This window comes from Eublepharis macularius, chromosome 5 (genome assembly GCF_028583425.1).
Source record: "Eublepharis macularius isolate TG4126 chromosome 5, MPM_Emac_v1.0, whole genome shotgun sequence".
Lineage (NCBI taxonomy): Eukaryota > Metazoa > Chordata > Lepidosauria > Squamata > Eublepharidae > Eublepharis > Eublepharis macularius.
The window spans coordinates 21,224,067-21,296,155 of NC_072794.1; the positions used below are offsets into that span (position 1 = coordinate 21,224,067).

Below are 72,089 nucleotides of genomic sequence, written 5' to 3' on the forward strand. Positions count from 1 at the left end.
CACCTACTGAACTCATGTCAGTAGTGGGATTCAAACCAGTAGACTGCTGATTATGGTTTAGAACACATACTTAGTGAAACATATGCATTCTAAATAACACTGTATGAACATCACTGTATTTCTTTTTCTAGTATGGTGTATAACTGGTGCTTCTTTATCTTTGACAGCCAATTAAAAATAGTGAACAGTATCAGATACATGTTCTGTAATTGTTAGCAGAGACCAAGGATGATCTGGTCATGTAACTTTTCTTGTCACTTTTACTATCCATATCTCTTATCTTACAGCTGGGCATAGTGGTACTTTTGGCTAGGTAAAATGTCACATGATTGAAAATAGTAACAAAGAATTAAATTACGATTGGTTTGATATTTATCTTTGTTATCATATGAAAAGATCTTAGATTTCTGCATAAGATAATATATAAAAATGGTAATCCAAATAGCATATCAGGGTTTTGGCCAAAAGAAATCTCATGAAGATCTAGGCAGGAAACTTACCCTTGTAATATGTGCTACGGTAACTTGAATGCATTTCATCGTTAATCTGACTGAGTTAGATTTCATTAAGAAATGTTAGGAAACTTAATTCTTGTTGCGTTCATCTGTTCTATTTTTCTATGTTTTATTTAAATAAACATTTATATTTTGATACCTCACGTAATGAAAACGACTAGCGTTTGTTAATGAAAGAAGCCATTAAACTCTTAGGAGGAGTCTGTCTCCTGGTTGGGAGAGTGCAACAAAAACATACATCCCGTTTATTTTGTACTGAAAAGCAGTTTCTCTAAAACAGAGAAACATGTTTTCAGTTCTCACTTGAAGGTTTCAAGCTGCTCAGGATTTAAGATAAAACCTTCAACCCATCTCTACCGAGTGTTTAATACTTTTTACTTAATGTTTAAAACTTATGTTTAATATTTATGCCTAATATGATTATAAAAGCAATACTGTTTGAATTGTCTATAAACTTATTTGAGTTGGATTGTTAGTAAAATTACAATTTTATGAAATTTTTACCATTTTATAACATTACAACTTTGTACCAAAAAAGTTTTGCATGTAGAAGAGGTTGCCAAAAATAAAATTCCCCATGCCCATGCCCATGCCCATGACGAAGACGAGGACGAAGACGAGGACGAGGATGAGGACGAGGACAGCCGGGCCCCTGGGGGGAGCGGCTGCGCCGCTCCCCCCAACGCCCCCCGCCCCGCCTCCGCCATCAGTTATCAAACTCAGTTCAAAGTCTTGACTGTGAGATGGCCTTGGCCTGGCATATCGGTAGGACAACCTCTTCCTCTATGTTCCACCACAGCAGCTTTGCTCACCTGATCAGGGCTGTCTTCAGATACCGTCGAGGAGGGAGGGAGAAAGCTGCCATTTGTCTACTGAATGTAAAGCCTTTGTCCTTCACATATGTGAGAAGCTGTTCTCTTCCACATATGTGACAGGGGGAGGTAACCCCCCCCACCAATCCTTGCCTTTTGAGTGCTGTCATCTACAATGGATGCCCTGGCTCCATTTTTTGGGGTTCACCAACCCACACTTTACAAACCAGTGGGTGAAGAAGACATCATTTGTGCATGTTATCTACCTACCTCTTTGTGGCTGCATGGCAGACAGATGTTTGGGATATAAACTTCCCTGTGTCCCAAATACCTGGTTCCAGGTCACAGCGTTAGCAAATATGAATGCTGTGCTGTCACAGGATGGCATTGTCAATGATATCAAAAGGCACTAAGAAGTACAGGAAAACAAACAAGGATGCAGTTTCCAAATAAGAGGATCAGTGTAGGGCATTCATCAGGGCAACAAATGATCTTAGTCTGCCATGATGAGGGCAACAATCAGACTGAAATGGATCATCTTTATCACGTGGCAACGGGGGTGGACAGGGTTGCCAAAGAAGCCATGGAAAATGGTTCTTCACCATTGGTCCCATCCCTCTTCCATCAACACTGCCTCATCTGGAGGAGATCCAACAGATAATGGGCTAATATGCAAATACAAGCCAGCAGCAGGAGGCAGCACCACAGTGAAGCCAAGGACTATTGCTGCCTGTCTCCCTCGGCTCGTCTTTGCCTCACTTGCCTCATCATTGGTCATCTGTGGCTGGTGTCTCTGATCAAGAGGGATCACTGATGGGGCAACTGAGGCAAAGGCAAGCCAAGTGAGGAGGATAGGCAGCATCTGCAGCACCAGGCTTTTCTGCACCACTAGACCACTGGCTGATTCTTGCCTAGCCAGCCTTATTGGCCCTCCTGGCTGCCTGGGCACTGACGTGTGTGTGTGTTGTGTGCAGACAAGTGGTACCCCAGACCACCATCCCATAGGAAATTTTCTCCTAGAGGCCATAATGGCAAACCTGATCTTGCTTAGAAGCCCTTTATCTGTTACATTCTAGAGTATGATATTTGCTGCTTCACCATCCTCAGCCTCCCCAGTCTTACAGTTGCTGACTCCTGCTTGTGCCAGCAGATTTAGGGGTAATATCAGAGGATGGTGTGGTTTAGGAAGGAAAGGAACCTCGGTGGCATATAATGTCATAGAGTCCTCCCTCCAAAGCAGCTATTCCAGGGGAGTTGATCTCTCTTATCTGGAGATCAGCTGTAATTCCAGGAGAACTTCAGGCTCTATCTGGAGGTTGCAACCTTACCCAGTCTCCTTCTCTTCAAATCAGCTCTGCTGTTCCCTCCTGTATGCTTGAACCGTCTCTCCAAGCACCTGCTGACACTTTAGTCAAAACCTTCTTCAGATACCAATACTTCATGCAGCTTTCCAACCAAGCTGTCACGAATTTTTGCATCACTGATTTTGTTCACATTAATCCACTGTTCACTGTACAAACACACACACCCTTCGCATCATTTTTGCACTCACCTTCATTTTGACCCTCTAACTGAATTGCTCTATGGGAAGCAATCCTTAAAGTGGATTCCTTTTTTTGGTTTATTATATATATTAATCGGACATCTCTTAAATTTTTTTTCAAATAAATAAACAAATAAATAACTGAAAAAATAGGACATATTTTTTTATTGTTACTTGGAGCATCCAGCCAGGTAACTCCTCTTCACCTGAGGCTAAGTCCCAGGCTACCAACAGATAATTGTTGGGGTGGAGGGAAGCGAAAAACATGGTCTGGGTGTGCTTTCAGTCCCGAGTCTGCAGAAAACTGCAGTCTGTTTTGTGCTGTTCCGTGAGCATATTGGCATAGAAAGGGTTAATTGAAGGGTGCCAGTCCAGAGTTTTCATTTCTAAAATATTGTTCTGGAGTGTCTCTAACACATCCCACTGTTTTTTGTGACGCTGGCGTTTCTTTAGTGCCCGTTCCGGGCTGTTTTGTGCTGTTCCGGGAGCTTTTTGGCATGGAACGGGTTAATAAAAGCGGGGCAGTCCAGAGTTTTCATTTCTAAAATATTGTTCTGGAGTGTCTCTAACACATCCCACTGTTTTTTGTGGCACTGGCATTTCTTTAGTGCCCGTTCCGGGCTGTTTTGTGCTGTTCCAGGACCTTTTTGGCATGGAACGGGTTAATAAAAGCGGGGCAGTCCGGAGTTTTCATTTCTAAAATATTGTTCTGGAGTGTCTCTAACACATCCCACTGTTTTTTGTGGCACTGGCATTTCTTTAGTGCCCGTTCCGGGCTGTTTTGTGCTGTTCCGGGAGCTTTTTGGCATGGAACGGGTTAATAAAAGCGGGGCAGTCCAGAGTTTTCATTTCTAAAATATTGTTCTGGAGTGTCTCTAACACATCCCACTGTTTTTTTGTGGCACTGGCGTTTCTTTAGTGCCCGTTCCGGGCTGTTTTGTGCTGTTCCGGGAGCTTTTTGGCATGGAACAGGTTAATAAAAGCGGGGCAGTCCAGAGTTTTCATTTCTCATAGAATCATAGAATCATAGAATCATAGAGTTGGAAGGGGCCATACAGACCATCTAGTCCAACCCCCTGCCCAGTGCAGGATCAGCCTAAAGCATCTCTGACAAGTATTCATCCAGCCTCTTCTTGAAAACTGCCAGTGAGGGGGAGCTCACCACCTCCCTAGGCAGCTGATTCCACTTTTGAACTACTCTGACAGTGAAAAAGTTTTTCCTAATATCCAGTCGGTACCTTTGTAGTTTTAGCCCATTGCTTCGCGTCCTACCCTCTGCTGCCAACTGGAAAAGCTCCCTGCCCTCCTCCAAATGACAGCCTTTCAAATATTTTTAGAGAGAGCAATCATGTCCCCCCTCAACCTCATTTTCTCCAAACTAAACATTCCCAAGGCCCTCAGCCTTTCCTCGTAGGGCTCAGTCTCCAGACCCCTGATCATCCTCGTCGCTCTCCTCTGCACCCCCTCGATTTTGTCCACATCCTTTTTGAAGTGAGGCCTCCAGAACTGCACACAGTACTCCAGGTGCGGCCTGACCAAGGCAGTATAGAGAGGGGCTATGACCTCCTGCGATTTCGATGCTATGGCCCCTTTGATACAACCCAGGATTGAATTAGCCTTTTTTGCCACCGCATCACACTGACTGCTCATATTCAGTTTACAGTCCACTCTTACCCCAAGATCCCTTTCACATATACTACTGCCCAGAAGTGTATCCCCCATCCAGTATTTGTGCTTCTCATTTTTGTGACCCAGATGTAATACTGTGCACTTGTCTTTGTTGAATTGCATCCTATTCACAGCTGCCCACTTCTCCAGAGTATTCAGGTCTTGTTGAATTTTAATTCTATCTTCTTGGGTGTTTGCTACCCCTCCCACTTTGGTGTCATCAGCAAATTTAATGAGCAGCCCTTCCACTCCTTCATCCAGATCATTGATAAAAATATTGAAAAGTATCGGGCCCAAAACCGAGCCCTGCGGCACCCCACTGGACACCTCCCTCCAATCTGAGGAAACGCCGTTGACCACCACTCTTTGAGTGCGGTCCTCCAACCAGTTCCCTATCCACAGAACTGTCCTATAGTCTACTCCACAGTCTTCCAGTTTGCCCATCAGAATGTCATGGGGGACCTTATCAAAAGCTTTACTGAAATCCAGATAAATCACGTCAACAGAGTTCCCCCGATCCAGCAAGCTGGTCACTCGATCAAAGAAGGAAACCAGGTTGGTCTGGCAGGATCTGTTAGGAACAAAACCATGCTGACTTCCCCGGATCACTGAGCGGTCCTTCAGATGCTTACAGATTGATCCCTTTAAAATCTGTTCTAATATCTTCCCAGCAACAGAAGTCAGACTGACTAGCCTGTAGTTTCCCGGGTCATCCTTCCTCCCTTTCTTAAAGATTGGGATAACATTCGCTCTTCTCCAATCTTGTGGCACATCCCTAGTCCTCCAGGAGGCCTTGAAGATGATGGACAGGCCTTGAAGATGATGTTCTGGAGTGTCTCTAACACACGCCACTGTTTTTTGTGGCACTGGCGTTTCTTTAGTGCCCGTTCCGGGCTGTTTTGTGCTGTTCCGGGAGCTTTTTGGCATGGAACGGGTTAATTAAAGGGTGCCAGTCCAGAGTTTTCATTTCTAAAATATTGCTCTGGAGTGTCTCTAACACATCCCCCTCTTTTTTGTGGCACTGGCCTTTCTTTAGTGCCCGTTCCGGGCTGTTTAGTGCCGTTCCGGGCTTTTTGGCATGGAACGGGTTAATTGAAGGGTGCCAGTCCAGAGTTTTCATTTCTAAAATATTGTTCTGGAATGGCTCTAACACATCCCACTGTTTTTTGTAGCACTGGCGTTTTTTTAGTGCCCGTTCCGGGCTGTTTTGTGCTGTTCCGGGAGCTTTTTGGCATGGAACAGGTTAATTAAAGGGTGCCAGTCCAGAGTTTTCATTTCTAAAATATTGCTCTGGAGTGTCTCTAACACATCCCCCTCTTTTTTGTGGCACTGGCCTATCTTTAGTGCCCGTTCCGGGCTGTTTAGTGCCGTTCCAGGCTTTTTGGCATGGAACGGGTTAATTGAAGGGTGCCAGTCCAGAGTTTTCATTTCTAAAATATTTTTCTGGAGTACCTCTAACACATCCCACTGTTTTTTGTAGCACTGGAGTTTCTTTAGTGCCCGTTCCAGGCTGTTTTGTGCTGTTCCGGGAGCTTTTTGGCATGGAAAGGGTTAATTGAAGGGTGCCAGTCCAGAGTTTTCATTTCTAAAATATTGCTCTGGAGTGTCTCTAACACATCCCACTGTTTTTTGTGGCACTGGCCTTTCTTTAGTGCCCGTTCCGGGCTGTTTTGTGCTGTTCCAGGACCTTTTTGGCATGGAAAGGGTTAATAAAAGCGGGGCAGTCCAGAGTTCTCATTTCTAAAATATTATTCTGGAGTGTCTTTAACACATCCCACTGTTTTTTGTGGCACTGGCATTTCTTTAGTGCCCGTTCCGGGCTGTTTTGTGATGTTCCGGGAGCTTTTTGGCATGGAATGGGTTAATTAAAGGGTGCCAATCCAGAGTTTTCATTTCTAAAATATTGTTCTGGAGTGTCTCTAACACATCCCCCTCTATTTTGTGGCACTGGCATTTCTTTAGTGCCCGTTCCGGGCTGTTCCGTCTCGTCCCGGCTTTTACCCTGTCCCGCCCACTTCGAAGCTCTTGCTGCCTGCGGAGCCCCAGGGCGAGAACGCGCGTCGCTCCAAATCCACGCGCATATTCTCCCCGTGTTGAACTCCGAGCGGGCACCCCGTGACTGCGAAGGGGGCGCAGCACAGGGCGGGGATGTACTAAAACGAATGACAGGATTGCCCATTGGAAATAAAGGGAGAGGCTTGAATGCCCATTGGAAATAATGGGAAACTGGAATGCCCATTGACCTGCATGGGCTCCATTGAAACACATTAGAGCAAAAAAAGAGGTGCAAAGAAAACGTGGAATGGATTTTGAAGGAAAGTGTCTGGGCTCAGATAGCCTGTTCTGGGACTGGATTGAAAAGCCCCATGCTGGAATGACGGCCCCTGGGTGTGCCAGAAGGGCTCTGGGAATGGAATGACAGGCCCCTGACTGGAATGACGGGCCCAGGGTGTGACAGAAGGGCTCGGGGACTGGAATGACAGGCCCCTGATTGGAATGACGGCCCCTGGGTGTGCCAGAAGGGCTCTGGGACTGGAATGACAGGCCCCTGACTGGAATGATGGTCCCTAGGTGTGCCAGAAGGGCTCGGGGACTCGATTGACAGGCCCCTGACTGGAATGATGGTCCCTAGGTGTGCCAGAAGGGCTCGGGGACTCGATTGACAGGCCCCTGACTGGAATAACGGCCCCTGGGTGTGCCAGAAGGGCTCTGGGACTGGAATGACAGGCCCCTGACTGGAATGACGGGCCCTGGGTGTGCCAGAAGTGCTCTGGGACTGGAATGACAGGCCCCATGCTGGAATGACGACCCCTGGGTGTGCCAGAAGGGCTCTGGGACTGGAATGACAGGCTCTATGCTGGAATGACGGCCCCTGGGAGTGACAGAAGGGCTCAGGGACTGGAATGACAGGCCCCTGACAGGAATGACGGGCCCTGGGTGTGACAGAAGGGCTCAGGGACTGGAATGACAGGCCCCTGACAGGAATGATGGTCCCTAGGTGTGCCAGAAGGGCTCGGGGACTCGATTGACAGGCCCCTGACTGGAATAACGGCCCCTGGGTGTGCCAGAAGGGCTCTGGGACTGGAATGACAGGCCCCTGACTGGAATGACGGGCCCTGGGTGTGCCAGAAGTGCTCTGGGACTGGAATGACAGGCCCCATGCTGGAATGACGACCCCTGGGTGTGCCAGAAGGGCTCTGGGACTGGAATGACAGGCTCTATGCTGGAATGACGGGCCCTGGGTGTGCCAGAAGGGCTCGGGGACTGGAATGACAGGCCCCTGACTGGAATAACGGCCCCTGGGTGTGCCAGAAGGGCTCGGGGACTGGAATGACAGGCCCCATGCTGGAAAGTGTCTGGGCTCAGATAGCCTGTTCTGGGACTGGATTGAAAAGCCCCATGCTGGAATGACGGCCCCTGGGTGTGCCAGAAGGGCTCTGGGACTGGAATGACAGGCCCCTGACAGGAATGACGGGCCCTGGGTGTGACAGAAGGGCTCATGGACTGGAATGACAGGCCCCTGACAGGAATGACGGGCCCTGGGTGTGCCAGAAGGGCTCGGGGACTGGAATGACAGGCCCCTGACTGGAATAACGGCCCCTGGGTGTGCCAGAAGGGCTCGGGGACTGGAATGACAGGCCCCATGCTGGAATGATGGTCCCTGGGTGTGCCAGAAGGGCTCGGGGACTGGAATGACAGGCCCCTGACTGGAATGACGGGCCCTGGGTGTGCCAGAAGGGCTCGGGGACTCGATTAACAGGCCCCTGACTGGAATGACGGGCCCTGGGTGTACCAGAAGTGCTCTGGGACTGGAATGACAGGCCCCATGCTGGAATGACGACCCCTGGGTGTGCCAGAAGGGCTCTGGGACTGGAATGACAGGCTCTATGCTGGAATGACGGCCCCTGGGAGTGACAGAAGGGCTCAGGGACTGGAATGACAAGCCCCTGACAGGAATGACGGGCCCTGGGTGTGACAGAACGGCTCAGGGACTGGAATGACAGGCCCCTGACAGGAATGACGGGCCCTGGGTGTGCTAGAAGGGCTCTGGGACTGGAATGACAGGCCCCTGACTGGAATAACGGCCCCTGGGTGTGCCAGAAGGGCTCGGGGACTGGAATGACAGGCCCCATGCTGGAATGATGGTCCCTGGGTGTGCCAGAAGGGCTCGGGGACTGGAATGACAGGCCCCTGACTGGAATGATGGGCCCTGGGTGTGCCAGATGGGCTCTGGGACTGGAATGACAGGCTCTATGCTGGAATGACGGGCCCTGGGTGTGACAGAAGGGCTCTGGGACTGGAATGACGGCCCCTGGGTGTGAGAGAAGGGCTCAGGGACTGGAATGACAGGCCCCTGACTGGAGTGACAGGCCCTTGGTGGGCCAGAAGGGTTCTGGGACTGTAATGACAGGCCCCTGACTGGAATGACGACCCCTGGGTGTGCCAGATGGGCTCTGGGACTGGAATGACAGGCTCTATGCTGGAATGACAGGCCCTGGGTGTGCCAGATGGGCTCTGGGACTGGAATGACAGGCTCTATGCTGGAGTGACGGCCCCTGGGTGTGACAGAAGTGTTACCAGAACTGCTTTTTATTATAAGGGGGAGATTAGCTATAGCAGTCTGTAACTTAAAATTAGCGCGGATCTTAACCTATGTCTACGGAGGTCCCGATCCCAGACACTCTAGTGAAAAAGAGGCAGACTACAAATAGGTTCCAAACACGTGTATTTAGTGTGGCGTAAGCCTAAACTTGCACAAGCATACAAAGAACACACAAGATCTAAGAAATACAGAGTAGGAAATACAGAGACTTTCGCATTAGCTGGTTCCCAACGATGATAAGGGAAATACTCACAATCCTGGAGCGAAGCAGAGACACAGCAGCGAGGGTGGCCCAATGCCAGCACTGGGACCACAGACGGACAGCAAGGGGTTCTGGATAGGAAATGGCCTAAGCACCGAGTGGTCTGGGAGACCAGCTTAAATACCCCAAAACGTACCCTGGGGCTGGTGCTGTACTTGGTGGTTCTCACAGATTAAAACAAAGGTTCTAATGGGCTACTGAATGGCTTGGATGGGCCACTTTGGTAATCAGATCGTGATAAGTGACACCTCAGGAAGAGGGGACAAAAGAGGGAGGGGGAAATCCAAGTGGGCTGAAAGGATGTTCCAGCGGACAGGGCTTGTCCTGATGTCATCAGCTTCTGGAATGCGGAGGTTTCTTTGAGATGCATTCTCTAAGTGCTTGGGATGGTCAGCACTTAGTTCTTCTCCGGGGCGGCTCCTAAGATATGCTGAGCGGGGCGAGGTGCTCTCGCTGCGGACGTGGTGTGCCCGCTTCGCCGAAATGGCTTCCCAAAGCAGTCTTCTTCCCAGGGTCTTCTGGCTGCCTGAGAACATGGACGCCGGCTGGGCATAGCTGAGGCTGGTTTGCAGGCTGCCCGGTAGCGAGGGCAAGCTCGGGGACTGGCCCGCGGGAGGCTCCAGGCGGGAACTGACCAGGGAGCGCCTAGCCAGGCTCGCTGGAGGTTTTCCCGGCAGGCGCCCGGCTGCTAGCAGCGGCTTGGGCCCATATGAGGCAGGCTTCCATGGAGGCAGGGGGAACAGCACTTTAAAACACAGTCCAAGGCAGGGAACAGGCACGGGGCACACTTGTAACACAGTCCAAACACACACTGGGAAGTCCAGATACAGGTCAGGGCAGGGCTGCCCAGAAAGAGAGTCCTTTTGTGCAGTTAACCAAACATGGAGTCAGTAAACTACACAGTCTATAGCAGCAGCAAGGCAATTGACACGCAGGCAGGAAACTGACACGTGTATCAGAACACACACGTGCAAGGCAATCTTTGTGTAGCAATAAAACAGCAATGCAGGAAACTTTAACACAGTTCATGGCAGGCCTTAAAGCAGGGGAGGGGGCCTACTTGGCAACAATTCCCCCCCTCGGAGACCACGTGACGTCAGGCTCGTGGGTCTCCGAACTTGACTTCAAAGGCGAGGTGGTCGGCAATGTCCGGTGGTCGAGCTTCGAGCGAAGAAGGAGTGGGAAGGGAAGGAGGGGGAGGCGTCACTCAAAAATTTAGTTTTGGAGAACCACATAACCGAATAAGTGCAATTTAGATCAGCCAATGGGCTGCAGGTCTCTGGGTTCACACCAGGAGGTGTGCTAAGTGCAACCGTCAGAATAAATAGCAATGATTCATAAGTAATCGCAATTCATAGTGATATAAGCAGTAATGAGCAATTCATGCATATAAATAGCAATAATTCATATTTGTGTACATTGATCAACTCATGGATGAAGGTAATTCATACGTAATTCATGGTGGATTAAAAGCACTAAAACCCAGGCGCAATTCATATACATGGATTAATTCATAGGCATAGGATTAAAAGCAAAGGCAATTCATCATGAATGTAAGAATAAAAGCAGGCTACTTCATAGGAAGTTAAAACAAAGCTCATAGGTGAGGGAATAATTCATATAAGAAAGTGCAAGTCAGGCATAGATCAATTCATAGAGGGTAGAGCAATTCATAAATGGTTAAAATCATAAATATATATATATATATATGATTAAAAGCAATAAACCGGGAAGTTAAAACCAACTCATAGATAAAAGCAGCAATGATAAAAGCAAGTGCGAGGAAATAATTCATGAGGGTAAGCGGCGGAAGGGCTCATGGGGCAGAAAAATAAACTTCGCAATTAAAAGGCTAACTCATGCAGCCAGATTAAAACCAAATTCATAAAGTTTAAGATCAATACTTAAATACCCTTTAAAAGAGACCGTTCAGGAGGGGTCTCAGTTAAAACCAAATTCATACGACTGATAAATAGGCTAAAATCACTTCGGCGGAGGGAGTCAGGTTAAAAGGCAATTCATAAGGATAAAAGCAAATTCATAGGAGTAAAATTGATAGGGGGTGATAAAAGGGCCCCAGTTCATGGGAAGATCATGGGCGCACTTGCAGTAAATGGAGGGAGGGGCTAGTTCGGGGCTAAATTCATGGGAGTGAAATTCATAAAAAGCAATGGCAAGAAATTCATAAAACAATAGAGCAACAAAGATCACAGACGGCTCAGTCCGCAGTACAGCTGCTGGACTGGGTTGCATATATACAGGAACAAGCAAACTTAGTCCATGTGTCCCAAAACACACTTCCACCCCCCCTTGCTGTCTGCGTCAATCCGCAGAGCAGGGTCGGCAGGCGGCAAGAAGGGTTTCAGGCACACAGTTCTAGTCCTCATGGAGGTGGCTGGCGGTTCGAAGGCTGGCCGTGGGCTGGGAGGCGGAGAAATATGTCCCCCCCTAGTCCACAAGAGGGCCTCGGAGCAGTGTTCGGCAGCAAAGCGTCCATGGGGCCGGTGCAGAGTTCATACACATAATAAAACATAATCATAGTTCATAACAACATAAGCAAATAAACAAGGGTTAAAGGAGGGCGCCAAGAACAACCCTTACGGCAAGAGGAGGTCTGGATTGTAGTGATCCAAGCGGTAAGACAGCTGGAGTTGCTGGAGCTGTCGGCGGCTCCAACAGCCCAAATAAAGCAGTGAGGCACATAACAAAACTTGGAAGGCCAAAATAACAATGATCGGGTGCAAAGCCAAATTGTAAATTCCAGTGGCAGTGGGGCTCCAGCCAAAGAGGGTTTCCCACCACGAGTGCTCACCGGTGGTCTTAATTCGCTGGGCAAGATCCAAAATTTCCTTGCCGTTGTGGGACACAACCAAAGCAGTGGTGTCCCCGTCCCTCTGGATGCTCTGGAGGGTGCGGTGGAGCTGCGGGTGGGTCAGGAGCTCGTGGATTAGCTCCAGACCGATGCCAAGGGAGACGGGCTTCACATAACGATAGATGGAGGGTGCCACTAGGATCTCTTCTTGGGTCCAGACCGGTACCGTGTAGGTGAAGTCGCAGGCTGCTACCGAAGACAGGTTGCAGAAGCAGCGGTTGACTCCCGGGATCACGGGCTTGAGCTGGAACGAGTTCAGGATCACAAAATCGCAGGCCATTCGCACGCAGGCACATCCTTTCCCGAGGTAGACCACAGCGGAGCTGTTCTCCCGGATGACCTCGAAGGAGCACTCGTTGAGGGCGTCGACTTGCGGGGCTACACAGGGGTGATGTGGTGCAAAGGCTTGGTCTTGGCAAATGAAGCTGGTCTGGTCTCGATGCTGGCACCCTTGGAGGCTGACGAGCTGCCATCCGGTCGGGGTGAAGCGGGCCCAATGGTCGGGGTGTCGGGCGTAGAGAACTTCGGTGTCGCTGACTTGGAGTCCCAGAGGCACGACTGGATACACATGGAATGACTCGTGCGCACTGGCCGTTACTAAAAATAATTTAAGCTCCTGGGTGGTCGGTGAGAATGAGGAATTTACAAGAGACCACCAGGATTCAAGCTCCAGTTCTATGGGTGACAATTTGGGCATAATCAATCTTTTAATTTCCAGGGGCAAGTGCCCGTCCGTGGCTTGCCGAATCAGCCCCATGGCCACAGCCTGGTTTAATTGTTGGGCTTGCATACATGCCATGGCTATTGACACGTTGCGTTCAAAAGACTGTGTTCCTTTGAGCAGCAGAGAAAAATCTCTTTCAATTTGACTCTCCCAGTTAACTAAAATGGAGCTGATCTCGTGTTGCCCATTTGAAATGGAATTTAGGGACTGCACCACCGGTTTACCTAAGTCGGAGATGCTAGTCGTGACATGGGCAAACTTATTAGCGAGAGTCTCAATATTGACCGAATCCATGATTGCTAAGCCTCCGGCTGCAGGAGCAGTCCAGTCGGCAATGCTTCGTCTGGCACGCGAGAGAGAGGGGGAGGGATCGATCCACAGTTGTAGCCATGCATTCCAACCTTTGCTACCGGCCTCCAGATAGGGAGCGCACTGCGGCTGCCTCTGGGTTACATTTAGCTCAGCTAAGTCTATGCGGATCTCTTTTAAAGACATTTGCGGGCGGACTAGAACTCTCTCTCGAATGTCAGTTTTCAAAACATGGGAGCCCACTATACGCGTGCCGCCTTGGCTTAATTGTTCATTGCTAGCAATCAAAGGGTCAATTTGGATGGTGTGGGTCTCCTGGGTCCGGATCAGCAGGGAATAATTGCCTGGATCGTGAGTCAAATTTACAAAGAGCAGCCCAAGCCGGTGAAATTTCTCTACTAGGGGCTTGGTTTGGCATTCGGGCGTCTGTTGAACCAGTATCCAATCAGGTGGGCCGTGTTTGGCTAGGTCTTCCTCTTTTACAATCCAGGTCAGGTTCTCCCAGCGTTCTATAGCGAAGGAGAGAGCCATGCCTGAAGGGGGCGTGATAGTGACAGATGCAGACTCAGTGGCAGTAGTGCCTAGTAGGATGGTCATTCTAAAGGGGTCTCCTGCCTTCCATACTGCGGCCGACACTAGAATAACTTCACAGTACGGTCCGAAAGCCTCAGGGACAAATGGCGAGGTTTCTAAGTTGGCAGGGGTGGTATATTTGTCTACCACCGGGACTGCGGTGGGGGCTGGCCTGATACGGGGAAGGAACATACATGGGATTGGAGCAAGTGGTGACACTGTGTCAGTAGGCGAGTAGCATACTAGTTCCTGGGACATAGTTTTTACTTCCACACATAAAATAACAAGCTCAGGGGGTCGGATCCACTGCTCTTCACAACTGCGGAAGTTTGTGCGATCCGTAGGGGTGGTAATATTGCTCTGCTGCACAACCTTGCAGACCATCATTTCATTTTCTGCCAGGGTATTGATACATCTCCAGTGGGGGTAGGGCATTAATTTGGACGGGCGTCCCTCTATTAGGGTGCCTGCCAGCATGAGCAAACACAAAGTAGCCAGGTGCCTCATCTCCTGGCCTTCCTTTCCTTTCTGTGGCGGAAATATCCTGGGGAGACCTGTGGATATAAGTACAGGTTCCCTGAGTTTGTTGCAGCAAAATAAAATAAAGTAAAGCGGGGGAAAAAGAGGGCGTATTTCTGCCAGCACTGTATGTTAAGCGGGGTTCGAACGAGAAGTCCCAGGGGCACTAAGCGAGCCTTCCAGCTTGTTGCTCTGGGGAACTCCTGTGCGGGGGCTTCTTCCTATAGCATGCATATTTCAGGGGGGACGTCTTTACGTCGAGCAACGGTCGGCTGTGCGTTAGGCGGGGTTATGCAAACTCGCCCCAGGGGTCCCTGGGTGCCTAGACTATGTGGCCTTCAGGTGCCCCTTGCTTGGCGGCGGGCTGCTCTTATCTTGCGGGCTGAGAGCTATCAGTCTGGCTCGGCCTGGCCTTGCCGTTTTAAAAGGAAAAGAAACTAGAGAGCGGTTTCCATTAACTATAAGGGTTGCTGCAGACGGGGGCCCTCGCTTTAATTTTCAGAAATAGGCCTTCGTCATATATTTGCAGGACAACCAATTTTTGGAGGGACTCCCTCGGGGGCCCCGTTTTCTGGTTAAAAAAAAAAAGAAAGGTACACTGGGCGGGCGAAAAAGAAAAATACACTGAGCGCAAAAAGAAAAATACACGGGGCACGAAGCATGGGTGTGGGGTACTTTTAGGTTGCCCTTACTTGGGAGGCCTGGCATGGCTTCATTAAAACTTCAATATGTCTCCCCCCCTTCTTTTCCCTTATACGGTACGGGCAAGGGAAAAGACTACATTGGGCGGGGTTGGCGGCTACTGGCGGAAAGGGCCGAAGTGGAGCCGAAGGTGCTCGGCAGCGTTTATCGAAAAGCGGCGGAGGCGGCGAAAATCTTTCGGCGCCGCTGGGTCTGGGTTATTCGGGGGTCATCTTGGCGCAGGGGATCCTGGTTATGTAAATGAGGCACGCTGCCCCTTGTGCGTAGCGAACGCACCTCAATAACATATTCCAGAGGGCACATATTTACAAAATACTGGCGGGTCTTTTACCTTTGCACTAAAGCGTACTAAGTGGTGGCGCCGTATAGCAACTCACCATGACGAATATGAGCATTAGTAAAAGAGGGGGTTGACGGGCTGGACGGGGGTTTCCTTCAGGGGAGGCACGGCCCTCAAAGCCAAAGCCGACCATCATGTGAAAGCGTGGGTCTGGCAGGTGAGACCCCGAATCTACGTAGATGCGGGATCTTCACCAGCACGGCGGGTGATATATTTTCGAATACAGGGATCACCTTTTTTGGTGGTTCCACTATGTTCGAAAGAATGTATTCACCTTTTGGCTAAAGCCTCTCCAAACACTTTCACACACAGCAAATCTCTTTTGCCTGTGCAATTTTTTCCGAACATGCGGCTCAAAATCCAATTAAGAATCACTCTCGGTGGTGGTCCTATTTGGCTTTGGTTGCCGTGTTTCCCCCTAGGGTCCCAACTGTGGGGCCCGCCTGGTGAAGTTAAAGAATAGAACTGGAAAAAACTCTTAACTTATATATATATATATTCTGCCATTTCTTTTTATACAAGAGCTACAAAGGTCTGGTCTAAGGGGACACAGGGTATCTCAGGCCCAGGGTGAAGGGATATCTGGCGAATCACTGGGCAGAGGGGGGCTGGGCTGGCGGCTGTTCCCCCAGGATCATACACAGGCGGGGCGGTTTGGAGCGGCTTCCCTTTCCATTCCTTTAATTGAGAGGCATGGAAGTATTTTAGCCAAGGGCCTCCTGTCTTCCTCTGGATAGCTACCTGATAGACGGCTGGAGAGACTCTTTTCGTGATTGGGACGGGGCCTTGCCATTTGGCGGCTAGTGAATGCGCCTTTTGCGAGAACTTCCTATATAAAACGAGCTGTCCTTCCTCCCACTGCCTGGGGTTCCTGACCCATCCTAGTTTGCGGTCCATATCCTTCTGGGCTGTGCCTAACTTCTGGGCCACTTGCATGTGGACGGCGTGTATGGATGAGATGAGGTCCTGAACCCAGGCGTCATTAATTACTACGGGCTGCATATCAGAAGGGAGCTGCGTGTCTAGCCAGAAGGCTTCTGGGAGCTGCATTTTCCGTCCTGTCATGACCATATGGGGCGTGAGTCCGTGAACTGCGGTGGTGCCTCTGATGGCCATTAGAATTATGGGGAGTTTTTCATCCCAGTCTCTCCCGGAGGAGCGAACCATCTTGCGGAGAGCCTCCTTGAGGGTCCGGTTGGTTCTTTCTATGGCGCCGGAAGCCTGGGGATGGCCGGCTATGTGAAAGCGTTGTTGGATGCCTAATGCCTTGCAAAGTTCCTGGGTTACTTCTCCAATGAAGTGTGAGCCCAAATCGGAATCCATGACTCGCACAGTGCCCCATCTTGAAAATACGTTATTAAACAGTAGCTTGGCTGTGGTGGCTGCATTGTTGCGCTTACAGGGAAATGCTTCGACCCATTTGCTAAAGGGGTCTATGACAGTGAGACAGTAGCGGTTGCCGTGAGGAGTGGGGGGAAGGGGGCCGATAAAATCAATCTGGATGCGAGCCCAGGGTCCGTCAATTCTCTGATGCTGGAGGGGAGCTCTAGGTCCGGTGGGGTCTGCATTGACCATAGCGCAGGACAGACAGTTGTCTACCCATTGCGCTACTTCGGTACGCATGCTAGGCCACCAACCAACCTCTTTGACCCTCTCCAGAGTCAGATCCTTGCCTCGGTGTCCCTGCTCGTGGACAAACTGAATCAGGTCGGCCCTGACTTCCAGTGGCACTACCCAGTGGCGTTCACCGGCTGCATCTACTGCCCAAACTATGCCTTCCTCTTCTCGGATCATTAGTCTTCCTGTCTGATCTCTTCCTGCGGCTAGGAGATCAGCTACTTCTGGGTCAGATATCTGCAGTTGTGCTAGGTCTAGTGTTCCTGCGGTTCCCTGAGCCTGGCTGCGGGCTTGTGCCCGGGTGGTGACAGGGTGGAGGGGACAATCGGTGGCTGGTTCCGGTAAGGGAGCATTCTCCGTGGCGGCCGCCTTGGCTGCGAGGTCTGCCTGGTCATTCCAATAAGCGGTCTCTGAGTTTGTCTTTTGGTGTCCTTTAACATGGGTAACCTGCGTTGGGCCTGTGCGGGACTGAAGGAGCGCGGCTACTTGCTGCCATAGCTGTAGGTGGGCTACGGGTTTCCCATCACTAGCTCTCCACCCCTGATTTTGCCATACCGGGAGCCAGACCGTGGCGGCTTTGGCCGTCCAATCCGAGTCTGTGTAAATGGCAAGTGGGCTTTCTGGGGGCTCAAACTCAAGCACTGCCAGAAGCGCTTGCACCTCAGCCGCTTGGCTGGAATGGGGGCGGGCTGGACCCTTTAGAGTGCATGCGTCGCTCACTCGCACGGCGCCGTAGCCTGTCCGAGGGGAGCCTCCAACGTGAAAGGAGGAGCCGTCGCAGAACCAGCATGTGAAGCCGTTCAGTCGGGCTTCCTCTAGCGGGACTCCCCAAGTGACTGGCCAAACAACCTGCGGTGGCGGGTCCAGGGGGCACTCGTGCTCGGTCCCAGTTACTAACAGGCCATAGGGGGCTGGTGGCTCAGTGGCTTCCTTTTTAAACTCTACTCCGCGGTTAACCAGGGCCAGGGTCCACTGTGCTATGCGAGCGTTTGACACTTGTCCATCTTGTATTTTGCCAGACAGAATATATTTGAGGGGCGTGTGAGTGGTTTGAACTATTGTGCGTGAGCCTCCTATGATAAATTCCCAGTGGGTCAGACTCCAAACTAGAGCAAGGCAAGTCTTTTCGCATGGGCTGAACTTGGTCTCCACTGGAGTTAGATTGCGAGAGGCATAGGCTACTACTCTAGCGGCTCCCGCTTGCTGCTGGGTGAGCGTAGCTCCAATGCTCTTGTCTGACACGGCTAACTGAATAAAGAATGGCTGGGTAACATCTGGATGGGCTAGGGCTGGGGCTGCGGCTAGGCTGCGCTTCAGTTCGGCTAAGGCTGTCTGTTGATCCGGTCCCCACTCCCAGGGAGTGTTCTTCTTAAGGAGAGCATAAAGGGGGCGAGCCTTGTCTGCAAAGGACTCGATGAAGTCTCGGGAAAAGTTAAAGGTTCCTAGAAGGGCTCTAAGGGAGGGGACGTCGGTGGGTGCAGGCAGCTTGGAAATGACCTCCATTCGCTGGGCGTCCGGGGTGCGACCCTCGGGTCCCAGGGTCAGACCCAGGTACTTAACACTGGTCTGAACCAATTGAGCCTTTTCCCTGCTTGCCTTGAACCCAGTTTCGCGGAGGAGTTCCAGGACTTCCCTGGTGATTTGGCGGGCTAGTTCTTCCGTAGGGGCGTGGACTAAAATGTCATCCACGTAGCTCAGAACATGGGGCCTCGAGGAGGGTTGGAGGCGTTCCCACATCTGAACTACATGGGCATGACAAATACTGGGGCTGGAGTGGAAACCCTGGGGTGTCCGCTTGAATGCGTATTGCTGGCCGCGGAAAGTGAACGCGAATTTGTACCAGCAAGACTCATGCAACCGGGTGGAGTGGAAAGCGTTGGCCAGGTCTATGACCGAGTAGAACCGGGACCCAGCGGCAATGGCCGTCAGGATCTCGTTGTACTTGGCCACAACCGGGGCAACTGGAGGGGTGGTGGCATTCAGGGCACGGAAGTCGACCGTCATTCTCCAGGTCACTCCATCTGCTTTCAGAACTGGCCACAATGGGGCGTTGCAGATGGACTGCATCGGGAGTATGACGTCCCACTCAAGGAGTCCTTCAATGGTCTTGGCTATCCCTGCCTCGGCTTCGGCTGGGTACTTGTACTGTCTCTGGGGAGGGGGGTCCTTTCCTTCAATCAGGACGCAGGCGCCCTTCACTATCCCGCACTCGGCTTTGTCTGTCACCCAAACTTCGGGAAAGTCCTGAACCCAGGGGTCTCCTGTGATGGGGGCGAGAGGCAGAGGGGCTTTAAGGGCTGCACATCGATGGACTGCATTGACAAAGTCTGGGCCTCCCGGGATGCGCCACAGGAGCCCGTTCGCTAAGTCAATGGTCAGTCCCTCGGCTCGGAAGAACGGCATCCCCAAAAGTCCATCATCTTCTCCCCGGTTTGCGCATGCTGAAATCCGGGTGGCCAGGCTCCCAACGGAGAGGGGGATATCTTGCCAGACCGTGGATTCCTGCATGCCGCCTCCAAAGCCGGCGAGCTGCATGGTAGTAGAGGTCTGAGTTCCCTTTGTGACTAGGGTGGGCCGGAGTATATTAAGTGAAGCTCCGGTATCTATGAGGAGGGTGGCAGGCTTCTTCTTTTCCCCGGGAGTCCCGATCCCTGCCTTTACTGTCGGTCTCCCCCATGTGTCCGGCTTTAGTTTGGCAACTATGCCCATGGAAGGAGACTGGGACTCAGGGCGACCCTATTCTGATCCTGCGCTCTGGTCGGTGGAAGCGGCGCTTCCTCTAAAGGGGTTGTTGGGGCTCGGGCGTTCCCGGACCGCAGCTATCGGGGGACCTGGAAAGGGAAGGTTGGGCGGTAAGGGGGGCGCTGTCGGGGGCACTGGGGGCTGTTGCTGATCTTCCCACTCCATAATCGCCTTCATCAGAACGGACGTGGGCTTTCCATCGAATAGCTCCATGTTCGCTCCGATGTTTTTGAGGCGCATCCAAAGTTCCCAACGGAGGGGGTCCCTGGACTGGGGCGTGCTGCCGCAGTCCTTGTAGCCCTCGTGGTCACCCTGCGGTGCTCCCCAAGCATTAGACTGATCTGGGGGTGGGTAGACTTGATGGTTGTACGGGTGCGATGCTCGAGAATGGGAAGGGGCTAGGGGCGCATCTTGCGGTCGGGGCTCGTGGGGTCCCTGTTGGGAGGAGGAACCGTAACTCGGGGTGGGTGCGAAGGAAACTCCCGGACGGTAGTCCCTTGGCCCTCTTCCCCGGTTAAAACTGCTGCTCCTTCCCCTCAGGATTCCTCCCCTTGCCTCCGAGTATGAGTTGCGTCCCTGCGGTCGGTACTGAGAGTGGGGGCCATGATTGGCGTAAGTGACTGCACTAATCGGTTCGCTCTCCTTCCTACGAGAGGCCGGGGACTTCACATGGCGGATCGCTCCGGTCTCTCGCAACAGGCCAGCAATGCTCCTGATGCGGGATTCCAGCTCTCCCCATGTAATGCTCCCGGGTTCGACTCCTGCCAGGGCCAGGCGAGTGGTGCTGTTGAGCCCATCTATGACTGCTCTCCTAAACTCTAAGTCATCGAAGTCAGGCATGTCGCTCAAGTCTAAATCTACTTCGTCTGCTAGTTCGGCTAGGAGCTGCTTTCTGGCCAAATATGCCTCTGGGTCCTCTCCGGGTTTTTGAGACTCTGCTATGTATAAGGCTTTCAAGCTCTTGGTAGGCCAGAGGAAGGCGCACAATTCCTTCATGGCACCATACTGACTGCGAGTGGCTAGTCTCCGGTTAGAAATATATGCGTTAAGAGAGGTGACTATTTCGGGGCTGGCACAATGGCGAGCCAGCTGAGCTACATCGGAGCCACTGGCAGAGGGCTGGGACATGGTCACGTGTGCGAACCATTGTATAGCTGAGTCCCGGTTCAGGGGTCCCATGCGGTCCGCTATGGCTTGGAGTTCGTCGGGCCTCCAGTTGCGGGTTTCTTTAACTATCCAGTCCGTCTTTCTGCCATCCTCGTCTGTGGAAACGATCTCCTTGGTAGCTATCGGGAGGAGGGGCTGTGGGGCTTCCTCGGGCTGGGACGAAGGGGATGACCAGCTGTCAGTACTATCTTCGGGGAGGGCCAAGAGGGCTGCGGGATGCACGGCGGAGATTACGGCCTGCTGCATCCCTAGGTGCTGCTTTAGGGCCTCTAGCTCCCTCTTACAAGCGGAGTGGTCTGCTGCGGCTATCTTTGCAACTTTCTGCTCTGCCATGAACTGGGCAGCATGGGTTAATTTGGCAATCTTCTCCTGTCCTTCAATTACTGCGTGCTCAGCCATGTTGGCACGAGCGGTGGCTACTTCAGCCTTGTGCTGGGCGTCTTGGAGGGCAGTGGTTAGTCCCTGCTTCTCCAGCATGAAATTAACACGTTCCGAACGCCACTCGGCTGCCTTTTCCTCGTACTCTTTCTTCTCCTTCCTTAATTGTTCTATCTCCTGTTCCTGTTCTTCTTGGGCTGCCTGTAGCTTATTAATTAGGGACACGCTGTCCTGTAGGGCGGTGAAAAGTGCCCAAGCTCCATATCTGTCTTTTTTGCTTGACCTAGGTTTCTCCTTCTCACAGAAATCCTGGAAGGCACTTCTAACTATCTGGAGTGGGTCGGGTCCCTTGAAGGAACCGGCTTCCCAAGGGCAATCTCCCTTCTTAACTAGCCACTTCTCCAGGCGGGGCACGGTGGGGGCTGCCCGGTACATTTTACTTTCGTTTAAGGCTGATCTCGGGGCGGTTAAAGAGTGGATCAGCGACACCACGGATGGGGCGATTAAAGTTCCCTATAAGTTTTTCCCGTCTAGGGGCCGTTCGGAGGTTATTTTCCTTCGGGTCCTCGAGGATTCTTACACTGGATTCTTAGGGGTGTTTAACAACTTTTCCTCTCTATGTTCCTTTGGGAGGTTTATCCTTCCCTCCGGTTCTCAAGGATTTTTAACTGGGTTCTACACAGGTTTTTACCAGGGGTGGTTTTAAGGTCCTACTTTTAGGTACACCAGGGTATTTTTAAGGGTTCTACACTCAATCCTTCTCCTCCGGGGGAGAGGGGAAAATTCCTATTCCCGTTTCAAGCTTGCCTACAAGCCACGGGACCAGGAAAGCTTACTGGCTCAGAAGGTGCTCTCAAGCTCTCTAAGCCCAAGAACCAAAAAGAATGCTCAGTGCTCCCAAGCCTCTGCTCGGAAGCCAAAGCTCAGGGGGTCTCCCAAGCCTATACTCGGAAAACCAAAAAGTGTCTCCAAGCCTCTGCCCGGAAACTGCAACTAAGGGGTCTCCTAAGCCTCTGCTCAGGCAACCAGAAATGCTCCCAAGCCTCTGCTTAGAAGCTACAATGCTCTCAAGCTCTCTGCCCAAGAAGTAAACTCAAAAGGTCCCCAGGCCTCGTGCTCAGAGACAAACGGTTAAACTGTCTCCAAGCCAAGACCAAAAGACTAAAGCGCTCAAGGACTGCCTCTGCAAGTCCCCAAGCGAAAGTGCCCAGGAGTAAAACTACGGTACTCCCAAGCGAGGTGCGCTCAAGAGTTCTAACAACTCCCAAGCAAAAATGCGCCCAAGAGTCCTACTAACTCTCAAGCGGGGTGCGCCCAGGAGTCTTCCTTAAAACTCTCAAGCGAAAAGCGCTCAAGAGTCTACCTTAAAACTCTTAAGCACGGTGCAGCAGGCTGCCGCGGGGCTTCAGAAACCTGGCTTTAGATTCCCAAAGCTAAACTAAACAAACGGACTGACTATCGATCCCTTCACGTTTCCTCCGGAGCGGGGATTGAAGCCTAAGTGCTGGCAGGAACGGGGGTTTGGACGGACTTAGGAGAGACGGGGGAGGGCGGAAGAGAATTTTATATGTGCTGCTTCAGGATGTATATATGCATATATATCTAGAGCCTACTTCTGGGATCCCACCCACATAGACGCGTTTAGGCGGCCCGGAAGGTGGCCAGGAACTTCACCAGTTCAGAGGTCCTCACCCACAGTACACCGGTTATAACGGCTGGAGGGCCTCGCGGTGCACCACAAAAGGCAAGTAGTCCAAAGCTGGCTGAAGGAGGAAAGGGGGAAAAGCCAACCCACAAGATAGAAATGCTCACTAGAGCCACACACACTCACACTTTTAATTCCCTGAGCCAAATTGCGCTCCTTGCACTGAGGTCTGGAAAATTTTCCTCTACGTCAGTTCGCTGAAAACACGCGTGTCGACTCACGTGTATTCACACGAACTGGGTTATGCCCGCATTCTCCACCAGTAAACTGTTACCAGAACTGCTTTTTATTATAAGGGGGAGATTAGCTATAGCAGTCTGTAACTTAAAATTAGCGCGGATCTTAACCTATGTCTACGGAGGTCCCGATCCCAGACACTCTAGTGAAAAAGAGGCAGACTACAAATAGGTTCCAGACACGTGTATTTAGTGTGGCGTAAGCCTAAACTTGCACAAGCATACAAAGAACACACAAGATCTAAGAAATACAGAGTAGGAAATACAGAGACTTTCGCATTAGCTGGTTCCCAACGATGATAAGGGAAATACTCACAATCCTGGAGCGAAGTAGAGACACAGCAGCGAGGGTGGCCCAATGCCAGCACTGGGACCACAGACGGACAGCAAGGGGTTCTGGATAGGAAATGGCCTAAGCACCGAGTGGTCTGGGAGACCAGCTTAAATACCCCAAAACGTACCCTGGGGCTGGTGCTGTACTTGGTGGTTCTCACAGATTAAAACAAAGGTTCTAATGGGCTACTGAATGGCTTGGATGGGCCACTTTGGTAATCAGATCGTGATAAGTGACACCTCAGGAAGAGGGGACAAAAGAGGGAGGGGGAAATCCAAGTGGGCTGAAAGGATGTTCCAGCGGACAGGGCTTGTCCTGATGTCATCAGCTTCTGGAATGCGGAGGTTTCTTTGAGATGCATTCTCTAAGTGCTTGGGATGGTCAGCACTTAGTTCTTCTCCGGGGCGGCTCCTAAAATATGCTGAGCGGGGCGAGGTGCTCTCGCTGCGGACGTGGTGTGCCCGCTTCGCCGAAATGGCTTCCCAAAGCAGTCTTCTTCCCAGGGTCTTCTGGCTGCTGGAGAACATGGACGCCGGCTGGGCATAGCTGAGGCTGGTTTGCAGGCTGCCCGGTAGCGAGGGCAAGCTCGGGGACTGGCCCGCGGGAGGCTCCAGGCGGGAACTGACCAGGGAGCGCCTAGCCAGGCTCGCTGGAGGTTTTCCCGGCAGGTGCCCGGCTGCTAGCAGCGGCTTGGGCCCATATGAGGCAGGCTTCCATGGAGGCAGGGGGAACAGCACTTTAAAACACAGTCCAAGGCAGGGAACAGGCACGGGGCACACTTGTAACACAGTCCAAACACACACTGGGAAGTCCAGATACAGGTCAGGGCAGGGCTGCCCAGAAAGAGAGTCCTTTTGTGCAGTTAACCAAACATGGAGTCAGTAAACTACACAGTCTATAGCAGCAGCAAGGCAATTGACACGCAGGCAGGAAACTGACACGTGTATCAGAACACACACGTGCAAGGCAATCTTTGTGTAGCAATAAAACAGCAATGCAGGAAACTTTAACACAGTTCATGGCAGGCCTTAAAGCAGGGGAGGGGGCCTACTTGGCAACAGAAGGGCTCGGGGACTGGAATGACAGGCCCCATGCTAGAATGACGGCCCCTGGGTGTGGCAGAAAAGCTCTGAGACCAGAATGACAGGCCCCTGAATGGACTGATGGCCGCTAGGTGTGCCAGAAGGGCTCTGGGACTGGAATGACTGACCCTCGACTGGAATAGTGGTCTATGGGTGTGAGAGATGTGGTTTTGCAGTTGAATTTCAGTCCCATCATTGCCCTGAAAGCCCCTGGTGTGGTGGAAGCTTTGTGGGAGCTAATTGAATCATCCCTGTATGGACTAATGATCTCTAAAAATTGTAGAATTGTTCTGTGGCTGAAATGGCATGCCCATGACTAGAATAATGGTTTCTTATGGAGATAGTTGTCTCCAACTGAAGTCACCAAGACTGGAATCTAACACTTAACATTTCAATTTATATTCCAGGGATTTGTTTAGCTATCATCGTTTCAGATTCTCCTATATCTTTATCCTTCCTCTCGCCTGGTCAGTTTCATCACAATTTCATGAAGTCTATATCAGCCACCTCTTCTATTTTCAGGCATAAATCCTTCTGTTCTCTCCCTTCCTGCTCCCACAGCGTTTTCCACAGCCATCCAGACTTCCATGTCTCCCTCAAGTGTCACACCCCACTCAAATTCCTTGCTCAATTTTGCTAATTCTGTCGACCACTGGCCCAGAGCACGTCTCTCTGTGAAAAAACCCATTTCATACCTTAGCTTAACAGTTGACAAACTCATGGTCTTATTTTGTTGCATGCTTTTGCTGTTTTATCTATTTACTGAGTTTGTTCTAATCCACTTTTGGTCAGGTTGCAGTGATAACAGACTATAAATCCAAGAGTAAAAAAAAATGGGTCCCCAAACTTGCGACCCTTTGGAGCCTGCTGGCATGTTTGTGATTCTGACACACCATGGTGGGTGCAGACACTAAATGACTGCTGCAGCAGGTGAGTGAGCAAGCAAAGACTGGGTGCAGTGTCCCTTTGGTCACACGGTGAAGATCCCTGTAATGAGTTGTCAGCTGATGCCCAAGGAATATTTTTCAAAATCTGCTCAGCGCATTTATGGGCCGGCAGTTATGGGGCAAGCCTTGCTTCCCTGTGATCCTCCTCCCAAGGTTCCTCCCAGCAGTGGAGGAGAAGGCAGGAGGAGAAGGCAGCAGGTAATGTGGATTGAATGATGGACCTGCAGAGCCCAGGTCTACTTCCCTTGGCCTTGCACAGGGAGTAGACCTGGCCTCCGAAGTGGCAGAGGCCAGACCTACCTGTTATTGTTTTGCAGAGCAGATAGACCTGGCCTTTGTACACCTCTGAAGGTCAGCTCTACTCATCAAGACTTTGGTAAGTAGACCTGACCTCCACTCTTCTGATGGTCAGGTCTACTTTCCATGGCATTGCAAGGGGAGAACACCTGGCCCCTGCATGTCCGAAGGCCAGGTCTACTCTCCATGGCATTGCAGAGCTGTCGGCTCCACCCTCAGCAGACACGATTGGGTCAAGGAGGCCTGGGGCATGCCTGGCTTAACTGCGCTCCGCCTCCCAAGGATCCTGCCCAAGCCTCGGTCTGCTGTGGGGAAGAGGGCACAGGTGTGGAGAGTGTTGCTTGCCCTCTATCTCTATAGCTCCACCTCCGTTTCCCACCTCCAAGCCTCGATCTGCTGCATGGAGAGGTTGTGTGTACAGTTGGTAACGCAGCTTGCATGCCAGATGTGCAGAACCAAGGTCTACTTGCCATGATATTGCACAGTAAGTGGACCTGGCCTCTGGATCAACCTGCTACAGGTTTGCCAGGCAGATAGACCTGGCCAACACACATATCCGAAGGTTGGGTCTACTCAACATGGCTTTGTTTGGTGGGTAGACCTGACCTCTACTCATCTGAAGGCCAGGTCTAATTGCTATGGCATTGAACGGCCCGGTGGGGGCGGGGGGGCAGACCTGGCTTCTACATGTCTGAAGGACAGGTCTATTCGCCATGGCATTGCAAAGCAGGTAGATCTGATTGCACTTCCGAAGGCCGGATCTATTTGCCATGGCTACTTGGCCCCTGCATGTCTCAAGGCCATGTCTACTTGCCATAGCTTTGCACAGTGAGTTGACCTGCCCTCCAGACCCATACAGCTCAGGTCTATCTGCCATACACTTGCAGGGCCAGGCCAATTGGGGGAAGCACGGGGAATGCCGCTCCCTGGGCACACTCTCTGATGGTTCAGCATGCTCCTGTGCACCACAGTAGGGCGATTTCAGACCAAAGCAGTCCCAAATCGACGCACTGTGGAGCACCGGAGTACTCCAGGGCCATTTCTGCCCCCCACACAGATAGAACTCCAAGTGTCCACAGCTGCCCGGTTCAGCTCGAATCAGGGCTAAATAAGCCTGCTGCAGGGCTTAGGAGTGCTCCTGGGCCCTTTCTGCCTCCCCAGAAGCTCTCCTGGTCTCCACAGTGGCCCAATTCTGGGCAGAATCGGGTGGCTGCAGTGCACAGGAGCACTCCAGGGCCCTTCTCTCCCGCCCCCCAGGGATGCTCCTGGCTCTGCGGTGTCCAAATCAGGCCTGGGATTGGCTGGTGGAGGGAAGGGTCCACCTACCAAACCCTCTGCAGCCCAGTTGGGGTGAGGAGGTGGCAGGATGGACGGTCCCGCCTCCCAGCCCTTTCCCAACATGATTGGTCAGCACTGGGGAGGGAGCAATGCCAGGCCCAGCCACCCTGTCTTCCCCCTGCCCATATTGGGGTGCTGCAGAGGGGGCAATGCCAGGCCCGGCTGCCCGGCCCTCCCCTTGACCAGATCATGTTGCGGTGGAAGAGGAAATGCCTGCCCCGCCTGCCCTGCCCTTTCTAGAGCCTGTTGGTTTTTTCCCCTCACAACAGGCTTTGTTGCTAGTCCTACTTTATAATTCCCTTAGCGGGTTTCCGATGCACCAGTAAGTGCACCAGGCAGGCTGCTTCTGGAGGGTGCCGCTCGATGCCGCAGGTTTCACAGCCCGTTCGGAGGGCGGTGGCAGCGGCACGGGAAGGGCGGCGCGTCGGCAAGCCCTGGGGGAGCAACGGCGGGAGAGAAGCCCGCCACCCTCTGATCCATGCTGGAGCCAAGCCGCACCGCTTTCGGAAGGGACGGGGTGACAGGGCGAGGGCGAAGTGCTCGCTGCCGCGTCAGCCCTGCCGGAGCCAGGTGTGCCACTCTGCAAAGATCCGGGGCTTTGCACGGCAGCAGCACTCCGCTCAGCCCTTGCACCACAGCGGTGCCCCTCTCAGCCCTTCCCGCGGTGGCGCAGGAAGGGCAGCAAGGGTGGCGTGTCAGAAAGCCTCAGGGGAGCCGTGGCAGGAGAGAAGCCTGCTGCCCTCTGACCCCTGCCAGAACCGCACCGCGCTGCTTTCGGCAGGGACAGGACGAGGGCAAAGCACCCGCTGCCATGTCAGCCCTGCCGGAGCCGGGCACGCCACTCTGCAAAGACCCGGGGCCTTGCATGGCAGCGGTGCTCCTCTTGCGGTGTCTCGACCCGGGTTCGAGGAGAGCAGTGCACACGGTTCCTGGGGCCTCGCAGGGCAGCAGTTCTCCACTCTCCTTGGGCCCGGGGAAAGGCGGCGTGAGCGGAGTGCCACCGCCCTGCAAGGCCTCTGGAGCCACGGCGCTCCGCTCTCCGATCCAAACCCCCATTGCCTCCCTCCCTGCCTTTCCTTTCCACACCCCACCTGCCTCTGACCCCTCCCGAAAACCCCATTGCCTCCCTACCTGCCTTTCCCCTCCACACCCCACCTGGCTCTCAGCCCTCCCCAAAACCTCGTTGCCTCCCTAACTGCCATTACTCTTCCCACCCCCACCTGCCTCTGACCCCTTCCCAAACACCCATTGCCTCCCTCCACGCATTTCCTTTCCACACCCCACCTGCCTCTGACCCCTTCCCAAACACCCATTGCCTCCCTACCTGCCTTTCCTCTCCACACCCCAACTGACTCTCAGACCTCCCCAAAACCTTGTTGCCTCCCTACCTGTCATTCCTCTCCACACCCCTCCTGCCTCTCAGCCCTCCCCAAACCTCCATTGCCTCCGTACCTGCCATCCCTCCCCAGACCCCTCCTGCTTCTCACCTCTCCCCAGACCCACCTTGCCCCCCACCTGCCAGCCCTTTCTAACCACAACTTCCCACCAGCCCTCCGCAGCCCCAGCTTTCTAGAGCCCATTGTATTTATTTGCACAACGGGCTCTGTTTCTAGCATAAAATAACAAAACTTCACCCCCTACCCACCACCCATTGAAAAGGCAATATAATGTTGATAACAAAAACTATTGAACTCAAATTAATAAGAAAGCAATTTTCATACCAAATGCTAAATCAAAAAACATGATATATGTACAGCCTCTGAGAGACCCTGTGGAAAGTGAACTCATTTGGGCCTGTTGAACAAAAGTGCAAAATCAAGGGCCTGTCTTTATTGGGAGCAAGAGAAAATGTCCCCCCCCCCGAACCTCAATACTGCTGGGTAGCACAAACTGCTAGTGACATATTAAACTGGTTTTTTTTTAAGTTTGGACTGTTTCCCCCTTCCCCACTTATACAGCTTGCAAGGAAATGGGAAAAAAAACAATTTCTTGACTCTGGAATGCTTTCCATATTGTTGCTCAGTTGTTTCTGCCCTTCTGGCACACCCAGGGGTCGTCATTCCAGCATGGGGCCTGTCATTCCAGTCCCAGAGCCCTTCTGGCACACCCAGGGCCCGTCATTCCAGTCAGGGGCCTGTCATTCCAGTCCCTGAGCCCTTCTGTCACACCCAGTGCCCGTCATTCCTGTCAGGGGCCTGTCGTTCCAGTCCCTGAGCCCTTCTGTCACACCCAGGGGCCGTCATTCCAGTCAGGGGCCTGTCATTCCAGTCCCAGAGCCCTTCCGGCACCCCCAGAGGCCGTCATTCCAGCATGGGGCCTGTCATTCCAGTCCCCAAGCCCTTCTGTCACACCCAGGGCCCGTCATTCCAGTCAGGGGCCTGTCATTCGAGTCCCCGAGCCTTTCTGGCACACCCAGGGACCATCATTCCAGTCACGGGCCTGTCATTCCAGTCCCAGAGCCCTTCTGGCACACCCAGGGGCCGTTATTCCAGTCAGGGGCCTGTCATTCCAGTCCCTGAGCCCTTCTGGCACACCCAGGGCCCATCATTCCTGTCAGGGGCCTGTCATTCCAGTCCCGGAGCCCTTCTGTCACACCCAGGGCCCGTCGTTCCTGTCAGGGGCCTGTCATTCCAGTCCCTGAGCCCTTCTGTCACACCCAGGGGCCGTCATTCCAGTCCCAGAGCCCTTCTGGCACACCCAGGGCCCATCATTCCTGTCAGGGGCCTGTCATTCCAGTCCCAGAGCCCTTCCGGCACCCCCAGAGGCCGTCATTCCAGCATGGGGCCTATCATTCGAGTCCCAGAGCCCTTCTGTCACACCCAGGGTCCGTCATTCCAGCATAGAGCCTGTCATTCGAGTCCCAGAGCCCTTCTGGCACACCCAGGGCCCGTCATTCCAGCATAGAGCCTGTCATTCCAGTCCCAGAGCCCATATGTCACACCCAGGGGCCGTCATTCCAGTCAGGGGCCTGTCATTCCAGTCCCGGAGCCCTTCTGTCACACCCAGGGGCCGTCATTCCAGTCAGGGGCCTGTCATTCCAGTTCCAGAGCCCTTCTGGCACCCCCAGAGGCCGTCATTCCAGCATGGGGCCTGTTATTCCAGTCCCCGAGCCCTTCTGTCACACCCAGGGCCCGTCATTCCAGTCAGGGGCCTGTCATTCCAGTTCCAGAGCCCTTCTGTCACACCCAGGGTCCGTCATTCCAGCATAGAGCCTGTCATTCCAATCCCAGAGCCCATCTGTCACACCCAGGGGGTCGTCATTCCAGTCAGGGGCCTGTCATTCCAGTCCCAGAGCCCTTCTGGCCCACCCAGGGGCCGTCATTCCAGTCAGGGGCCTGTCATTCCAGTCCCCGAGTCCTTCTGTCACACCCAGGGCCCGTCATTCCTGTCAGGGGCCTGTCATTCCAGTCCCTGAGCCCCTCTGTCACACCCAGGGGTCGTCATTCCAGCATGGGGCCTGTCATTCCAGTCCCCGAGCCCTTCTGGCACACCCAGGGGCCGTCATTCCAGTCTGGGGCCTGTCATTCCAGTCCCAGGGCCCTTCTGGCACACCCAGGGGCCGTTATTCCAGTCAGGGGCCTGTCATTCCAGTCCCAGAGCCCTTCTGGCACACCCAGGGGCCGTCATTCCAGCATGGGGCCTGTCAATCCAGTCCCAGAACAGGTTATCTGAGCCCAGACACTTTCCTTCAAAATCCATTCCACGTTTTCTTTGCACCTCTTTTTTTGCTCTAATGTGTTTCAATGGAGCCTATGCAAGTCAATGGGCATTCCAGTTTCCCATTATTTCCTACGGGCATTCAAGCCTCTCCCATTATTTCCAATGGGCAATCCTGTCATTCGTTTTAGTACATCCCCCTATAAAACAGACTTCTACGATCCAAAGGTTTTTTTTAAATGGGCGCTGCTGATCCTTAACAACAGCAACGTGAAGGCTTCCAAGGACAGGAAAAAAACGTTTTTAAGGTCTAAAGACCACCCTCCATTTAATGTCAATCACACTCCGACATATATCACCCTTCAAAGTCCTTCCTCACAGCCTCGCTCTTATTGACCGAACAATGTCACGTGATAGGCGGGTTTAAGAAAGCCACGTGATGCGGAAGAGGAAGCTTGGCTGAATGGGGAGGAAAAAAAACCCACGACGAGGTTGCTAGGTAACAGCAGGGCAGGAGAGAGAGGAAAGGGTGGGCAACATGGAAGGGGAGTAAGTGTGCGCATGCGCATGGCGGCTGCTCACCCTTTGGCAGGTATGTGCATCTCTAAGCGTCTGCAGATGAAGGGGAGGCAGGAAGAAAGGGGAGGGGGGTGCAGCTAGAGCTTACCTTATTCGTAAGAATTTCTATTGGGAGGCGGAGAAGGGACGGCCCCCCCTTTGTCTTTTTGTAAATGAACCCCTCCCCCTATTTCTGCTTCCTTTATATATTTATCCCCTGCTTTTCTTCCCAGCTGGGACCTAAAGTGGCTTACAACATCCTGCTACCCTCCTCAGTTCTTATCCTCACAACAACCCTGTGAGGTAGGTTAGGCTAAGAGAGAGAATGATGGCTCCAAGGTCACCCGGAGAGCTGCCCTGCAAGCCACTGATAGGAGGAGCAAGAGATACATTTCCGATATGGAAAAAGAAGCCTGGGGAGGGAGGGTTGCCAGCTCCAGGTTGCGAAATTCCTGGGGATTTGGGAAGTGGAGCCAGGAAAAGGGGGTTGGGGGTTGGGGAGGGGCCTCATTGGGGTATAATGCCATAGAGTCCCCCCCCTCAAAAGCTGCCATCTTCTCCAGGGAACTGATCCCTGTAGTCTGGAGATCAGTTGTAATTCCAGGAGATCTACAGCCACCACCTGGAGATTGGCAAGCCTACCCAGGGGGCAGCGGCTGAAGCTTCTCTTCCACCGGTGAAACCTCTTTTTCCTCCCCCAGGTCCTACAGGTGCAGGGGTTGGTTGGGGGTAGTTACCACAGATGGAAGCCCTGGCTGCGCTTCCAGTATGCTGTTCCAGGATGGTACATGAGAACAACCGGGCAGAGCAGGCGTACATTTCCTTCTGCGCAGTGTTTCCTTGAAAGCAAGGGATTTTTTAAAAAAGCCTAAACAAGGGTGGGGAGAACTTGCCAGTTCCATGTGCTATATAGCTTTGGGGGTCCCTAATACTTCTTTTTATTTACATATTGAAAATTTTTCTCTGCACAGTACACATGTAGCAGGAACTTGAGTCCAAACTTGTAGGTTATCTCAAGGAGACTTGTCTCGGATAGTTAAATTACCACTGTCTCCATCATACCTTGCCATTACAGTTCCTAGAGATACCTAGATGGCAAGGGAGATTGCTGAGCTGGAATGCAGAACTAAGATTGTCCTTCTGTCTGAGCCACCAAGGCAATACTGAGCAAGGCTGTTAATGATAGGCAGTTTTGGAGGTCTTTCATACATAGGATTTCCGCACGTCAGAAGTGATTTAATGGCACATAACAGACACACACAGAGTTACATACATGTTAGTGTTTTTTTTTTTAAACTGACAGTGCAGTCTTATGCATTTCGGCTCAGAATTAAGTCCCATTGTATTCAAATGTGCTTACTCCCAAGACTGTGTGCATCAGATTGACTAAGCTCTCTTCTTTGGCAGTGTTAATCTCACCAAAAGAAAAAGCTGCCAGAATCACAGCAATATTTATCATGTCACATTTACTCCAACCTGTCGTTTTGATTTTACCTTTGATTTCATTTTGATAAAAGGTATTAGGGATGGAATATGCTTCATATATATGTTAAAGTGAAGGTTTATCAAGCATGTATGAGTTTTTCACATCACCACAAAGGCCCTTCTTGAAGGATCCTGAGTGAATATGTTGGGAGGGAAGGTGGCATGGTGTACTTCAATCTTGTCAGAGCTTGGCTGCTAAGGAAGACTGCAGAGGAAGGCAATGGCAAAACCACCTCTGCTTCTTATTTGTCTTGAAAGCCGCTTACTGGGGGTGCCATAAGTTGGCTGTGACTAGATGGCACATATGTACATAAATAAATATGTTAGTTTTTATTTTTTTAAAAAAGGATGTATTTTACTGTATTTTATGACTGTTATGATGATGTGGTTTTATTATGATTTTAAATGTATTTATACCCTGTTGTAACCTGCCCTCGTGGGGAGGGTGGGTGAGAAGTCAAATAAATGAAATGAATGAATTTGTAAATTACTTAGAAGGACAGCTGTCTTTTATTATAGTCATCAGGTCTGCAAAGCAAATAATGCTCTGACTCTTCTAGATTGCGTGCTCACAGGGCGATTCAAACATGCAGAAATTAATGTAGTAGAATGTACTTGTGAGATTGTATCATCTTACATGGGGACTGCACCTGACATAAAACTATGCTTGGTATTAAAGCTTCCGCTCTGGAGAGAATTCTCAGAAATAGTGTAAGAGAATAGTGAACTTGGAGCTATGCATGTGTGTATTAAGATGGTCTGCCCCTGTAGCCTGATTTATCCGATTGGTTTTCAGATGGCATTAGGCAATTTTCCTGCTGATATGGTCACATTCTTGTTGATGCCCTGGTTGACCTCCAGAACGAGGCAATTACCTGAGCAATTGACCTGTTCACTCTTAGGTGCCCTCTGTCAGGTCTAAGAGCCCAGACAATTTACTGAGGGACTGAGCTAGAGTGATAGTGGAAGAAGACTTGGCACAACTCTGAGAAGGCACAGGCTAGAGCTCATTTTAAAGCCTACAATATTCTGTGCCACCATTGCATCCATTGAGTTCTGGCTTATAGGAGGAGGTGGACTGGCCTGCTGCCTGTTGCAGTCATTTTGCTAAGTACTTTGCAGATAAAATCTCTTACATCTATCATGAGTTAGACTCTTCATTAGTAGTGACAGGATCTGATAGTCCCAGAGTGCCAGTTTGTCCAGTGAAATAACATTTCAGCTTGTTCACTCAGGGGATGTGGATAGAATTTTTGGAAGATAGAGAGCTGTCAACTACTTGTATGAACTTTGTCCCTCCTGGCTGCTTAGATCTGACTGGGGTGAGGAGACAGCTGGTGGACTGGGTCTGAGAGATATTAAATGCCTCCGTGAGAGAAGGAATGGTTGCCCCTGCCTTGAAGCAGGCAGTGGTGTATCCACTCCTAAAGAAACCTACTCTGGATCTAGCAGAGTTGAGTAATTACTGTTTAATCTCAAATGTACCACTCTTGGGGAAGGTGATTGAGTGAGTGGTGGCTGGGCAACTTCAGGAATTCCTGAATAAAGTGGATTGTTTAGATCAGGGCTTTTTTTCTGGGAAAAGAGGTGGTGGACCTCAGTGGGTTGCCCTCGGAGAAAATGGTCACATGGCTGGTGGCCCTGCCCCCCGATCTCCAGACAGAGGGGAGTTTAGATCGCCCTCCGCACCGCATGGCGTGGAGGGCAATCTAAGCTCCTCTGTGTCTGGAGATCAGGGGGTGGGGCCACCAGCCATGTGACCATTTTCAAGAGGTGCCGGAACTCTGTTCCACCACATTCCAGCTGAAAAAAACCTCTGGCTTAGATCCATTCCAGTCTGGTTTCAGGCCTGATTATGGGACTGAAGCGGCTTTAGTCACCCTGGTGGATGAGATGCTCTGGGAGATGAACAGGGGAGTGCAACCCAGTGAAATCTCCTGGGCCTCTTTGTGGCTTTTGATATCGATCATGGGGTTGGGGTTGAGAGGCACTGTCCGGTGGTGGTTTCAGTTCTACTTTGAAGGTAAGTTTCAGAGTGTAGTGCTGGAGGACTGCTGCTTTGCCTCTTGGACTTCAGGCTATAGGGTTCTGCAAGGTTCCATCTTGTCCTCTCTTTATTTCAACATGAACTTAAAGCCACTGGGAGAAGTTATTCACCGGGCTGAGTTGCCACCAATATGCAGCTCTTATCACCTCTATCTAGCTCTTCCAGCAGATTCCAGGAAGGTTGTAGAAATTGTGCCCGGAAGGCACTTTTGGAATGGATGAGGGCTACCAGACTGAAACTTAATCCCAACAAAAGGGAAATGCTACTAGTGGGGAGAAGGTTTGACTCAGGAAATAGGATCTCGTTCTGGATGGAGTTGCACTTCCCCTAAAGATGCAGGTTTGTAGCTTGCATGGGCTCCTGAACCCAAGCCTCCTCTTGGATAAACTGACACTTTGGGGTCCTTATTTGGGTGGAAAGGCCATTTCAGTTCCTGTATGTCTGAAACAGCCCTAGTGGGTGATTTGTGGGAAAAATGAAACTGACAGTCCAGTTTTTGGAACTTGAAACTGTCCTACCAAGATCATGACTTAAGTAATTAACAGATGTACTTTTCAGATCTGTGACGAAAGCTTTGATGCATTGTACCAGTCGATCGGTTCAACTGCTTCTTCCCTTGACAACCTTACCTACTTTTCCCCATAGATCAGTGCCTCCATTGCCACCATGCCCAGTCCAAAGAACAGCCCGAAGAGTAGCCGCGAGAGACGGGCTCCTGGCAACAGGCTGGAGTTGTTGTCGCTCCTGAATCAGAAGAGCCAGGGGTGCCCAGACAGCCCGTCTCGGCGCAAGGACTCAGCAGCCACCAGCACCACCCAACAGGCTCTCCCCGAAGAGGACTGCATGAAACTGAACCCGTCGTTTATGGGTATTGCCCTGCGCTCCTTGTTGGCCATTGACCTTTGGGCTTCCAAACGGCTTGGGGTGTGTGCAGGAGAGGATCTTCTTGGGGCAGCGCCCGCCCCCTCATGAAGGTCATAGAGGTCTCAGGACATGGTATCCCCTGGCTAGCGGGCACCATGTATGGGCTCTGCAGAAGTGGGAGCTCAGCGGGCCGTGAGGTGCTGGTCAACCTGCTTTTTGGTAAGCGCTTCCATTCCCCTCTCTGCTCTCTGACCCAGTAAAGCCTGCTTATTAACATGCCTTCTGGTTCGCTTGCTTCCTCCTGCCGGTTGATTCTGTAGCGACTGACCCCCGTCGTCATTGGGTCTGGTGGATACTCTGCCTCCTTGACCTCCTGGGCCTGCTGTGCAGACTGTAGGAAGGATCTCTCGTAGCAGTGTTTTCCTTCTCACATTAAAAGCTACCCTATTTTATGTGGTAATGTGACTGTAACTGAAAAGCTGTTGGAACTGCAGCCGTATTAATTGGTAGAGGCATTAGGGAGCTGGAAAGGTCTTTATGTATAAATCTGGGTAAAGCTTTATCTGTTAAGTAGAACTAGTCATGAAGGATGTTCCTAGGGAGAAAGGCTTGATAAAGTATCAGTGCGTGTTACACAAAGGAGCAAACGAGTGCTGATGGACTGGAAATGTGGTTAGAAAATGGGGCTGTTTGAGAGTAAGACTGACTTTTTTGTGATGCTGCTTGTCCTGAAGTTGCTCTGTCTACCTTTTAAATAATGTAATATCCTGGGCATTGGGCTTGGTTTGACAGATAGTATCTGGCTCGTCCTTCTCTTTAAGCCCTTAATGGTTCAAGGTACTTGAAGGACCATCTCTTCCTACCCAGTCCAGCCTGCCAGTTAAAATCTTCCCAAGCCCTGATTTCCCTCCCTCCGCCTGCAAAGGTGAGGCTGATGGCAACCACGGACAGGACGTTTTCAGGGGTGGAACTTTGTGTTTGGAATGTTCTCCACTGGCTTACCTGTCCGCTGCCTGACTTTCCTTGAGGCATTGGGGTAGAACGTTTAGGTTTACACAGACACTTAATTGAGGGTTTCCATAGCTGTTTTTATGGTCTGCTGCTTGCCTGAGGACAGTCTTATTATTTATAGCCCGTTGAATATTGTTTTATGCTGTTCCTATGCCCATTTCTGTGCCCCTGGTTGGTTTTTTAAAAATTGTTTTGTTAATTATTCTTTTGTTTTCCTTTTAAAAATGATTTTTTGTATTTTTTTAACCTTGTGAGCTGCCTCGAACTATTTTCTAGAAAGGCAATATATAAATTCTGGAAATAAATAGAATAATATCTAGGCCTTGGTTTATTCTTTGGTGATGCTACAAACATAACCTGTAATTCTCTTGTGGTTGAAGAACTGGGACCGTTTGAATGAATATAGATTTGGCCTGAATGGCCCAGGGTAGCATGATCTCATTAGAGCTCAGAAACTAAGCAGGGTCAGCCCTGGGTAGTACTTGGATGGGAGAACACCAAGGAAGTCCATGGGTGCTACACAATGGCAAACCACCTGTTCATCTCTTGCTTTGAAAACCCTACAGGTTGCCATAAGACAGCTGTGACTTGATGCCAAAAAAAAAGCAGTGATAGTAACAATAAATCCTTAAATGCTTATCAGTATACCCTACCCTGAGTTTTCATAGGCAAGAACTTCCTTGCACCTTAAGAGTGTCAGCTTATGGTTCAGACAACAATACTTTTCTTATGGTACCATCCTTAGCAGAGTTATGGCTTCTAAGCCAACTGACTTCACTGGACTTAGAAGAGTGTAACCCTGCTTAAGTTGACAATATACATCTCTAAGACTTGTTGTTTATAGTGTTCCTCCTCTTAAAAATGTCTCTATTCATTGTTCTCCCAGCTCTGGTTCTTGATCTTGTTTTGGTGGCGCTAGTGAAAGGACTGGTGAGAAGGCGGCGCCCGACCCACAACAAGATGGATATGTTCGCCACAGTCTCCGTGGACAAATATTCCTTCCCGTCAGGCCACGCAACCAGAGCTGCCATGGTTTGCCGGTTTGTTCTCCACCACCTTATCCTGGCTGTCCCTCTGCGAGTCCTAGTGGTCCTTTGGGCCTTCATTGTGGGGATTTCCCGAGTCATGCTGGGCAGGCACAATGTGACTGATGTGATCTTTGGGCTGGTCATGGGCTACATGCAGTACAGTGTGGTAGAGTACTTCTGGCTGTCACCCATCAGTGCTCCTGCTCTCTTCATGGTGTGGAGTTGACGATTCTTAATGGGGCAAGTCCAAGCATCATTGGGCTGCTTGTAACACAAAACTGTGAAAAAAAATCATCAAGCTTTATCTGTTCAGCTAGGTGTACGGGCAAGACCAGCAAAATTCATTCTGAAGGGCACGTATGCTACTTTGGCCTGCAAGAGTTAATCGGTGCCATATTGTTCTCTGAATGGGCATCAACTAATCCATAAAACAGCACAAACTATCGAGCGGTAAAACTTTCCAGGTGTCAAAATACTAGAACTTCAAACCACCTCTGGAGATCACTAGCCTCTTGTATGATACTTATTTTTCAGAGGATTTGTGACAGCAGCAATCCCTGCGAACAGACATATATACAGCGCACCTGTAGCAAAACCTCGGTAGGCTCTTGCAGAAGTGACAGGTGGCATTTTTTTATACAATGTTTGTACAGTAGAAATCGTGTAAACTGTTTGCATGTGCTGTATGCGCCGATAGCTTGCTTTTGAAATTGAGATGATGTTGTATTGTGTGGCTGTCTGACTTGAATGCATGATGAACTTTCATTTTCGGGGCACTTTCCTGGACCCTCTGAGTTTTAAAGCTTTGGTTTGCTGATCAGTCTTACTTGGATATGGCTGTTGTCTGCTTTCTCCAGTAGTTTCAGTCACTCCAGTTCTTCCTAACGGAGCTTCCATTAAAAAATTGGTATCTGAGCAGTTTCAGGGGAGCGAAGCGAAGAAGGAGATTTACACTTACCGCAAAAGGCTGTCTAGCTGATTATTTCATTATCCCAGATAATTTCCCTGTCCGATAGATTTTAAAATTCCTGGATTTGCTCAATATCTCTGAAGTGGTAAATATATAATGGATTGGATCCAAGTCATCCAACCAGTTTTTCTACTGGTGAAAAAAGAAGGAAGAGGGTCCCCTTTGACCTCCAAAAAGACTACCTTGGTGTGTGTGTGGGGGGGGGGGGAATGGTGATAAGATCTACTTGTGTGAAAGCTATGTGGGATGTCAGCTGTAGCAAGGAGGTGAACTGAGTGAGAAAGCTTGCTGGATCCAACCCAATAAGCTGTAAATAAATTAAAGCACTCTAGGGTGCTGCAGGTAGATTAGTGGAGCAGTTCTAATCAAACTTCGAAATCACTGCCAGCTAATTTGGAGCTATTTATATAGAAATGAAATACCAGTCCGTTTCTGTGGAAGCCACAGCCCTTGAATTATGAAGTTGCTCTTCTGGATTATTTAGATGCTATTGAATTGAAAAAGTAATTTGAAAACACAATCTGCTTTACACAGGGAAGGCCCTGAAAGTAACCTCAACAGTTGCTTATGTCTACATGCATCAAAGAGCAAACCCAGAAATTCTGTGCATACCAGGGAGGGAAGGAAGAAATGCATTTCATGCCTGCTGAGTAGAAAGATAAAGCTTCTGAACATTGTGAATCGACACAAAAAGCTAGTGCTGTTGGAAAAACTTGAAATCTGATTTGTTTACTCTTAGCAAAACTTGTATGAGTAGCTACATATCAAACAATACTGTTTTAATAAACTACATACACTTGCACAAAATAATTACAAACATTTCAAACGAGAAATAGAGCTGCGCCCTGAAGTACCAAAGGATATTTTTTCCAACATGGCAAATAGGAAAAGAATTAAGTCGAAAAAGACATCAAGTCCATAGAAACCAAAAGGACAGTTTATTGTTTGAGCTGAGAAATATGTAGACCAATTTTACTATGCAGAAACTAATTTCTAGAGGAAAAACTTGGCAATAAACATACCTCCAATGGACTTAGTCCAATATTTTTGATAATTCTGCAAGAAAATATTTCATTTGATCCCCTTCTCCCCCTCCCACCAAAGTTATGTTTCCATATTAGACCTTGACTGTGAGGTAGGAGAGAAACTTTCACATATTTTTTGTAATTTTTTGCCCAATCTTTTAAATTTTTTGGACAAAAAAATCATTTAAATAGTAGCAATTGCTTAATTACATACTATGTTTTCCTTTTGCCCTCCCTGGGTCTGCACAATCAGCGAATGGAACAGCCATGGCTCAGTGGCTGAACATCTGCTTGGCATACGGAAGGTCCCAGGTTCAATTCCTGGCATCTCCAGTTAGCAAGATGATGTGAAAAGACCTCTGCCCGAGACCCCGGAGAACTGCTGCCAATCAGAGTAGACGATCCTCACCCTGATGGACCAAAGGATTCATCACAAGATGGCTTCATAAGTATTGTAAATTCTGTGCTGGGGACTTAATTCCCAGGAGTGTAGGGGTCCGATTCAAATCTGGGCTGTGGTGCATGAGGAGAAGGGACTTAAACCTCCTTCCCATGCTGTTTTTCTTACTACCACATGTGCAGATTCCAGCAGGGCAAATAGTGGCTCTCCGGGGCTGTTTCCTGTTGGGAAAACAGCTTGGTCTAAGCCCCTTCTCCCCACGTGCCACAGTTCTCATCTGAATTGGATCCTCATTCTCCTGGGAGTTAAATCCCCTCCATGGAACTCACGATGCATGTCTGACAGAGGCACAAGGAAAACATAACATGTAGGGAAACATAACAGTTTAAAATTTGGTATTACTTTTTAGTAGCTGCCAAGAACCCCCACCTCCCTTTAGTTGCAATGCAATATTTGTGATACGTTTTTTAGATGCAACTTTGATAATGAGTCTCGGAGTGTGCAATGTTAATTTGGTGGCAATTGTCCCCAAGGTAAGGAACAGAAATGCCAGTTTGCTGTTTGTTTCAAGTGCCTTTACTGTATTTTGATGGCATGAAAGAAATGCTAATGAATGCCAGGAAAAATTGCGTGCAGAAGTTATTTAATACAGGCATAGTTCTGTGGAAGAGGATTATTTTTTGAGAGGAGTGGGAAAATGTGGCAGAATAGCCTAGCTCTTTACTCTTGCTTTGGGAAAGCAAAACATACAGAGGAAGGAGTTTCAAAACAACTATAAAACAATTTCTTGGACCTAGAATATACAGCAGAGGGTGATGGATGAAAGAGCCATGTAGTTTTGCAGACTTGCTGGAATACTGGTGCCTTAAGGGTTAAAATAGCGAGATTATCTTTTATGACTCCCACTTTTATAGCTGTGAATTGCCTCCGCTTATGGCCAACCCAAGTTCAGCAAATTATCTTCCAGCAGGGGAATATCTTTTTGCCCATCTATACAGATACTTTTTAAAAAAGGCAAGTCCATTTGATGTCAGAGGTTTTAAATGTGTTTAAATTTGCGTTGCCCTATCTGGTCCTTCTTTAGGGTGGATTTTCAAAGACCAACTGGACCCATTGATATCTAAACACTTCGAATGTAAAGAAGCTATAACGGAGGGGCTAGAGCCACATCAGTTAGCAGTTCTCTAATATATTTCAACAGGTTTTTCTTTTCCTGGCAGGAGGAACGTCTTCTGTTTTAGTAGTCACTGTAAGATTAACTTTCAACATTTAAAGTGTCTTGTCTGGACGTTTCCAGTTTATCAAATACCATTTCTTATTGGTGTAAAAATGGCTAGAAACAGGGCTTTTTTTCCGGGAAAAGAGGTGGTGGAACTCAGTGGGTTGCCCTCAGAGAAAATGGTCACATGGCCGGTGGCGCCGCTGAGCGGCATGGATGGCAATCTAAACTCCCCTCTGTCTGGAGATGAGGGGGCGGGGCCACCGGCCATGTGACCATTTTCAAGAGGTTCCGGAACTCCGTTCCACCGTTTTCTCGCTGAAAAAAAGCCCTGGCTAGAAACATACATCATATCTTTGTTTACAATATCTTCAGTATTTTTTTTTACTGTCTAGTGCTGTACAAAGAGGCCTTCATTTCTGCCTTAGTGCCGTCTGTGTAAAAAGCGTGTGTTCCCTGCCTGTATTGCATATTGTGCGATAACTGACTATAATCCTTGTCACTGGTTGGGCTCACCAGTCTGTCTGCTGTCTTAGTACTTGTATCCACCAAACACAACATCTGGCTGGCACTCTCCTGATATTCCTGTATCTTCTTTGTTCTACAAAAGATCCTGCTCCATCCCTAGCTGTATCTCTTCTCTGATCAGAGTGCTGGCTTCATGGAGAAAAAAACACTTTTATAGATGTCTGTTCAGTGTCCTCACCTCCTAAGAGCCACCGCTGGCCCAAGTGACTTGCCAACGAACTTTCTGCCTCCATTTAAGTAAATGTGCAGCTGAGCAGGTCCTAATATTGTCTGCATATGCTGTTCTGAGCACTCCGAGAGCTTGCTTAGTTCTCAGTTACTGATGTGTTTTTGTAGCAATATAGTTCCATATGTTCTGTAAGCTTTGTACAAGCAGTGTAGATATCATCCTGTGTGGCTTTTGTGTATTTGTTGCCGGGGGTGTGTGGGTGGGGGAGTTGCTGTCTCACAAACAATTGTACATGCCTCATCTTCAGTGAAGCATATCTGGCAGCTGGTTAATCACCCTGTGACAGCGATGTGGTGTGCCATTGTATGTGTCTTGCTTCAACAGAGCTTGTGCTGGAGCCATTTCTTTTGTAAACCAGGCTGCAATATTTGGAGGAAATACCACTGCTGTCTGTCTTGTGTGTGATGCTTCAATGTGATTTCTAGCAACCCAGTTATCTGTCCATTTGCATAGTACGATCTTTCCCTGTACTATAGCAAGTGTTGGGTTCCTTCCATCTCTGCCTTTAATATTAAAGAGTTAAACACCCTCATACATTTGTGGTTTGCTTCTGTACTCGTTAGAAAGCAAAATCCAACCCTCTGTAATGAATGGAACATACGGGTTGTTGTGTGGGTGTGAGAATCTCAGGCAGTTTTTGTCCCTTGTGCTTTCCTTATTTTTATTTACATCATTTAAACCCCGCATTTCTCCCCAATGGGGACTCAAAGTGGATTGCATAATTCTCCTGTTCTCCATTTTATCCTCACAACAACCCTATGATGTAGGTCAGGTTGAAAGAGAGTGACTGGCCCAAGGTCACCCAGCGAGCTTCCATGGCAGGAAAGGGAATCGAACCAGAGCCTGGCCAGGTTCCTGTCCTTATTGAGCTGTTAGTGCCTGTCTGGAGATAATGCCTCTTGTACATGGTCTCTACCCTCTTGGAAGTTGCTGGTAATTCCACAGGTGCTGGTAATTCCACCGTGGCAATGTATCATTTAAACAAGCAGGGCAGGACTGCATTGCTGGCCATATGTGCAGAAGTCGTGGCCATCTGGGAATGGGCTATTGTCAGCAGAGTCTCCATGCATGCCATTCACATTGCAGGTACAGACAATGCCAAAGCGGATGTGCTAAGCAGGCAATTGAATGCCAATCATGAGTAGTCTCTGCATGACCCCTCTCTCGAAGTTGTGTTAGCCCAGCGGGGGGGGGGGGGGACCAGAGGTAGACCTTTTTGCTGCTGCATCCAACACAAAGGCGCTTCTCTTTTGTTCTCTGGCAGAGAGCGACCCCAACTTGTTGGGAGACGCTTTCCAGCACACATGTTCAGGCCAGATGCTCTATCCCTACCATTCCCCCTGATTGCAAAAGTGTTGTGCAAGATTCAGTAAGACAACACAAACTGCATTCTAGTAACTTCCTTCTGGCTGAGGCAAATCTGGTTGCCAAAGTTACCAGAGCTGGCCAAACGGACATACATTACACTGCCAGTAGTCCCAGACATTCTGATATGGGGAGACCTGTTTCACCACGATCCAGAGAAATTACACCTGACAGCCTTGCATATATGCCCCAATCCCTAGGCTGCTCTCAGGAAGTACAACTTGTGATCCTGAATGCCAAGAGGCCTTCCTCTAGAAGGTCCTATACATCAAAATAGACATGTTTTGTGCACTGGGATGGCAACAAGGGTGTGTCTCCATCTACATGTGCACTATATGATGTCCTGGAATATTTGTGCACTTTAAAATCAAAAGGCCTGGCCACGACTTCGTTGAAGGTGCACCTAGCTGCTATATTAGCCTGTCATGAGCGGGTTGATGGACATACAGTGTTCTCTCACCCAACTTCTAAAAAGTTTCTGAAGGGGATGTTTAACCTTCATCTGCCTGTCACACCTCCTGTTTCCCAGTGGTCATTGGTGTTCTCACAACTTATGTTAAAACCCTTTGAGCCCTTAGAGTTGCTTCCTTGAAAAGTGTGTTTCTTAGTTGCAGTAACTTCTGCAAGGAGAGTGAGTGAACTCTCTGCACTTAGATCTGACCTTCCCTTCATCAGAATCTATTCTGACAGGTATAGGTGGTACTTAACACCAAAAAAGCTTGCCACTGCTAACAAACAGTTGTCAAACAAATGTTGGAAATGTAAGGAGCACGAAGGTTCTTTGTTTCATATGTGGTGGACTTGTCAAAAGGCTAGGGACTTCTGGTCTAAAATATGTGCTGAAATGTCTTTGATATTACAATATAATGTTGCTAAAAATCCAGAAATGTTATTATCATCTTTACACTTAGAAGAGGTTAATAGAAATGATAAGATATTGTTATATTATAGTAGCAGCAAGAACTCTATACGCTCAATATTGGAAAAAAGAAGAAGTACTGAATATTGAAGAATGGACAAGGAAGCTGTTGTACATGGCCGAAATGGACAAATTAACTAGAAATCTGAAAGAGCAATATCCAGAAACTTTCTTGGAAGATTGGAAGAAGTTCAAGAAATATTTGGAAAAGAAATGTGATGTTGAAGGGCAATTGTGGTCTTTTGAGGGATTTTAAATTATGTACAAAAAGACTTTAATGAAAGAAAATATATTAAGATCTATACCATGGTTTAAGTATTAGCAATATGGTGTAATAATAATAATATCTATGAATAAATGGGGGGGGGGGGGCTCGAGTGTTGTTGGAAGTCAACAAAGAAAAGGGGGAGGGGGTGGGGTATATAGATATGTAGAAGAACTAAATCGGATAAATATATTGTACTAAGTAATGATTGTATATTACCTCATCCAATAAAATTTTCTAAATAAATTTTTAAAAAAGAATCAATTCTGACGGTGGTGCTCAGGCCTAGTTTACAATTCCTACCTAAGGTGATGTCACCTTTTCATGTTGCTCAGGATATAACCCTCCCTGTGTTCTTTCCTTCTCCTCGGTCTGGAGTAGAGATGGGCACGAACCGAAATACAAACCAAAGTTGGTGACAAACCAGGCCGGTTTGTAGTTTGTGAACCAGCGGTTCGTCAAAGCCCATTTCTGACAAACCGCCACAAAATTTAGGCTGGTTCATTTTTTGATTCGTCACTGCAGACAGCCTGGCACCGATCAATCAGTTTCCTAGGCAACAGGGAATGGACTTCCTGCAGACCTTCTGTTGACCCAGAAGTGGCCTTCTGCTGGCCCAGAAGTGACGATTTGCTGACCTGGGTGTGACATTTTCATGAACCAAACGAACCAATTTGTGAACTGGGGCAGGTTCGTGAAAGTTCGTGGTTCGTAAAATGCACGAATGACGAACCGCACGGTTTGGTTTTTTTTCCGGTTTGTGCCCATATCTAGTCTGGAGTGGACAGCGCATTGCACTCCTTGGATTTAAAGAGGGTACTGTCCTTTTATTTGGACAGGACAAAAGGGTTTCGCACAGAAACACAACTTTTTGTCTGTTTTGATGGACCCAATAAAGGGAAATGGGCTTTGGCCCAAACTATATCAAGGTGGATTGTATCAACAATCCGAATGGCGTACTAACAAGTGGATGTAGAACGCCCATTGCAAGTTAGAGCTCACTCTATCAGGGCGCAAGCATTATCAACTGCTTCTCTGAAAGATATGAGTACCAGTACTCATGTCTGCAGGGCTGCAACCATTGTAGACGGTTTTTTTATACTTGCATTTTCAAAACATCTATATGTATATATTTGCTAGATGTTCCAACCTTGTTGGTAATGTTGGACAACCTAAAAAAAAAAAATGATGTTGAATTATTTATTCATAGTTTGATAAAATTGAGTTGGAGAGAGTCACCCTGCCTCCTTATTGTGTGTAGCTTGGTAATCTTCCTAAGGTGGGGAGTCACCTTAGGAAGAACAAAGAAGAAAACAGGGTTGTAGGTACTTGTTCATCGAGTTCTTCTGTGCAGACACATATCCCTCCCTCCTGCTCCACTGTGAACTCTCTGGTGGTAATTAGTGGGGTTCGTGGCAGCTCAGGAGAACTGAAGGAGAGGGGGGTCGCTCTTCCCAGGTCATGGGACCCGTTTTAGGCGGCAAAATGGTTAGTTGACGTGACCAGGGAGAAGCAGCCCCTAATGGAGCTTGAAATAAGCTAAAAAGTTTCTCTGAGCGTATGCTGTCCCAATGTGTCTGCACAGAAGAACTCGATGAACAATAGTTACAGGTATGTACAACTCTGTTTTCTGTGTGACATACACATGTAGAATCTTGGCTTTCCCCCCTGTGCTGCTTTGTGCCCTTCCCTAGCTACAGGGACACACCGGGCACGAGTGTCTAAAAATCAAAATGTGAATGAGTAAGTTCATATGGGAGAAGGTGTTCCTTAATATATGCTGGCCCCAAGCTGTGTATAGCTTTAAAGGTGCCTTGAATATGGGCCCAGAAGCAAATTGTGTTTTCATAGAATCATAGAGTTGGAAGGGGTCTCATAGACCATCTAGTCCAACCCCCTGCCAAATTGGGTGAGAGTGTACATGAAATAAGAATGGATTGATATGGTCCCTAGCACTCACTCTAGTCAGCATTCTGTAACTGGAGATTCTGGACAGTCTTCAAGGGCAGCCCCACATGCAACAATCTAATCTAGACATTACCAGGGCAAGATCTTTCCAGCCCAGGAAGGACTGTAGCCGGATTATCAGCTGAAGCTGGTGAAAACCACCTCTGGCAACAGCTGCCACCTGTATCCAACAAAAAGCCTAGGTCCTACTTATATCTGAAGAAGGGAGCTTTGACTCCTGCAAACTTATACCCTGAAAATCTTGTTGGTCTCTAAGATGCTTCTGGACTTAAACCCTTCTCTGTTAATTACTTTTCTCTTAAATTCTCCTTTCCCCTTCTTTAAATCCCTCCCTCTCCCACTTCTCCTTGTGGCAAAATTCTTAGCTAGAGGCTTGGCTCTCGCTTTCTCACAGCCTTCTGAACACCAACAATTTCACTGTTCTGATGCTCGAGTACCTTTTCAATACCTGTACCCATATATGTCCGTCAATAAATTCTAAACCTTGTTTTGGAAAAGATCTGGTGGTTTTGTGGTTGGCAGTAGCATATTAGAGGCACTTTGAGCTTGCCTGCATTCTGTCCTGGTAAAAATCCCTGAACCATTCATCCCCACCCCTTGGCAAGTCTGTCAGTTTTCCAAGTTAGCCAGACTGTGGAAACGGGGAGAGGTTTCTCCCTGACATGGAACTTAATTCCCCCAAATTGGTTGCAGTTCTGAATGAGTGTCCCGAACCGAAGTTAGAGAGTCCACATGCGACTAAGGATAAGGGGAACACATATGGTAACAATTGGCTCTCACAATACCTTCACTAGAAAAGCATATAAATCAAAAGATGAGAATGATTTCAATATTGAGACATACAGTATGATTCTGAACAGTTACACCCTTCTAAACCCATGGATTTAGATGGGTGTAATTGTTTTTAGGATTGCAGTGTAAGACTTTGGAAAAATGTTGATGAAAAATGAACTGCCAATTGCATCAAGCCCAGGGCTTTTTTTCAGTGGGAACGTGGTGGAATGGAGTTCCGGAACCTCTTGAAAATGGTCACATGGCCAGTGGCCCTGCCCCCTGATCTCCAGACAGAGGGGAGTTTAGATTGCTCTCCACACCGCTCAGCGGAGCACCTCTGTCTGGAGATCAGGGGGCGGGGCCACCGGCCATGTGACCATTTTCTCCGAGGGCAACCCACTGAGTTCCACAACCTCTTTTCCCAGAAAAAAAGCCCTGATCAAGCCCTTCCAATGGCACTCATCCTACCAATGTCCTCGTGTGTGTGCGCACACTCCTGGAGCTACATGATGATGTCACTTCCAAAAAGGGACGTCATCGAGCAGGCCACTTGCCACCCCTGGGAGTACTCCCACGCTCTGCAGTGGACTGATTTTTACCCATTTGGTTGGCCTGCTGTGGAGCATGGGAGTGCTCCCAGGGTGGCACAATGGGGCCGGGAGGGCTCCTGCATGCTGCAGCAGGCCAATTTCAGCCCATTTGGGGCCAAATCGGGCCTGTTTCGGGCTGAAATCAACCCGCTGCGGAGCATGGGAGCGCTGCAGGGGTGGCTCGACAGGCCCCGGAGTGCTCCTGTGCTCTTCAGCAGGCCAATTTCAGCCCATTTGAAGCTGAATCAAGCCTGTTCTGGGCCGAAAGCCTGCTGTGGAGCATGGGAGTGCTGCCATGGTGGTGCAATGGGCTCAGGAGTGCTCCTGCACCCCACAGTGGGCTGATTTTGGCTTGTTTCAGTCTGAAATTGGCCCACTGTGACATGCAGGAGAAGGTTATGCTGCCCAGGGACCTAGCAACCCTAGAGAGGCTGCAGGCAGGGGGAGGTGACAATGGGGGCAGACAAAAATAAGTGGGAAGGAGAGAAGGAAGCAGAAAAAGGGGAGAGGCTATGTGGGAAAGAAAAGGGGAAGAGGACATGGTGGAAGAGGGAAAATGAGATTCCTCCAGCAAGTCTCTGTAGGTCCTGCATTTGTATTAAATGATTTGCTAAGAAGGCTAAATTGTGTCTATTCTAACTTTGGTACTATATATTAATGCTGTAGCATAGTGGTTAAATTGCTGGGCTACAAATCAGCACATTACTGGTTTGAATCCCCCTACTGCCATGAGCTCAGCAGGTGGCCTTGGGTAAGCCCCTCCTCTCAGCCCCACCTCCCCTGCTGTATTGTTTTTATTTATTTATATTTCAATTTATATACCGCCCATCCCCAGGGGCTCTGGGCGGTGGGGGTAATAACAACAATTGTGGGGGTAATAACAACACTGACTTTGTTCACCACTCTGAGTTGGGCACTAATCTGTCTAGAAGAGACGTATATAAGCACAGTTATTAAAATTTGTATCTCACCTAGAGTTGCCAGGCCAAGCCTGGCAAACAGTTGGAGGATTGGGGAACCTGGAAAACTGGCAGCGATAGCAGGTAGCCCTAGGGATTGCCATTCCTAGAGCTACCTGCTGTCACGTCTTGGTTTTCCTCATAAGCAAAGTCATTACGCTTGTTGTGACACTTTTGTTCTTTTAAAATCTCCCCTCCCCCACTGCTTGAAGCAGTGGTGGGCAATGGGAATACGGTGGCTTGGCAGCCCTGATTTCATAATTTGTGGTCAAAGCAGCTAACAAAATCAGTTATAAAATTACAATATTTTGCACATTAGTCTGATGTCTCCTATAGGAGATGCAAACTGGCAAGGGAATGGGGCTGGGTCTTGCTCAGCCCTAGATGGCAACTGTTTTTCCTTTGGTTGCTGCCAGACTCTTCACGTAGGCAAGGGAGCAGATCTGATCCAAAGACCATCTGAACCTTGGTCCATTTTCTAGGCTTCTTCAGGCCAGAGTTATTTATGGATTTGTGCTTGGGAAAGACAAGCACTGCAGACTGGGAAGCTCTTGGAAAACAAAGCGCTTCTTTCTCCAGCAACTAACCCCAAGTCTAGCACAGCCTATTAAATACTCTGCAGTGCTCAAAACTTGGGAAGAAGAGGAATCTCTGTCTCCAAGTGCCCACCTCTTCGAGCCCCATCTCCCTAAAGGGCTCTGGCCTGGCAAGCCCTGATGCCCAGAGGAAATTTCATGTTCCTCCACGAACTGAAGTCTCAAGCCCTGGACAGTTCATTTCCAGTGCTTTCTAGCTAATAATTAATACAGTCACAGCTACGCTAAAATTTAGCCCAAATACCAATATTTCTGTATATTTATATTATTTTCACAATATATGCTCTCTATCTTTAAAAGCCCCCTTATCCCACACCGGCTCGAAGTGCCAAGGAGGTGGCAACGTATGACATACCATCCATGGCTGTCGTACGGCTAAGTGTGTTGGGTTGGGGAAAGCAATGGTGAACTACCCTGTAAAAACTTCACTGAGAGACTCTGTGGTTCTCTCTCGATGTGCTATAGGACAGAAAGGCCTGGAGGGAGATGATCTACGGCGTAGCCGAGGGTCGGACATGACTGTGTGGCTTGAATCGGATCGGGACCTTTAAAAGGTATTTCTGTTTTAAAAAATTGAACTGGGCTGTTTTGGTGTGTTTGCTGGACTCAGGGAAAAAACACTAAAGGATGTGGGGGCATAATTTCAGTAATCTGCATTTCCAAGAAGAAAAACAAGTTATTAACAACCCCAAGGCTGGGACAAGAGGCTATGCAGATGGAACAGTCTTAGTGCTGCTGGAAACATTTTGTACTGTTGTTAGACCCAAAAATGGGATTGCACAGCCCTTCCGGTATGCATGATCGCTTGAGTTTGCACAAGAAGGTGGCTGCTGTCAGTTTTCACGCCCACAAGGTCATGAATTGTAGCCAAACCTCAGACTGATATCTAATTGAAGCCAAACTGAGATTGAGGGTTGCCTCATTCTGAAAGTTTCATCATGCTGAAGCCATACCAAGCCAAGGAAATCCACAAACGCCCTGTACATTAAATCCAGGTATTGCTGTCTGTTTATTTGGGTTGAGTCTGGACAACTAATCCTATACATTTACGGCCACCTACTCCCTGCACCTTTTCTCTTGGTTCTTGTCCTCACTGCACTGCATGCCCTCTGGTTCACCGAAGAGGAGAGAAAACATATCTATAAGATCTTTTCCTTTTCAGCCAAGTAGCAATCTTCAGCCAAGTGGAAATCTTCTCATATGGATACTGTGTGGTTCTGACATGGAAAGCTGTGATACCCCACTGGTCCCAGCTAGGAAGGCTGACTGCCACCCAATGATCAGGGATACTGCTAGCCCTTGCTTGAGTTACCTGCATTACTCATGGAGTAATATAGTAAAGAGTCCAGTAGCACCTTTAAGACTAACCAACTTTACTGTAGCATAAGCTTCCGAGAACCACAGTTCTCTTCGTCAGATGCATCTGACAAAGAGAACTGTGGTTCTCGAAAGCTTATGCTACAGTAAAGTTGGTTAGTCTTAAAGGTGCTACTGGACTCTTTGGAGGAGATAAAGAGTAAGAAAGAACTCAAGAGAGCTCCTGGAAATACTAATATATTGCAACATATTAAGATCTTACAACAACAATAACTATTGATGTTAATGTCAAGAGAAACAGAAATCAAATTGAATTATGCAAAACAAAGACCGTTTGAATATGTAAATAAGCCAGGAAAATAGTTGGCTTATAAATTGAGAAAGGAGAGAGAAAAGAGAATGATACTGAAAATACAAGAGGCGGATAAGGCATTAACAGACACTGTAGATATACAAAAGGCATTTTATCAGTACTATACAAATCTGTATAAGAGTTGTGATGTGTCAGTGGAAAAAATAGATAAATATATTAATAAACAGAAGTTACCTAAGATCATGGAACAACAAAGACAAATTATGAATGGACCTATAACAGTAAGAGAAGTGGGAGAAGCCGTAAAAAAGAGGAAGTTGGGAAAAGCTCCTGGACCAGATGGCCTCCCAAGTAGCTACTATAAGTGTTTTGAGGATGAACTTCTTCAGCCTTTACAAAAGATGATGACCTCTATTTTAGATGGAGGGAAAATGCTGGACGCATGGAAGGAGTTCATCATAACACTTATTCCAAAAGAGGGACAAGATCACACATTGACAAGAAACTACAGGCCAATATCACTATTAAATAATGACTATAAGCTGTTTGCATCGATCTTGGCAGGAAGACTTAAAAGTATTCTACGGGACATTATTAATGCAGACCAAAGTGGATTCTTACCTAAGAGGCATCTAAAGGACAATGTAAGAACAGTATTGGATATTCTGGAATATTTAGAAAAACATAAGGAAAGACAAGTTGCTTTGATTTTCCTAGACGCCAAGAAGGCCTTTGACAACTTAAACTGGAATTTTTTGTTTAAGATATTGGAAGATATGGACTTTGGGGACAATGTTATTAAATGGACTAAGTCAATCTATACAACCCAGACTGCACGGATAGTCGTGAATGGAGAGTTAACCAAACCATGTGGAATACAAAGAGGCACAAGACAAGGTTGCCCATTGTCACCGTTGTTATTTATACTGATGCTTGAAGTTTTGAATAGGGACATAAGACAAGATGAGAGAATTTGAGGTGTTAAGGTGAAACAGAAGAACTATAAACTGAGAGCCTTTGCAGATGATTTGGTGTTGATTTTGGATGACCTTTAGAAAGGAATTGAAACTCTAATGACAAAATTGAAATAATTTGGTGTAGTGGCTGGTTTTAAGGTTAATAAGCAGAAAACCAAAGTCTTAACTAAAAATATGAAAATACAAGATCAAATGAAACGAGAGCAAAACAGGATTTAAAGTTGAGGAAAAGGTAAAATACTTGGATATTACTTTGTCAAATATGAACTGTATGTTATTCCAAAATAACTATATTAAGACTTGGAAAGAAATTAAAAGGGATATGCTAAGATGGGATAAAATTCAATTATTGCTGTTGGGAAGAATAGCTACAATTAAAATGAATGTCTTACCTAGAATGTTATTCCTATTTCAGACAATTCCTATATTGACAACAGAGACACCATTTAAGCAATGGCAGAAGGATATATCGAGATTTATATGGCAAGGCAAAAAGCCAAGGGTTAAAATTAAGGTTCTACAGGATGCAAAAGAAAGAGAAGGTTTGGGCCTCCCAGATTTGAGATTATATTTTGCAGCTGTTTGGTTTGGATGAAGGAATGGATACTGTTAAAAAATAGAAGATTACTGGACCTGGAAGGGCATGATCTAAAATTTTGGTGGCATAGGTATCTATGGTATGACAAAGTTAAAGCCAACACAGAGTTTAATAATCATTATGTAAGGCATGTATGGAATAAATACAAATTTAGGTTTTGTCCAAAAATACCTCTCGGCTGTCATCACAAGAAGCTCATTTTAGAAGGGAAATGGTTAGTCCACCTAAATGGTTAACTTATCAGGATTTATTGGAATTCTCTCAGGACCAAGTTAAAATTAAATCGCCTGTCAGTGGTTTCCATATATGCAAATTTTGGAGAGATTCAAACTAGACAAGAGTCATTATGACTTTGAGAAATCAAAACTGAATTTGAAATAGCCCTTTGTACAAATGATCAGGGCTCATTTCGAGGGGGAACATGCTGGAACGCTGTTCCAGTAGTTCCCCAAAGATGTTACATCAGGTGGCCCCGCCCACCTGACTCTCGCCATTTTGGGCCCGTTTTGGCCTGGATTGGGGCCGAAATGGCCCGGATCAGGCCTCTGACAGGTGGTGGATCACTCTCCCACTCAGCAGCAGCCCAATCCTGACCATTTTGGGCCCCTTTTCAGCCATTTTCAGCCCCCTTTTGCCATTTTGGGCCCAATTTCAGCCCTGAATGGCCAGGATTGGGTCCAAAATAGCCAGGATAGGTGATGTCAGGGGGTATGGCATATGCAAGTCAGTTATGCTAATGACACATTTCCGGTGATGGCAAGGGATGTGGCATATGCTAATGAGTTATGCTAATGAGCTATGCTAATGAGTTCCTCCCGCTCTTTTTCTATGAAATGACGCCTGCAAATGATGAACATGTTATTTCTAAAATTTATAAACTTTTGTTGAGGTTTGAGACGGAAGAAGAGCAAGTAAAAGAATGTATGATTAAATGGGCACAAAAATGTGGACATGATATATTAATGGAGCAATGGGAAAATATGTGGACAAGAGGGCTGAAATTTACATTAAGCTCCAGTATTAAAGAAAATTTTTACAAAATGATGTATCGTTGGTAAATGACTCCTGAAAAATTGGTTAGAATGTATAAGGGGGCGTCAAATGTATGTTGGAAATGTGCTAAACAAGAAGGGACATTTTTTCATATGTAGTAGACATGTAAGAAAGCAAAGAGTTTTTAGTTGCAGATACAATCATTGATGCAGAAGATTTTGAAGAGTAAACTTCAGCTGAAACCAGAGTTTTCTGTTGGGAATAATGGACAGTCAGTTGGAAAAAAGTTTTAGAACACTGTTTTTATACTTTATACTTTATGCACAAAAGTGGAAAACTACAACATTGCCTACAGTGGAGGAATGGTTGACAAAAAATTTGGAGTTTGCATTAATGGCAAAACTTACTGCATTAATTAGAGAAAGGACATTAGTTAACTTCTTGACTGAATGGAAACGGTTAATAGACTTTTTGCATGAAATGGATAACAAGGATTTGTTGACATCTGGATTTATGGATTAAGAAACAGGAACAATAGAAAAAAGAGGGGTTTTGTGACTAACTTAGAATAAGTGGGACTTTCAAAATGATCTATACTTGTTGCAGAGAAAATCGGAACTCAACTTGTAGTGTAATTTAGGGTTTTTTTTCCTTTTTCCTTTTCCTCTTAATTTTATAGATATATGTATTGTTAGTGTGTCATGTTTAGAATTGTGTGTTTTTTCTTATTCTCTATGTTTATTGTTTATTATGTTATGGTGTATAGTTTATAGTTTAAATAAAGAAAATTCAAACAGAAAAAGGTGCTATTGGACTCTTTACTATTTTGCTACTACAGACTAACACAGCTAACTCCTCTGGATCTATGACCATGGAGTAATGAGAGTCGTGCTGCTGGCAGTGCTGGCAGTCCCATGTCTTTAACTTGCAGGGTGTCCCCTGTGTAATCTACCCACATCTGGTCACATCTGGTTCTGATGATGCCAGTTGCGTATCATCTGCCTGCTGCTGTTCATAGTACAGCCACCTTTTCTGGTAACCCTTCACCGTGTTCCTTTTCCCGGGGCCATGGATTTCTTTGCTTTTTGCAAAGTATTGATAGTGGCAACAGTGTCTGCCAGTTTGGCCCTCCTTCATTTTCTGAGGAAGATGGAAGACGTATAGCGGGCCCTTGTGGCTAGGCAGGGTGCTATGTCCCCTCTCCCCCTTCGGCTTGGGTTTCTTCAGAACCTTCAACTGGTATAGCTGCAGTTAGAGCAGTATGAATATCCTGGACTTGGCTAAGGTCTAACATTATCCAGTCCCCTCCTCTTTGGGGCAAGTTTGAAAGCTCCATTTTCCTGCATGCCATCTCTGTTTGTAGAAATCTCCTTCCCCTTTTTGCCTGGCCAGCTTTATTCTACTTTTTTTTTTGCCGCCAAGCTGACATATGACAACCCCATAGGGCTTTGAAGGCAAGAGATGTTCAGAGATGGTTTGCCATTGCCTGCCTCTGCATAGCAACCTTAGACATCCTGGATTTTGGACCAGGGTCTTTTTGTTCTCAATATAGCCACTAGAATGGATGGCATACGATGAAGATTGAAACAGAAAGAAGGGATAATAATCCATGAGTCGTACAGGGAAACAAGGGTCATAGAGAAACTGGGCTTTCAAAAGTCTTGGCAGTGACAACCTCCTCTTGTATAATTTGATCTGTTCTTAGCAGGATTGCACAGACAATGGTGGTGACAAGAGCTCCTAGATCAATCCAATAGTTTCCACCTGGTTCACTTGGATTGGTTCTCTGCAACAGGTTAAGATATACTCCGGCCGGGGAGGTGCGTTTAGGAGGTCAAGGGGTAGCAGAGCTTGCGTCTTAGTGTAGAAAATAGGGTTGCCAGCTCCAGGTTGAGAAATTCCTGGAGATTTGGGGGTGGAGTCTGGCGAGGTGGTTTAACGGGGATGGGATGCTGCAGAGTCCACCCTCTGAAGCTGCTTTGAAGTGATCTTTATAGTCTGGAGATCAGTTGTCAATCTGGGAGAACTCCAGGCCCGACCATAGCAGGGAGGGGTGCTTTGCATTATGGAGGCGAATCTGCTATCCTGGGGTGGAAAGCTATTGGCGATTCTTTCCCTCGCTTCCTTGACAGCAGAAGCGCACAGCTGGCAGTCGATGAAGTGCTTTGCTGCACTTTGCCGTGGACCCTTAGGACAGTGAGCAGGGGGCAGGTACAGTTGCGTTCGCTTGATCTTGGCAATCGGTTTCCCCTCCTTTGCTTTCCTTGAGCATTGCAATCCTGTCTTCAAGCCCTACACTCTCTGTGAGAGCTGTTGGTATTGTGTCTTTCACAGTCTTTTTCAAATCCTCTGGGAGGATTTTAGAGAGCGGTTCATCTTATCTGCAGAGTCAGCGTTTTCTCCCTCCAGCCCCCATGTCATGTAGCAATATAACCAGCATCTCATCTTCATCTGCCTGTTTGGCCAGAGCCCTTAATTTATACCAGTCCAAGAAGTGCTCAGACAATAGAGGTTGTAATGACATCCCAGAAGCTTCGTATCTCCTCAAAAGTCCACCTCCTCCTATCTGACTCATGTATAGGATTCTTTCTTACAGCATGTTATTGAGGCTAGATCGATTACCCCATCCAAGAGCAAGTTATTTTGCAAGAGTCATGAGGAAAGGGCACACAGACAACAGGCTCTACTAATAATGAGTGCAACTCGGGCAGTAGGAAGAATCCTGAGCTGGGAACAGAACATCTCAAACTGTAATTAATTGAAGTTAAATGGCTTATTCATTTGGAATTTTTCCTGCAAAAGACTCAAGTTCCTGTATAATTTATTTATTATTTGCTTTATTTATACTCCACCTTTCTTCCTGAAGGAAGGGCCGTCCCCTTCCTCCTAATTATGAGTGTTGTTGATCTCAGCCACTTCAGCAATCAGGCTGGTGGGATGCATTGTCCTTTTGTTCGTGAGACTGGAAGCTCTACCTTTCCCAAAGGCCTTGGCTTTCCAATCTCCGGGTTTGTTCTGGAGTATACTCATGCCCAGGGCTTTTTTTCCTGGGCAAAGAGGTGGTGGAACTCAGTGGGTTGCCCTCGGCAAAAAAGGTCACATGGCCGGTGGCCCTGCCCTCTGATCTCCAGACAGAGGGGAGTTTAGATTGCCCTCCGGGCCGCCAGGTGGCACAGAGGGCAATCTAAACTCCCCTCTGTCTGGAGATCAGGGGGTGGGGCCACCAGCCATGTAACCATTTTCAAGAGGTTCTGGAACTCCGTTCCACTGCGTTCCTGCTGAAAAAAAGCCCTGCTCGTGCCCAAGGCATGAATTCCAGACTCAGCTTAAATAAAAATAAAAATTATTATCTTAAGGAGTGTTTGCAAAAAGCATAAAGCACTCTTACACAGGTGACAGACATTAAAACAAGAAAACTTTACTGTTGCTATATAAAATCTGCCTATCTAAAAAGTTGAGAGCGGCTACCTAAGCATCTCTGTTTGGCACCTATTCGTTGCTTATCTCACCCGTCCATTAGAACACGAGCCCTCTCCCATCCCCAGCTGGTTCAGCATAGAGACATGCTGAGGTGATGAACAGCATGTAGCTTTCATCTTCTCTCTGGCATACTTGCATCATTGTCTGAGCTTGGTTGAAAAAAGCTAGCTCAGAGCCAAGCTACAAGTGACGCCTTACACAGGTTGGACACTTGTCAGCTTACCTCAAGTTTTGATGGGAAATGTAGGCGTCCTGGTTTTACAGCTTGGCTCTCCATTACAGCTGCAAGACCAGGATGCCTACATTTCCCATCAAAACTTGAGGGAAGCTGACAAGTGTCCAACCTGTGTCAGGCGTCACTTGTAGCTTGGCTCCCAGAGAGGAAAAGAATGGGGAACTGGGTGAGCTGAGAAGCCATCTTTTTCAGAACTCAGCGCATCACCCGGAAACTCAAGAGCCAGTCAGGACTGAGCTGCTGATTAGTGTGTTAACTGTGTGAAAATCTAGGGAGTGAACATACAGCTTCTCTGAGAACAGTCTCCCAAGCTGAATCACTGGAGAACTCAGAGACTGCTCCACAGATGTTACTAATCTACCTAGCCTCCACATATCTGAACCATGCCAGAGCCTGACAATGCAATTTTGAACCTGAGTTCAGCCATTTTTACCAAATCCCTGACTTCGAGTTGACAATTTCCTTACACCCTCCCACACAAACAAGAGAGGAAAACAAACCTCTCACCTGCTTGTGTCAAGACACAGTAAAGATATAGGGCCAAGCTAGAAGTGACGAATTACACTTGAATGGCAAGTGAACAGACTCACGTGTATTCCTCCCTGTTCTCTTGCGCTCCATGCAATTGCGTGGAGCGTAAATGGAGCGCAAGTGAACAGGGAGGAATACACGTGTCTGTTCACTTACCATTCAAGTGTAATTCGTCACTTCTAGCTTGGCTCATAGTAGCACTAGCATCAAAGCATCTTGCAAACCTAACAGCTTCTAAAACATATAGAAGTAGCAAAGTTCAACAGCAATAATCTTATAAATGCAGGATTACTTAAAAACATCTTTTAAAAGCTCAGAATATAGATCAAAATCTCAACTAGCATACACAGGTTTACTCAGAGTCGTCATAACACCTTGAGAGGGTATTATCTGCCAAGGAGTCATCCCTCCCTCTGATATGAATGACATCAAATGACAGATCTTGCCAGGACAAAGCCCATCTCAGTATTCTAGAGCTGGTATCTTTCATTCTATAAATGAATGTGTGTGGGCTATGGTCTGTCTCAAGATGTCTATGAGAACCTTTCAGATAGGTCTTAAGTTTGTTCAACCCTCAGACAACTCTCCAAACTTCTTGCTCAATGACACTATATTTTTTTCTGTCTGGGCAGCAATTTATGGCTTAGTTACACCACAAGGTGAAGACAATCAGTTTGAGCTTTCTGCAACAGTACAACACCTAGGCCAAATTGGCTGGTACCTGTACGCACCATAAAAAGTTGAGTATACTTGTGTGGTTTAAGAATTGGGGCCTGAGCAAGCTTTTCTTTAAGAGACTCAAAAGCCTTCTGACACTCAACGGACCATGGTATTTTAAAAGGTACACTCTTTTTATACAAATCAGTAAGAGGGGCTGCCAAATTACTGCAATTTGGAATGAACCTTCTGTAAAACTCACATGCCTCTAGAAAACTAAGAACCTGTTTCTTTGTCAGTGGGGCTGGCCAATTAACAATTGCATCAGCTTTAGCAACATGAAATAAAATTTTCTCTCCCCTGATCTAACGTCCCAAATACACAACAGAAGAATTTGCAATTTGACATTTTGAAGGCTTAATTGTTAATCCAGTGCCTTGAGTCCTCCTCTGTACTACAATTCTCAGGCGTTGAAGATGTTTTTGCCATCTGGAACTAATCACAGTGATATATTGGTATGATACCTTGCTTGGAGTGCTTGATCCATTAACTTTTGGAACACCTTGCTGGCTGAGTTAATGTTGAGTGGAAAACCGTTCATATGAAACTGTTCCATAAAGCATGTAAAAGATGTCCTTGCCTAAGCTACCTCAGTTAATGGTAATTGCCAATATCCACTTGTAAGATCAAAGTTGGTGATATACTTGTCATGTGCTAGTCTTTCAGGAACCTCTTTGATGTTAGGTGAAGGGTACTGATTGGTTTTCCGCAGCTTGTTCAGCTTTCTAAAGTCCACACACAAATGATACTATGGGGGTTCAGCTTCACACAACTTCTTTTGGTGACAATAACAAGGTTACTGCTCCATTCAGATGTACAAGGTTCAACAATACCCATTTGCAACATCTTATGAATCTCTTGTTTTACTATCTCTCACATTGGGCCTCCAATTCAGTACGGATTGCTTTTAATGGGTTCATGATTTCTGGTCTCGATATCATGGATAATAAGGTCAATCTTTCCAGGCCGATCGATAAACACTGCCGCAAAACCTTGTAAAACATTTGTTAACTGTTCATATTGTTGTTCAATTAGGTTTTCATTGACAGGTATCTGAGCTAACCCATCAAGCTGTTCAATATATGTTAGTAAATCAGGAATATCAAAATCTTCTTCAGGCCATGCTTCAATTGACATCTGCTGTGCCTCTCTGACAATAAATTTCTTTACACGTTTGATATGGACCAACAAGATACCTTGTTCACTCTTTTAGAAAAGCCTTTCTAAAAATGTTTGCCGTGAACAGTTTCTGGCCTTTTCAGTAAATGAGAGTTGCTACAGAAAAATCTGTAGAATGGGTAGAGAGACTAGAGATTGTCCTGCTCTGTTCGCTGGTTGGAACAGAAAGCAGGCTTTGTTCAGAACAGAAGAGCAGAGTTAATGGAAAAGAAAGTATTGGTAGAATCAGTGGGTCATAGACCATGAAAGACTTTTTGGGTAGTCACTGCATGTTGAACTGAATTTAGAAACAGATGGTAAAACAATGTAACGTAGCAAAACAGATGGTAAAACAATGTAATGTAATGTAGGTGAAATATGTAAACTGCAGCCAGGACTGGTTTCAGGTTTTGAGGGGCTGCAGGCAGAGAGTTCCCAAGGCCCCTTCCCTCTTTTACCCTCCCCCAGGCCCCACACAAGCCAGCCTTCCCTCCCACTCACCCACATGCCTCCCACCTGCCTGTGTGTCCTTCCCCTGCCTTCTTGTGAGATTTTCCACTGTCCACAGTCATGACCACCTGTGGCGCTTTCCTCTGTAGTACTGGACAGTGTATGTAGGGTTGCCAGGTCCCCTTACCTTCTGGGCGGGAGGCGAGACACCTGTCACTTACCTGTTTAGCTGTCTTTGTGCACGCGCTTTGTGTGCATGCACTTCTGGGCTTTGCGATGATGTCATTTCCAGGAAGTGACATCATCATTCAGGCCTCATTCTGCCCCTGGGAGTGCTCCCATACTCCACAGTGGGACGATTTTGGCTCATCTGGGGCTGAATCAGACGTATATGGGGCTGAAATTGGCCCAATGCAGAGTGCAGGAGAGCTGCCGGGGCCGTGTGACCGGCACTGCAATGCTTGTGCACTCCACAGTGGGGTAATTTTGCCCCATTTGGGGATGAATCGGGCCCATTTGGAGTCAAAATCAGGCCAATGCTGAGCTTGGGAGTGCTGCTGGAATGGCATGATGGGCCCTGGAGTGCCCCTGAGCTTTGCAGCGGATTGATTTTGGGCCGATCTGGCCCACTGCAGAATGCAGGAGTGCTGCCAGGAGGGTCCTGGTGAGCTCCTGTGCTTCACAGATGGCCAATTTAGGCCCCAAATGGGCCTGATTCGGCCCGTTTGTGGCCCAAATGGTCCACTTCAGTGCACAGGATCACATCCAAGGAGGTGCGTTTCCCCGTCTTTTCCCCCACTGGCCAGGTAAGCCAGGGAGGGGGCAGGTGGTGGGAGCAGGGGACTGGCAACCCTAATGTAGCTCAACCTCAATGGGCCCTATGAGAAGTCCTGGGCCTTGGTAGCTGCCCCACCTCAGAGTATGCTGATGATGGCACTGACTGCAGCTTGCTCCAAATAATAAATGATTTGCCCTAAGTGGAGTAAGGAAAGAGAGAGATTTATTATTCCTATTATGTTAAAAGAAAAGCTTCCCTTCCTTCCTTGGGCAATCTCAGTGTTATTGTCTGATAACTTTCCTGACAATCAAACCTCTGTTATAGTGGCTTCCTTTTTAGCCACGGTGATAAAGAAACAAGATTTTCATGAGTTTAGATAGTTTAAAGTGATAATGACGAGTTATGTCTATGTGAATTGGGTATGTTCAAGTGTACAGTTCTTATTTTGTTGGTGTTTGTATGGCTTATGGCTTCGGCCGGAAAAGCAATAAACATATTATTATTATTATAAATGATTTGCCACGTACTGTACCAGCTGAATGTTCCAAGCTTCCTTTATGGCAGCCTCACATAGAGCATACTCCAACATTCCAGCTTTGAAGTTACTGGAGCATGGGTCAGTGTGGCCAGTTAGTCTTTGACTAGGTAGGGGAGCTGCTGTAATAATAATAATAGCATTCAATTGACAATGCCACACTCAGAGTGGTTTACAAAGCGTGTTATTATTATCCTCACAATCACCCTGTGTGGGGCTGAGACAGCACAGAGTGGTTAAGTAAGTCAGCTGTAAATCAGTAGTCTGTTGGTTCGAATCCTACTACTGCCATGAGCTCAGCAGATTGCCTTGGGTAAGCCACTCTTCTCAGCGCCAGCTCCCCAGCTGTATTGTCAGGATAATAATAACACTAACTTGTTCACCGCTCTGAGTGGGGCACTAATCTGTCTATTTTGCTTGCAAATTTACTTACTTCTCAAACAGAAGAGCAGGATCCAGCATCTTATATCTAACTTCGAGCCTGGGCTCCAGTGTGAATATCAATAAATATGCATAATGAGGCCATGTACAGACAAGGGAAAGACTTCTTGAAACTTCCATTCCTATTTTTTAATTGGGGGATTTAGAATCCTTCTGTCAGGTCTGTTGCCCACTGTCCCTCCGTACTGTACCCAGCTTAAGATATGTTGCAATAGCCTCGTGCACCTGTTCCCTTGTTGCTTTCCAGATTCCAGGACGGTCGAGCCCTTATCTCGGATGGCTTGCCGCAGCAACCTTGGGATAGCTCCTTCCGTCCCGCTACAGATTATGTTCGGCTGGGAGAGCTGGAGGGGTGGGGGGGACATGTGGACGGGTTGGTATAATGTATCCTGCACTCAATGCGTCATTCTTAACAAGAGACCTGTGTACAGCCAGACGCCTTTAATTGCTTCTGTGTAACCTATGGACATATGTATGGCAAAGCCTATGATATCTCAATAAAGACCCATTTACTCAAGAGAGCTTGGATTTCTTGCTGCAAGGGTTGGGAGTCACCTTCAACGTATCCTGTCTTCCATAGACTGACACCCTCTTAATGGAAAATGTCTCCTGAAATTTCATTAGAACGGGGTTGGCATTCTGTTGTCACCTAGCAAAATGAGGAGCACTGTACTCTCTGGGTGCTCAGCCTTGCCAGTGAGCATCATTTCACTCTTGTCTGGTTTCAGCTTTGGCTTTTCTTCTCAACAGGGCTTTTTTTCTGGGAAAAGAGGTGGTGGAACTCAGTGGGTTGACCTCAGAGAAAATGGTCACATGGGCTGGTGGCCCCGCCCCCTGATCTCCAGACAGAGGGGAGTTTAGATTGCCCTCTGCGCCATCTAAATTCCCCTCTGTCTGGAGATCAGGGGGCGGGGCCACCAGCCATGTGACCATTTTCAAGAGGTTCCAGAACTCCGTTCCCCTGCGTTCCCCCTGAAAAAAAGCCCTGCTTCTCAACCTCTTTACCACAGCCAGCAGACCCTGGCCTAGAACATAGATGGCTGCCTCTTGTGGCTTGGGCAAAGAGAGAGACAACTACGAATCAGCAGCATATTGATAGCACCGAACTATACATCTCTGGATGCTTTCACCCAGAAGTTTTGTATAAAGAGGCATAGGAAATAATACAGAAACCTGTGGGGTACTGCAGGAGAAATCCTAAACGCTGATTCAGAATGGCCGACCACATCTCCCACAACACAACACCCCCCAAGAAAAGTAGATTTGAAACGAGTCTTTAATTGGCTAAAACTCTTTTGTCTAAAGAGGGTTTCTTTACTGAATGATGAATAATTGCATCCTTCAATAATCAGGGTGGTGGTGGGGATCTGAGGCAAAGAAATATTGATAACATACATAAGTTACTTTTTCCTGGCAAGATTTTTATCTGCCAGCTTGGGCTGGGATCAAATTTACATGGGGTAGCCTTCGCAACCCTCAAAATGATGTCCGCGTCGAGCAGGGATATCAAACCAAAGCTCTTCATAGACAGACCTGATGGTGCACTCTACTATCTGCTCTATTATCACAACAGATCCTGGAGCTTTTGATCAGCGAAGAATTTCACAAAAGAATCCCAGCTAATAGCCAATTTCTGTACATCTGAGGCAACTGACCCTGGAGTGGTTAATGAATAGAAGGGAAAGGAACTAAAGTTGATCTTGTTATAGAAAACATTCCAAAGATTTCTCAACGGTTCAAAGGTAATAGCTTAAAAAAGAGATTTTTTTCCCCAAGTGCCTTCAAGTTACTCTGATATATGATTCATTTTCGACTCCGTGCTGGTATTTTTTTTAAAGCATTCACTGAGCAGAATAATACTGCTTTGTCTGTGTTCAGGGATGGTAATTAAGTTGGAAGTCTCTCACCAACACCAATTCCTCCACACCAACTTCGTCTAAGCCAAGTGTTAATGACTAACTGAAAGGATTCTACCCACAGAAGAAACTTTTTCCTCCAACCATCCATTCAGTGTGGAAGTAGAAATTTGCTCTTTGTTTCTTTGGCTGCACCTTAAATTACTCTGGAATTTCAATAATTTCTCCTACATCCATCCAGGAATTAAAAAGAAGATCCAGTGAGCTAAAGTATAATGATGTATTGTCGAAGGCTTTCACGGCCGGAGAACGATGGTTGTTGTGGATTTTCCGGGCTGTATAGCCATGGTTGGCATTGTAGTTCCTGACGTTTCGCCAGCAGCTGTGACTGGCATCTTCAGAGGTCTTTTGGTGCTACACCTCTGAAGATGCCAGTCACAGCTGCCGGCGAAACGTCAGGAACTACAATGCCAAGACCACAGCTATACAGCCCGGAATATCCACAACAACCATCTAAAGTATAATGCTCTGTCCCTGTCCAGAACTAAAAATCAAGGTGAAATTTTCACCCTCGTACCTTAGTCAAGAATATCTCCCTGTTTGCTTTGACTACACGATGGGGTGACCACAATGGGTAAGGGCAATCTCCACTCATTAAACAAACAGGCAAAATACAATGCAGGTGTTTAACATTTATATGTCGCAACTGCAGAACCAAATGCAAAAGCCTGAGAATGGATATTTAAAACACATTGCTTTGATCAACCAACAACAGCAATTTATAGGAGAGATTCCATTCATTTATCCCGAGCTGTTTGCCAGATTATTTCATCACCATGGCTAATTTGAGATAGACAAGAAGAAGGCTGGGCAAGAAAAGAGGTATCAGGGAGGGTGCTGGATCACATAAGATAAGATACAGCATCTTTTCCAAAATTTTCTTTTTTCGATAAAGCAATTGGTGCCTCTTATTCTCTCTTCCTCTTTCAAAAGAGGCATTCTCTTTGGTTTCGCATTAATTGATCTTTGAGGGTTTTTAAAACGATGTGATAGTGTAGATTTCCTCACCTGTAGATTTCTGCCTGTTGTGCCGCTGTACACAAAGAGCAAAAGCAGTCTGATGCAACAAGGATATGTTCAGACAAGTGCTGGCTTGTGTTGAATTGTTTCTTTAACGGCACACCTTGTTCTTAATTTTTCAACTCCGCTGGTGGTATATAAATAAATAAATACATGACTTCTTAGAGAACTAAATCGAATTTTCATGAGAGAGGAATTGATTCGAAACTGACTCAAATTCCTAAAAAGAGGAATAGAAATGGATTGCTGGATTTCAGGGAGAAATTTGGCAGAATGCAATTAAGAGAATTCCACTTAGCAGCCCTAATCCATTCACTTTGTCCATGCCATGTGTAATTTTGTAAATCTCCTCCTCTGTAGTTCTTTTCTTTCTAAGCCTCCGGCGCTTTAGCCTTTCCTCATAGGATCAGGGTTCCAAACCGCTGATAATTTATGCTGCCATTGTTTCCTGTAGGATGGCCAGAACTGAACACCCCACTTCAACTGCAGCCACACCGAAGATTTATATAAAGCAGAGGTGCTGAAGTTACTCAGATGGTTCAGCTCACAAGCTGCCTGTAAGTTGGGATCAGCAAAGTTGAATTTTTGACAGACTGCATTTTGAACAGTTTGCCTCTATTTTTGATAGCAAAAAAAGAATCACAGAAAAAAACACAGAAAAATTAGCACTAACGGTGTGAAAAACTAACGACGCAAGAACAATAAATGTAAATGAAACAATGTATATAAATGTAACAATAAACAATGTATGAAAGAAGGCTTAAAGATCAATTATTCATTTCATAAATCATATATGTAATGGCTGCCCAAAGAACTCTGAGGCAATATATCAAGCATCAAACATCCAGCAACAAGGTCACAAACTATTACTATCAGTACTTGAGCAATTTGTACTGAATTATTATATATTTATATAAGATGGTCTTAATAGTTTGTGACCTTTGTAACCTTTCTTCATAGGGGAAGTGTTCCATCCCTTTAATCATTCTAGTTGCCTTTTTCTGCACTTTTCCCAGTACTATAATATCTTTTTTGAGGTGTGGTGACCAGAATTGTACACAGTATTCCAAATGAGGCCGTACCATTGATTTATACAAGGGCATTATGATACTAGCTGATTTGTTTTCAATTCCCTTCCTAATAATCCCCAGCATAGCATTGGTCTTTTTTATTGCCATCGCACACTATATCGATATTTTCAGTGAATTATCTACCACGACTCCAAGATCTCTCTCTTGGTCAGTCTCTGCCAGTTTGGACCCCATCATTGTGTATTTATATTTGGGATTTTTGGTCCCAATGTTCATTACTTTGCACTTGGGCACACTCAACCTCATTTGCCATGTTGATGCCCACTCACCTTGCCTCGACAGATCCCTTTGGAGTGCCTCACAATCCTCCCTGGTTCTTACCACCCTGAACAATTTTGTGTCATCCGCAAACTTAGCCACTTCACAGCTTACTCCCAACTCCAAATCATTAATGAACAAGTTAAAAAACACCGGAACCAATACTGAGCCCTGCGGTACCCCACTGCTTACCACCCTCCATTGTGACTATTGCCCACTTATACTCACTTTCTGTTTCCTATTCATTAGCCAGTTTTTGATCCACGAGAGGACTTGTCCTTTTACCCCATGACTACTGAGCTTACTTAGCAGCCTTTGATGAGGAACTTTATCAAAAGCTTTCTGGAAGTCCAGGTAGACAACATCTATTGGTTCCCCCTTGTCCACGTGTTTGTTCATTCCCTCAAAGAACTCTAACAGGTTTGTGAGACAAGATCTTTCCTTACAGAACCCATGCTGAGTCTTCCTCAATAGTTTTTGTTCATCAATGTGCCTACTAATTCTCTCTTTAATAACAGTTTCCACTAACTTACCCAGTATTGACATTAGATTGACTGGCCTGTAATTTCCCGGATCTCCTCTGGAACCCTTTTGAAAGATGGGGGTGACATTAGCTACCTTCCAGTCCTCAGGAATGGAGGCAGATGTTAATGAAAGGTTACATATGTTTGTCAGGAGATCCACAAGTTCACATTTGAGTTCTGAAAGAACTCTTGGATGTATGCCACCCAGGCCTGGTGATTTGTTAGTTTTTAAATTGTCTATCAGTCATAGGACCTCCTCTCTCGTCACCTCAATCCGACTCAGGTCTTTCAACACTCCTTCCGAAATCAGCGGTTCTGGAGTGGGCAAGCACCTCTCATCTTTTACAGTAAAGACAGAGGTAAAAAATGCATTTAGCTTCCTGTCCTTCAGTAATCCTTTTACCCCTTGATCATCCAGGGGCCCCACTGCCTCCCTGGCTGGTTTCCTGCTTCTAATATATTGGAAGAAATGTTTATTGTTGGTCTTTATGTTTTTTGCAATGTGTTCCTCATAGTCCCTTTTTGCCTGTCTGATCACAAACTTGCATTTTGTTTCCCACAGCCTGTGTTCCCTTTTATATATCTCACTCTGACTAGCTTTCCACCTTTTAAAGGAAACCTTCTTACCTTTTATAGCTTCCTTTACTTTGTTAACCATGCAGGCCTTTTTTATACCTATTTCTGCCTTTCCTAATCTGCGGTATATATTTTACTTGAGCTTCTAGGATTGTAGTTTTAAATAGTCTCCAAGCTTTCCCAAGGGGTTTGACCCTTTTGACCTTTCCTTTCAGTTTCTTCTTCACATGCCCCCTCATCTCAGAGAAGTTACCCCCTATTAAAGTTAAAAGTGGTTGTGTTGGTCTTTTGGGGCAACTCCCTATTTATGCAAATGCTGAACTCAATAACATTATGGTCACTGTTCCCAGGAGCGGTGCCAGGGTCAGCGTGCACACAAGTTGACCCGATTGCTGCAGCAGGCAGCTGGGATGGCACGTGGGTGGCCTCCCAGCTCTCCTGCTCAGTTGCCCTGTGCCGCCCCAGACGCCTGCTGCTGCACCCGGCCGGGGGCAGGTGCTGGCATTGGCAGCAGCACGGGGCAGGAGGGCTGGGAGGCTGCAGCTCCATGGTGCGTGCTCCCGCCCCCAGTGCCTCCTCTGGCGCCCCCTCTGGCACCCTGCACCCTGAGGCAACCGCCTACCTGGCCTCCATGGGCGCATCGGCCCTGACTGATCGCAAGCGGTGCAACCACTTTTACATCTCTCACCAGGTCTTGGGCATTACTTAGGACCGAGTCCAGGATCGCCTCTCCCCTGGTAGTTTCTGCAGCCATCTGTTCCATAGCACAGCCATTGAGAGTGTCTAGAAACTCAGTCTCTTTCTCCTGACTTGAACACATGTTGACCCAATCAACGTGTGGTTAATTGAAGTCATCGATTACTACACAGTTATTTCATCTAGCTGCTATTCTTATTTCTTTCATCATGTTATAATCATCCTCTATCTCTTGATCTGGTGGGCGATAACAAACTCCTAGAGTTAAGTTTCCTTTTGGGCCCACTTTTTTAATCCATAGCATTTCCAGAAGTGAGTCTAATTCTCTTACCTTTTCAATCTTACTGGACTGTATACTGTCTCTGACATACAGAGCCAACCCACCTCCAACCCTTCCCTCCATGGAAAATGTGCGTGCATCAGTACCCCCTCCCACCATTTGCTAGGAGGAACTGGCAATCCTATTATGACAAAGTGTGTGTCAAAGTCATGGCTCTTTAATGTTTCAAGATTGTACGCAGCTCACATGGTCTGAAACTTTGGCTACTGCTGTTCTGGTCTCTAGCACTAACAACTATCCTTTTGTCAGAGCTAAGTATCCTTTTGTCTAAAGGAAATTCGGCTATCAGGCTAAAATCATGTGGCCTAAACAGCTAACAAGTGCTATATTCAACTTAACAGAGCATAATATATATTATGCTATATTCAACTCAATAGAGAAGCACAATTCCCAGTATTAGGAAATTGACTTCCAATATCTTCGCAAGCATTTTTCAATTTCAGCCTCTTAGCCAAGGGAAAATTGTTCCTGGAATTCTCCTTTTAATCAATTTGCCACAAAGAAAGACATATATACTCCGTTCGTGTCAAAATATAAACACCAATGGTTTCAATTCTGGGTATCTTGGGTGCAGAGGGGCCCAATGTCAAAAATTCAAAAGCAACCTGAAATACATCTTGCATTTACACACTCAGAGAAAATGGGGAATTGCCTGCTCCCAGGTCCAATTTCCTGCCCCTGAGGAACAGGGAAGCAGGAGGAAAAAAATTGCCTCCACACAGAGATACTATAGGAATTTCCACTAGTCTCTATGGTAAAGATCATTCTCACCCAAATTCTGCTCTCCCCAGGCACTGTCCCCCTCCCCCCAATCTCCCAGCATTTGTCAAGGCAGTGTTAAGAACTCGAATCTGAAAGCCAGTTCTCTGATTTATAATATCTGAAAGAGGTTTAAAAAATGTAAAGATCATTACAAGAAACTGCCAAGCATCCCATTCCATTCTGTTACAGTACTACCAGTACAACATTTTAGTAATACTGATACAGCATATATCAGATAACTAATAATTGTCCATGAATTATAATAAGCTAATTAGTGGGTTTTGCAAAGAGCACAAATCGTACCAACAGAGACTGAGACGCTGTGCTGTTTATAAAGATCACCCAATTTACAAAATTTTGAATATATGAGCAATGCCTTCCTATCTTAATTTGATCTTTGTGGTATACTGTTTGTAGATTCCAAGATTCTTGATTTTGTCACACACACACTGTGCACAATATTTTCTGCTATGTCACTCTACCCTTAAAAACATTGTCTCCTGGTTAAAGCCGGTCCCTCATCCTTGACCTACATGTAGCTTTTCCTTGCTCGCCCTTATCTTATGAAACTCACTTTTCTCTCTTGACAGTTGCACAGCAGTTTCAATAAGCAGCGCAGCTATAAGTATGTTGCTTCATATCTTCAGCTGCTATAAAGTTGCCCAATTAAATCAGCAGCAATTATACACTCTAAGCTACAAGTGTCCCACTGAGGAAGTGTGCAGAAGCATCTAAACACAAATTACTCTTGTTTGTGCCATGGGAAAAGATTTATTTAGATGTTTCAAGCAGAAATTAATTTGACTTCTAAATAGCCAGCGATTTGGGATGCTTCAACTCTTGAATTTCTTCCACAAGACGTTTCCTAAACTTGAAGCTATATCCTACTATATAAAAGGCGACCTGTATTGGCAACGACTCATCTTTTATCCTGGACAGGCACACTCTGAGGGGCCTGCGAGTGCACATGTGCCAGGCCTCTGAGTGGCCACCGCCACCACAAGAAGGCCCGGTGCACTGGCCAAGAGGAGGCTGCTGCTACCGCAGGAAGGCCAGGTGCGCCGGTCCAGCCCGGGGGAGGCCACTGCCATAGGAAAGCCTGGCGCAGGCAGCCCAGCCCAGAGGAAGCCGTTTTTGAGAGCAAGGGTGCTGCTGGGGCAGCGCCATGGTCCTTGGAGTGCTCCTGTGCTCCACAGTGGGCCAATTTTGACCCCAAATGGGCCTGAATCACCCTCAAATGGGCTAAAATTGGCCTGCTGTGGAGTGCATGAATGCTGCTGGGGTGGCGTAACGGCCCCTGGAGTGCTCCTGTGCCCCACAGTAGGCCGATTGCAGCCCCAAATGAGCCAAAATTGGCCAGCTTTGTAGCCCCGCAATAGGATTCTACAGAGGGCCGCAGGGTCTTGGGAGCACTGTGCTGTCTGGCAGGGCAGTCCTCTCAACCCCCACACAGTGGGATGTGTGGCCCTCACAAGGCCCTGTGAGAGACCATTGTATTGTTATACACAACAGGCTTTGTTGCTAGTAAGGAGAATAATGAACCTTTCATTGAATGCATGAGGCTATGTGGCTAGGATTGGTACCCAGTGCCCAGTGCAATGGGCACAATTACATTGAACTCAACCCCCACCAATTGAGTTCCAAACACAGAACTTGCAATGCACAGCTGAGGAAAATGTAACATTAAGCCCTCTGAACTTCTCGGAGTTCAGCTCCTCCAATCACTTCTTACATTCACAAGTAATTCATGCCCAAATTATTCTCAGCGCAGGCAATTCACCTGTTTATCACCACTAGATGACAGAAAGTCAATTTGGTGTAGTAATCGAAGTGTCAGACTAACATCTGACCCAGGTTTGAATCCCAGCCCTGCCACAGAAACTTGCTGAGTGAACTGGGTCCAGTCATTTCACACTCAGCCTAACCTACCTCACAGGGTGGTTGTCAGAAAAAAAGGGAGGAGAGGAGAACAATAGTCCCTATTGAGGAGAAAAGTGGGATATAAATGAAGTAAATAAATCAATAATATTTCCTGTTAACCAACATCAGATCAGGTGTCCAAAAGGGATGGCGGGGGGCACCTCACATCTGTAAGTTACTCATTGTGAAATGTAAAATGGTTTATGTATTTAAAGGAATATGGTCAACAGTAGCCAGGGAGGGAAGGTGGCAGCAGTGACTGGGCAGGGAGTGTAAGAATACGTATATGCAATCAGGTTTTTTGCACTATTATTGCAGGAGGTAATGAATGAAATACTGGAAGGAAGAGGACTGCCCGAAACGTGGGATGAAGCAAATATCACATTGATACCGAAAGAGGAGCAAGATTTATTGAATGTGAAAAATTATCGACCAATATGCCTAACAAACAATTATTATAAAATTTTTGCTAAGATATTAGCAGAAAGACTAAAAGGTTGGTTGATGGAATTTGTGGCAGAACAACAAGCAGGTTTTTTGCCAGATAGACAAATTAAAGATAATTTGAGAGTGGTAGTAAATGCAATAGAATATTATGAAAATCATCCGGGGAAGGAGGTCAGTTTTTTCTTTGTGGACGCAGAGAAGGCATTTGATAATTTGAACTGGGATTTCATGTTTGCAGTTATGGAAAAGATGCAGATGGGCAAGGAATTTATAC

At 47.5% G+C, this 72,089-nt stretch overlaps 1 protein-coding gene across 1 annotated transcript; it reads left to right on the forward strand.

Annotated features, from left to right (window-relative positions):
* Positions 1–35,321: 35,321 nt before the first annotated feature.
* Positions 35,322–39,515, forward strand: LOC129329712 (polyisoprenoid diphosphate/phosphate phosphohydrolase PLPP6-like). Its single transcript, XM_054979276.1, is given in 4 exon segments — positions 35,322–35,371; positions 35,678–35,969; positions 35,972–36,115; positions 37,794–39,515. Coding segments are annotated over 4 exon segments (810 nt in total). The 5' UTR covers positions 35,322–35,365; the 3' UTR covers positions 38,162–39,515.
* Positions 39,516–72,089: the final 32,574 nt, after the last annotated feature.